The 72,089-nt window shown below is 41.9% G+C and overlaps 1 protein-coding gene across 3 annotated transcripts; it reads right to left on the bottom strand.

Moving 5' to 3' along the window:
• Positions 1-37,564: 37,564 nt before the first annotated feature.
• Positions 37,565-68,842, bottom strand: PCDH10 (protocadherin 10). Of its 3 annotated transcripts, none has more exons than XM_088526539.1 (6): positions 66,123-68,842; positions 64,638-64,696; positions 63,959-64,065; positions 55,288-55,593; positions 40,482-40,556; positions 37,565-38,815 (listed from the first exon to the last, which is right to left on the bottom strand). In XM_088526539.1, exons 1-5 carry the CDS (start codon positions 68,724-68,726, stop codon positions 40,522-40,524), a joined length of 3,111 nt encoding a protein of 1,036 aa, XP_088382665.1. In that variant the 5' UTR covers positions 68,727-68,842; the 3' UTR covers positions 37,565-38,815; positions 40,482-40,521. The 3 variants fall into 3 exon arrangements, with proteins under 3 accessions (XP_088382665.1, XP_088382666.1, XP_088382667.1); XM_088526540.1 differs by having other exon boundaries at positions 37,565-38,355; XM_088526541.1 differs by lacking the exon at positions 40,482-40,556 and having other exon boundaries at positions 37,565-38,355; positions 66,123-68,841.
• Between the last annotated feature and the right edge of the window lie 3,247 nt (positions 68,843-72,089).

The following is a 72,089-nucleotide window of genomic DNA, read 5'->3' as shown; positions in this document are numbered from 1 at the left end:
CAATCTATAGAGAGGAACTTGTCACGTAAAGCACCATTTCAAAGGAAATGGAAAAGAGAAGAAAAACCTTCTGCACTGCTAATTACAGGCTAGGATACAGCCATTTTAATGCCTCTATGGCTATTTATACAGGCCTGTATGCCAGACAATTCTGCAAATCTGTTTCCAAATCGAGCAGCTTTGTCGGACCATACTCCAGTAAAAAGGCAAAGAGGTCTAGAGTTCCCACTGTTTTATTTTCCTTTCTCTGATGACCAATTTGGATAGTACAAGTGACTGGATCTTTTTCTGCAAATTACTTTTTATAAGCACTCTTTAACATAATTTATTTTATGGCATTATGGGCTGTTGAAACAGCATTAAAAATTTATCACAGTATCAAAGATTTGGCTTTTGAGAAACAGAGCTACATGATGGCCTTAGTATAATGGTAAGACTACTGCATCAGCCATTTCATCCTTCAAGCTAGATTTATCCAAATGCAGCCCGGAAAGGATATAAACAGAGAGATTCAATGCTCAAATGTAACATCTCTAAGTAAAACTTCCATGTAAAGTACATTTCAGTATTAAAATCTAAAAAGCTAATTTCCTATTGCTAGCAGAAGAGAAGCTATCACAAAATGCTGGGGATGCCTGCCAGGAGCTCACAGAAAGTTTTTCTGTGCTGTGAACTCAGAGTCACGCATCCCAGATCACCTTTCCTATCCAAAGTGACACGCTTGCAGGAACACTCTGACACTCGAGCGCTAGCACATCTACACACCACGAATCCAGGCTGCCAGTGTAATCTGCAATTATGTAACCAGCGTCAAAACCTGCCCTGGTATTTTAGAGACAGGGTACTGATCTGACCAGGACAGTAAAAATGAGACATTTTGCACAGTAAATTGTTCCTTGAGCATTTACCTTAAAAAAAGAAGAGTTAAGCAGAACAGCTCCATTAGTGATGAATATCTAGCACCTGGATAGGCAGGAGCATAACCACTCTGGACACAGTAAAAAAGATCAAGTTGGCTATGTATCATTTATAAAGGTTTGCTAAGCACAGAATTAAACAAGAATAATGCTGGTTCAAGACGTACAAATCCAGTTCTGCAAGATAAATTCTGACTTTTTCCTCACACTGGCAAGCAGACCCTAACAACCATTTAAAATTTATGTAAGAAAAACCATCACCACTTTTTTTTTTTTTTTTTTTTTTTTGCTTGCAAAGTGCAAAATTACTTTTTGCAGGACATGGAAAAGTGAGAACAATTCCTGTGTCATATCTTAAAGGCCACCCTTTCCAGCTGCAAGTATACTCAAGTGTTGCTCTATACTGACATCCTTACTTTGGTCTATGGTTCCCAAAGCTGGATGGGAAAAACTTCCCACAATTTTAAAAGCTTCCCTCTTCCAGGTGAGTCTGAAACTACACAACGTTGTCTTCATTACAGGATTCCCCCTCCTGCCCAAAACAGCATCAGAGACAACTGTTTAACAGGGAACTGACACAAAAAAAAGTCCCAGAATGAAATTTGATTCTCTTTGGGAGATGCAGTTTCAGATTCGGCAGCTCACCACCAGTGCACCTTCCCTGGGTTTGATCCAGCATTAACACTGAAACCATTAACTCAGCTGGGTAAAATAGAGTAAACACTATGTGGTGATAGCAGCAGACTCACAATACTCATAGATATTTTTGCAGGACGAAGAAACTAAAACTCTGTTCTGGCTTTTTGACTAACACAATGCCTATTATAGCAGCGGTATTGGTATTAAAGGCCCAGGGTACACTGATGGTATCTAAAGCCTATACTGCTTTCCACTGGTGCTCAAAACTGGAATTGCCATCACTATTTGGCAATCTATAGCAACTAACTTTCTTACACTCAATATCTTAGACAAGAGAAGAAGGTTCTGTGTCACTTTTCTCACGTCAGTCCACTCCTAATAATCAACATTATAGCGTATTTAAAAGTCTTTCCCATACGGTAAACTGTATTTCAGGAACAGGTCTTTAGATGTGACTAGAGACTGGATGATTTGAGAGCAAGCTTAAAAACACAACTTCACACCCACAGTTCATATTTGGCACAGCCCAAACCTCTCCACACCCCATTTTCATGCCCTCATCGCACAGAAACACCCCCAGGCGTGAGGACAGCACAGGAACCGTGCGCATGAGGGGCACACAAGGAAGCTGTGCCCAACCCAGCACATCAGATCATGTCAATTCTAACACTGAAAAGGCTGCTGCCTCCTGTGATGATGGCCCAGACACTTACCAGTCATTTGAGTTTTAAGATTACATTTTATTGTTGTGCTCCTCCTGATGGATCGGCGCAACTACAGGCCAGAGCGTGTCTTAAAGGCAAGCCTTGCTCTCAGAAGCACAAGATCCTTTTACACCCTTCACTTTTGTTTTTTGCCACTGCACAATATGGCAGCTATTACCCACTGGAATATTATACAACTGAACAACACAAGATACAATTCCCTTGCAGAAGCACTAAAATAAATCTGCTGAAGAAGGAAGAGTGAGTAGGAGGAGATGAAATGCACGCTCCAGTTTCCAAGGAAAGCATGTTAATGCCTAATACATGGGGTAGGGGGGGGTGGGGGGTGAAAAAAAAATATCCATTATAAAAATGTTGCCTGAGTGCTGTCAAGGGAAGATCAGTGAAACCTACGGTGATCTGCTGAGTAAATGCTGGTCATGCAAGTTAAAAGTGCCCAAGAGCAGCTTTCAATGACATATCCAATTTCAGCGTTTACAATGCATGAACTATTAAACCCAACCAATATGACTCTTTATGGCAGCCTTTTTCAGCGCTATATGCTGACTAACACTTTAATACAGGCAAGTATTTTGTTTGCTTTTCAGAACATATTTCTCAAGAGAACTGCTAGCTTGTACTACAGACTGAGAGAGATCCTGAGGAGATGAGAAAAACACCCTAAAACCAAACTGTTGCTATAAAGACTCCTATTCACCAGCTATCTGCAGACCAACTCTACGCTGTCTTCTTTCAGAAACGGAGATGGCAGCAGCTAAAATTTAGAACTATCAGGTGAGGTTTGCTGTTTTTGCTAAGGGAGCCAGTCTAGCCCAAGTACATAAGCAGCATTGCTATGAGGCTAATATGACTAAGATAAATTGTTTGTCTACCTAAATAAAGATCATAGTTTTTTGTACCTCTAAGAGAATGCTATTGTTATCTGAACACATACCACTGTAGTGGTACAGGCTGGCCATAGGTTAAAGGCTACTCAAAGACACTGTTCAAATAAATGAGATCTTGACCACATCTGCCCACCTCTCTGATTAGGTTAAGCCATTATAAACTTTAAAAATAAAAATATATTTTAAAAAAATCCCTGCGTATAAAGGCAGAGCCAGCAGCAAGGACTGAAACACATCCAGTTGCCAAAGTGAGTGCCCTGCTTCCTTAGTGTGAGCTGGAAACGGGACTGCAGGCAAGCACACAGCATCAACATGAGCATTTCAAGCAGTAACTGTCATCCACCCCACGCAGTATGGATATTTGCTGGTTTTATATCATCAAGTGACACGGTTCTGCTCTTGCGGCCACCCAACCCTCTGTAACCAAGACTCTTGGGAAGCCAGGCTAAGTCACTTCTTACCATCATTTTCTCCCTACCTTCTCACTAATAAGCAAGCTAAGTTATGCGGTGTAATGAAAAGAAAACGAGGATAGAGAACAAGAATTGTTCTTTTGGATTATTTTCTTCTGCTCTTTCTACATTGTTCGAGGTGCTAGCAAAAAACTGCAAGACCGTTTTACAGATTCCGGGCAAGGTGGATGCCATTTTACACATTGATACAAGCTAAGTCTTTACAGCGCCTGTGGGACAGGCTTAGGGACCCACCAACATCTAACTGCAGTTATATTAACCATGTAAGATCATTGGTCTGGTGGGATTTAATGGAAGATGTACTAGTGATATCAAGCAGGGCAGGATTTCACTTATAGAAGACACGAACTACATGAACATAAACCACAGACACGCATAAGGAGTGATTTGTTGCTGATCCTTCTCTAGCTGCATTGGTAGCTCTTGATTAGTGAAGCACCAAGGGCTGTTTTCTCTGCCCCCTTTTTATGGGCAGATATATTTTCAAGTATATTGGTACCTTACCTGGACCACTAGGCACTTGCAGTAGCATCAGTGACAGCGTGAGGAATGCGGGTAGGGAGGGCTCAGAACTGATCCCAAGTGCAGAGGTTTGCAGACAACATTTCAGGGGAAAAGGTCATCTTCCAATTTTAACAAAGTTCCTAAAATTCTAACGATCCAAAGTTCTGTTCCTGCACGGCACATGAACACATAGGTCCAAGACAAATACACACTAGATGGTCAATAACCATCATTTCAGCTCAGCTGTGGTGCCAAACACTCTAAAATCCTTACAAAAGTCACAGAATTATCTGGGTCTCATGCACACAGCATATTAGTGAGACTGGCCCTTTATTTCACACTATGTACAAAGAAATGCTTAGAAAAACAGAAATTCCTTAATAGAGTGTTCAGTGACTCGTGCAAGGCTAAATTAGCTTTTAATTTTAGGAGGCAGCAGAGTTAGCTGCCACGAGAGAAGAACCAGGAACAAGCACCAGGAGCAGTCCACAAACAGCCTCTCTCCAGAGCACTGTCCTTGGGCTAGGAGAGCACCGTTCACCTCCTGCTAATCTTTGCTTCAGGAAACTTCACAATTCTTCTACAGAACTACTTGCTGTGAGAGCAAGTATCCTCCCTAAGCATCTAGTACTGTATTATTTTGTACTTGTCAATAGTGGAAACTCTCCTGCTATTATCTACTGACCTAAATAAACCTCTGTCGAGCAGGGAGCGCCTCGGGCCCTTCCAGCGCACAACTGGGTGGCTTCGTGGCCCGTGGCGGCAGCGCGTTTGCTCTGCCTCTACTCCCCGCACTCTGTTCAAGAGCTGCTGGATTGTGTGATGTTATCAAAACACCCGCTACAATACAAAGACAGAAGCCAAACAGCTATTTGCTACATTTTTAAGAGCTGGAAGATTCATTTCTCTCTTGTCTTATACTCATATTGCAGCACCCTCTTAGATACCTTAGAATTAAATATGTATATATCCTGTTTCTAGTGCAGCAGAATACAGACTTGGGGTAGTCCTGTTCACTCTCATTGTCCCTCAGCATAATCAAAAAGATGTTAAAGTCAATCCCTCCATGAGTCTGGATGGGACTCTTTCCGAGTCTGCCCAGCATCCTAGAGCCAGCATCATTTGGCTGAGGTGCACTAATAGAAAAGTGCTCCTGTCAAACTCCTCCCAAGGAACAGATGAGGGTTAAACATTCAGTCCCTGGGAAGCTTCCCTGCAGACTGCAAAATTTGGGGAACGCTGCATGTTCCCTCCAATCCTGCCAGGGCCAGGAAGCGCCCTGAGACACTAACCCCTCCACTAAACACCAAGCAAGACCTGCCTTTTCTTAGCAGGGCGTTTCAATTCAAATAACACCAGCCATAATAAGAACATCAGCACATGCATGCCATATTTAAAACCATATTTAACCAGAGCAACACAAGTGGCAATCATACCACCACCTGCAATCATCCTGCTGTTCCCTCAGGGAATTGCTGCACTGGAATGGCCAGAGAAACTGGCACTCGCCTGAGCAAGGAAGCCCAGTAAAGTAAAAAGCATAAATGCTGCTGGTGTTATTTGAATTGCGTTGGAAAAGAGCAACATACTGCTCAAAATTATTTTCTTACACTCAAAAAACCCACCATCAGAAGGCAATGTCTTGCACACAGACAAACGTATCAACAAAAGGCAAGAGTTCCCTTCCTCCACTCCATCCTTTGAGGAGCTCTAATAGCACCGAGCTAAAAAAAGATGGAGTTAGACTTCCTCCCTATGATCATTTTGCAAGTATTTGGCACACTTTCAAGATGCTCAATCTTTACAACTTCCAGAAAGCGTTACCAGCCAGCAACGCTTCTGCTGACGAGGAGGCCTCTATGTAGCCTACGACTAGTAGGTTTACAGCCACAACAGAATCCACCCCGAACTCCAAACTGCCCTGTACGACTCGTAGGCAGAAGAGTTTTCATTATCAAATTCATGCACGTAAATAGCAGAATGCACACAAAAAAATAAAACAGCCTTGAGCAAAAAAACATCTAGCTGTGTTCCAGAAAGCTTGATATTGGAGAAATTGCTGTCCTGTTACACTAACATTTTTTCTGTAATATGACTGCATTAACTTAACAACAACAACAAAAAAAACAAACACACACACACACACACCCCAACAAAAGCCACAATGCCCCAGGCTGTGCTTCTTATGCTATTTACCATTGAACCTTAACCAGATTTCAGATCTCAGTAACACCGTTCCCACGGGTGTAATTTCCTTTGTGGGCTGCACACATCCTCCAATTTGCACAGTGAAGCAGTGGGAGCCCTTCCCTGTCCTACTGAGAAATAGTTTCTAAGCATCCTGGTTATGAAGGGCGAGAAAGCGAATTCAAGTACAACTGCATTTATATTGATCTCCATAAACACTAAAGACCCTATAGTTGATAGCAATAGCAGGAGGAGGAGAGGAGAAGGGTCCCTCCTGCCTTTTTAAGAGAAATAAAGCATTAGAGCTCTATGAAGGCTGTTCCCAGGGAACATAAGTGTGCCTTCTTAAGTGGCTTCAACTCTACATTGCCATTTAGGAGAGCTACCGGGTATGCCCACAAAATGAAAACATTACTTTCTGTACGTGAAAAGTACAGTTTGCATTTTATTCATAGCAAGCAATGAGAGTTACCATGAAGTTTTGTTAAAAGCTTTGCCAAATCCACCTCTGCTTATTTGTTTGAGAGAGTTAGGACAAGGATGAAGAAGCATGGAATTGGGTGTAGAGGAGAGCCTTTTATTGTTGTGGGATTTTTTTTATATGTTTTAATGAAATCTGAAAACCTATCATGAAAGTCTCAGTAATAGGTCCAAAAAACAAAACAAAAACAAAACAAAACAAAAAAAAATGATAAGAAAACCACGCAGCACTAAATTCAATTAAAAAAGCCAACCTATAAACAGAGAGATCTTGCTGTCTCACACACAAACATATATTCCTCAATTTTTTAATAGACATCTTCCCTCCTTCAAAATACTCAGACCTTTAAGTCTTTAAAATAATAGTGATTAATAATAATAATAATGAGGGTACACATAGACTTTTTGTAACCTTCCTCTAAAGCATCATCCTAGGCAGCCTGGATCCAGGCGTGTTTCTGCCGATTCAGCAACGCGGCTACTCATGCCAAAGGCCAAAACATTTAGCCAGGAACAGGGCGATGGGGCTTTCCGTGTACTAAATCACGCTGCAGCCTTTCCACAACCCTGCGTGTTTGCAGCGGCGGGTGCCCCATGCATCAGCCCCGGTGCCCTGCGCCACGCCACCTTGTAGCCACGTGTACAAAAACGAGATTAGAAACTCGAGAGGCCAGTCCCCTTCGTGGTCACATCTCCCTGCGGTGCCCGTAATGCTCTCACTGACACGGACCTGCGAGGTCCTAATGCCCACAACAGGACATGTGCTAAGCTCCCTACTCATTCCCCAGAGGGGACAGGGAGGTCCCAAGGCTCATGGCGAGAAGGAAGGTATCGTACTGCACACAAACAGCACAAGGCAAAGGCAATGGAGGAGCAACCCACGTGCAGAGCACATGCCTGGGACGAGCGCCGTTACCCATACACGGGCTGCCCTGGCCCTGGACCGCAGCGGGATGGCTGCGGTGCAAGACACTGGGTGTCAAAACCAGTATAAAATTTGCAAACTTGATACAAGAAAAAAAATACAGTAAATCATCTCCCTCATAATGAATGAGAAAAACAGAGGCTTCAGGATCAGGTCAATATTATATTGCTTATATATCCAAGCTTATAAAGCAAGAAAATGGCACAAAGTGCCGCACGTTGGTGGGCAATACAAATAGGAGAGAGTAAATTAAAGTTATTTTCTGAAAGCCTCTCATATCCTTTGCAGATGCCTGACATGCTCTGAAGAACAGTAAAGATCAGAATGTTTGAAAGAGGAATTTTGTGCAAAATTCACACACAAAAAGCTTTTTGCCCTAGTTTGGGCATCTGGTTATACAGACTGAAGGAGCAAGAGAGAAAAACGAAAGTAGATTAGTCCTGCACTCCCTAGCTCTTCCTAGAAAAGCAGCTCTGGACAGAGGCTGCCACTTCAAGGAGAGGAAGTCAGGATTGACAGCACCCAGTTGGGCAAGAAGCAGACACAAGCAACCAAAACGTGCTACTTCCAAAGCATTAACTTTTTTCAGGGACAGCATATCCCTGTGCTGCTGGAGCTTGCATCCTGCTCTTTCATACCAGTGCTCCTTCTGCACTTCGATATTTTCCTTACAGCCACTAATTAGCACACCAAAGGGTAGCAAAATTGACAGATGAATTATCCTTTAAGAGCATTAAAAAAAAATCCAGATAAACAATTGTATTAAAATACATTAAAGCAATGATTTCTCTGTACCAACCCAAAAAATACTTCTAAAAGTCTGCAATGGAAATCTATATTCCACCTTAAAGGATCAGTCATATTTTCTTCTGCATAATGCATGTTTTAAGGTAACAGAAATCCTCCTTTTCCCCACCACTGACAGCGTACTTTTGAGAGGAGTGGGACTCAAAACATCAGCCATTGCCAGTACCTGAAGGGAAGAGCTGAACCTTTACCAGATTCTCCTTTGTGATTTTACCTTCCTCCCTCCCTCACTCTGATTTGGAACCAAAAATAAACCTGCACTTGGATGCCCAAATCCTTTCTTACAGAGTTAGGGTTTAACCCATGGAAACACACACTTGGATCTGCACTGAAAATGGTCATCTAGATAAAATTCAGATTCCAAATCCTCTATGAGGCTGAGGAGTCATCTGCAGTTGTTTCTCTGCTGTTTTTCTCACATTAGTGTTCAGAGACCCACAATACAAACCTAGCTGCCAAACAAGTTATTAGCACTACAATCAAGGCTGGTCTTTCCCTCCCAGCACTCACAGGTGGGGAAAAAGAAGAAAATCCAGGCTATCAGGTGCTAAAAACAGTCATAGGTGGCAAGGAGCTTGCGAGTGCACACAGTTCATTTCATGCTCGGGTACGGCTTGGGGCGAGATAGCAGCTTGCATATATTTAAGCGCTGCCACAACAGATAAGAAGCTGCCTCAGACACTTGTTTACTTTTCAGGTAAGTTCTTACAGCAGGGGCTAACGCGGCGAGATCCTCACAGCCGACAGGGAAACAGCACGATCCTGACAGCCGACAGGAACGGAGCACGACGGCATCGTGGCAGCCGGCCCCATCGGACACGCGCCTGCGCGGCACACGGAGGAGGCGGCTACGGCGCGCGCGGCACCAGTAACAGAAGGTTCAACTCAGAGCCCAAGTCCCTCTGTCTATACACGGTCTACACGACACCTACCTGCCTTCTTGACCTCCCTTGGCATCTCCGTGCTGACAAGATAAGCCCCATAACAGACTTTCACTAACTTTGCTTACTTTTCTGAGGGGCACATTATTTCAAAGTTCAACTGATCAAACATTTGTCTTTATTGTTAACTTATTTCTAAGGCTATAAATATTTTGCATCTTCCACATGCATGTTTCCTTATGTGGTAGCAATTCTACCAAAGTTGGCCCAGGAAAGCAGCCCTCTAATGCCACGTATGTAGAACAGCACTTGAAAACCTAAGGGTTATTTGGTTTGCTCTATAAAGAAAATAAATGCATATTTCTGACACTTCAAAATAACTTTCTACTTCAAAATAACTCCTGGACTACCTCCTCACAATCACATTTGCTCTCACATTTTTCCTCTCTGCCCACATGGAGAGGAAAAAAAAATACATTGAGGAGATGTGCAAGATAAAAGCTTTTGCCCTCAAATTTGTCCAATTCTGACCACTGAATTTTTTTGATCATTATCTCTAATCATGTTCTCTGGTGAGGGTGAAAAAAAAGTACTAATTGGGTTTTTCCACTACAACTTGCTTATTACAAGTGGCGTTTGGGATTTTGCAAAAATGTTTGAAAGTAATTTAAAAGTAATTTAGGAAGAGTTTCAATAAGTCTTAAGGTATTTTTTAACAGACAATAATTCTGTCACCCCCCTCCCCAACACTAACAACTACCTTAAGGAAATAAATTAAGGTTAAATAAGGTAGACACTTATATGGAGCCAAGCATAATCACCAAAACCCAAGTTAAGGCTTTTAGCTCAGGCCTGTCAAGTTTTAGAGCGCTACTATGTTCCTAAGCTTTTGGTGGCCATCTTGTATCATAAACTCTGCTAAGTCTTACTCCTGTAGGTTAAAGCTGATGTATCCCAATTCCTGCTCTACAACACAGAGAAAAACTGAAAGGTTTTACCTCCTTGCACGTAGTCAGCTTAATTGATAATTTAAGATGAGAGTCTCCGCACTGAAGTCGATCCGTGTCTCCCCTTGTCCCTGCACCCTGGAGAGCCGGCTGACAGGAGGATTCGAGCGGGAACGCTCCCGTTAGCCGCTCCAGCAAGAGCCTCCAGGGCTCAGCAGCCATGGCCACACGTGCGCAGCCAAAAGGAGAAACATTATTCTGACCAAGGGAGAATTTTCACACTGCCAAGTTTTGTTTTAAACTAAAAAAAAAAAATGGGGAGAATGAAAGAAGAGGAGAGATCTGCATGGAAGCTACCATGCCACATGTCCATGCTGTAAAGGAGACATAGGAATGGTTTGGTGGGACATTTCTCAGCCCAGTAAGACCATTCCTCTTCTCTCTCTGTTGTCCCCAACAGAGCCACCTTCGCTTTGCTGAAGGCATGAAATAAGGAAGCTTGGCAAGGGAGATTTTATCTGTCCTTTCAGAGCACAGGACTAAGCAGGACTAAAACAACACAGAGAGTTCTGATTTCTCCAAGCTATCATGTTCATCACTGGAGGCCCCCAAAGCTTAACTACTCACTTTGTTGTGATTCAGGTTTTCTGAACAACCAAAGTGCAGGTCGGCTACATATAACTCCTTTTTTCCAGAGCACCTGGATCTTGCATTAACTACAAGGGACTTCACCCACCTGGCAAGCACAGCCCCCACGCTCTCCCACCTTCTTCTCCACCTGCAAACTCAAGCACAGGGCAAGGCGATGCAGAGACATCTCAATTCACCAAGTCTGTGCCGCAGTCCTGAGCGGCTTGAATTTCCTCAGGCTCTTCACTCAGCTGAGCAGAGGAACATCTAGACAGGGAAAGGCAAGAGAAGGATTTACTAGTGCTACACCACAGCTCAGGAAATAGCTTTAGAACATGACAAGTTAAATTCACAAAGCAGAGGACAGAGGGGAAAGCAACAACCACTCTCAGTTTAAACCCTTGGCAAACTTGACCCCCATCACTGAGTTTTACCATCAGTTTCAGTGAACTGAAGGGAGAACCTTTGAAAGCCTCCTGCAAAATTGCTTCTGTCTGCTCCTGAAATCCTAGACAGAAATTGGTTCATTAAGGCAAACCAGGGCTGGGGAAGACCAATACTCTACCAGCTATTCCTGTCATCTTGCAGGAAGATCTGAGAGATGCAGAAAGGGACAGGGCAAAAGTCTAAGCTAACAAGCTCTTAGCAATCATCAGTTCCAGCTTCTTGATGAACCAGCTCTGTGCAGTTTCCCAAACCAAAGGGTAACCTTTCAGGAACACTGGGATTGATCAGGGAAGAGAGATAAGTGGAACTTATGAGGGGCTGCGCTTCACCTTTACTTTACTCCTCCTGACTCAGGTTTTCATTAATTTCTGTGAAAAGGGTGGTGGAGAAGAAAAAAAGTGATGTCCTTCTCATTTAGATTATGCCGAACATATTCCTCCTCTCAGAGTTTAGAGAGTATTTGAAGGCACTAGCAGTGCAAGAACAATTTACTGGCTATTACTCATTTTTAAGAGTGAAAATTAAAGAGTCCGTGACAAAACTTGGTGTTGGAGTTACAGGCTACACAGGTATCATTTTGCCCATTCCTCCTCTCCCCTCCCCTCCTTATTTATTTATTTATTTTTGAAAAGTTTTAAAAACTTTGAATAGCCTGTGTAGCTGGCTGCAACTTCAGGACTAAAACTGGTCTTGATATACTCTTTGAGAAGTAACCTCCAAATCATTCCCTATCATTTTTAAGTCACTTTTAGTAAGTCACAGCTGTGCATCAGCTAAGACCACACAGCATCCTGTTAAATGCATTGGCTGTCTTTCCCTTTTGGCATTTTCACCTGAAACACAAAGCGAGCTTCAAGAGTCAGAACAAGATCCCCACAGGGAGATCCCTGCAGACCTACGGACCCGGTAACCAGCACCAATAAAGCCACTTATTCGCCTGCTCTTCTATGGAGGTTTCCCCAGGAAACACAGCTGTGCTCATCAGGTCTTGGCAGGTTTGAGGCCTCCAATATCTTCTGGTAAAAACAGCGGTGTGATTTGAAGCACTGTCTCCCTTACGTGGCCCCTGTGCAAAGCAGTACTAAGTTTTGCTCATGCAAGCTGCTTACATCTCTCCTAGATGTCTGTAAGCAGACACTGTAAGACAGAGTGAAGCATTTCACTTCACTCTTGGCACGCAGAAACACATCTATGTCAACCTTATTCTTGGTACTACCAGTTAAACATTTAGGGAACCTTGTTTCTTCAAGCAGACTAATAAACAATCATGCTTCCTTACGAGAGTCTCTTTAATGTAAATTCCACCCCCTGTTTTGCAAACAGTGACAATGTAGCTGAATTCAGTAATAGAGTTGACCAGCTTTACTCAAAAATAACCACCCAAACTAAGTTTCACAAAAACAACTACTACATGCTCCTGCAGAGTCCCAGATAATTCATGTAATTTCCACCAGATGTAATGAGAAGAGTTTCAATTACTCTCCTTTTCAATTATTCTCCATAATATCTTTTCTTTTAGAAATAGTAGAATGACTTATAATAAACTGTTAAGCTGATAAAGATCATCAGGGAAGTCACAGGAAAGGGATGAGGAACTGTCTATACAAGACAAATTCATATCATATATTATTTACTGTGTCTCACTCAAACTCCAAAGAAAAGGAAAAGACAGAATAAGTGACTTAATGTGCATGCCCAAATTAGACACACAGATGAGTTATAAGGATTAAGGTCAAAGGATAGATAAAGGAGCATAAATCTGCTCAACACTCATCAAGAGGCAGGCTTTTTATTTGGAGACACTCCTAATTCAGCCCAGTTTGAATAAACAAGCCCCATAAGATGGGCACAGTTGAACTTCCACAAAAGCAGGCTCTTCTGTAATCACTGCGTATCACGTTCTTACATAAACCACGGACACAAAACCATAATTACAGAAAGCTCCCTTTTCATGAAGTGCTTAAATCCTATTTTGAAGCACTTGGGGGCAGAGGGGAGAAACAGGAGGAGTACATGCCAACATTGTACAATTATCTTGTCACTCCTTTACACGTGGGATTGCTGTTTGCTGAAATAACTTTCCTGCCTGATCAAACCAACCAGCTAACCAGGAAGTGTTCTCAGCCTTCAACCTTCTTCAGGACCAGCACCTTGGGCCTTCATAAGCCGCAGCACTTCCTGCATCTGAGTTTAAGTGCTTTTACAACACAAAATAACACAAAACCACTTATTCTGCCAGTCTTGGTAGTTTCTACAAAGGCCTTTTGCCCATCAGGTATTACAGAAGACTCCTTTGTCTTTTAAGTTTGTAGTTCCACTACTTAAAGGAAAAACATTGTACAATTGCGCTCTGAGCTGTGAAGTACAGAGCATTTTTTTTCTTAAAAATATATATACAAATATTAAATGTGAATATCAATTTATGCAAAGTTTTATTATGCAAAAGATCATTATACTTCTTTTTTCCTGCACTTAGCTCTTCTATTTCTGCCTTTGAATGCATAGCACATTTACTTCTTTGCTTGGCATTCCAGAGAAAGTCACCTGTAACTCAGAAACACTCTAAATGCCTTTCTGTGCTGCACTCAATGATATTTCCAAAAAAAGTCAAGCCCATTTTATGGACTGGACATAAAAGGTTGTTTGGGAGATCTTTTATCTGTATTTATTTGATGGTGTGCTGTAATACAGTGCAGAGACTTAAGGGAGCATAAAAGAACAGCTAAGATTAAGAATTAGGTTAAAACGTAAAAGAAAACATATTTAGATGAGTAACACTTTTATATAAACTTACTCTATAACCTTTTAAAATGTGAGAAAACCTGCTCCATATTCAAATGCCCATCCACGTTTTCATTATAAAGCCTTTTTGTGCGGAAGCTAAAGACTTCCCAATGCTGCCTCATCTCTCCTTTCCTAGTTTTGAACCATGGACTATAACTTACCACTTGAAACAGCAGGAGGAAGAGTAGTTATTTGTCACCTTGCAATCTTTAAAGATGGTTTCAAGAGAATAGTAGATTTTAAACCTGTTCCTTGATTTATAATCTATCCCGAGATATTAATCTATCCTTTGAGGGCAAACACGAAAAAGTGAGGCCCGTGAATAAGAAGAAAATGAGTGGGCACCTTCAGTAGACTCAAACGATTAGCAGGAGAAGGAATACCAGACAAATATATATATACACAAATATAAATATATATACAAAGCAGAAAAGAGCAGAATATACAGTTTGGAAAGCAAAAGCTAAGGATTTCTGTGACAGGTTGGAGTCAGAATGACTGAAGAGAAAGATGAATAGGAAGATGCACAGGGAAGAAAACAAACAAACATACATAAAGCTACTGCTCATAATAGATACAGGAATTAACTCAGTCGAAAACAGTCAGAGAGCCAAATGGAAAGTCTAAAATTATTCAGACAGGAATGGTGAGAAAGCTGTGTGATATCCGTCCACAAGACTACATACCCATTTATGAATTCAGATCGCACATGATCCTAGTAAGCACCTTTCAGAAGGAAGACAAAAGAACTAGGAGAGATGCAGAATGCTACAAGGACAAAGGTATAGGGAAAAATTATGCAAGGATTAAGCAGATTTAGTTTTCTCCTCAGACGGCAAACTAAAGAGAGCAGTCTACACAATTATGCACGATATAAAGAAACTGGAGAAGCTTCTGTCTTCCCCAGAAGGGAACTAGGCTGCACTCACTGGAGTTATCATGGAAGAAGTTTAAAATGAAGTTAAAAATAGTGAGGCTTTTTCCACGAAAGTTTGCAAGAAAGCTTTAGAACTTGTTGCCAGTGAACAGTGAGAAGCCCGGGAGACGAGGCCAATTTGCAGAGCCCCATACTGCTGTCACCAGGAAGTCATCTCCACGCGGTGGGGTTATAAGTGAGAGCACAGCTAGCGAGAGGCAAGGAGAGCCTTGCTCTGCACACCCTGCACCTCCTCACGCTCCCCGTGGCCGTGCCAGGGCTGTGAGAGCCTCGGTTTAAGGCACTATAGTCACTCGTGAAGCACCATGGAGAAACAGCCAGGCCCTTCTCCGCCAGCCTCATTAGTGATTGATGGAAGGGAAGAGCAAGGGGCCCGCAGGCCTTTTGTAATTCTTAATCTCCGGCTCATTATCTGCACTGTGGGCATTGCATGTCCAATTCAGTAAGAGGTCAGTGCACACATAGCACACACACTCAGTAATATTATAATTGTTACTAGTGTTACATACTTGTTGAAGGATCTTTTTGGAAAAAAAAAAAAAAAAAAAAACGGAAATGGGTGTAAAACAGCTTCCCTTGGCTACTTCTCAGGTAACGTGCTTGGTCTGCCGCCATCGTGCTCCAAGCAGGAAGAGTTCTTCTCCTGTTCTACTTGAATCTTTCCTAAAATTCATTTTTAATATAAGACTTGAACACCACAAATTATAGTTACATTTCCAGAAACAAATGAAATCCACTCACTGGCAAATATTTCATTATTTGCGTTAATCGGACATAGTCATTTATTGTCTGCGAAGTCTGTAAGCTCAAAACCAATGACAGGTCCTCTAAGAACCAGCTCCATTTCCCTCCCTGCTGCCGTGATCAGAGTTACAAGGGAGAAGAGGAATGGCAGCTTTTTCCTTCCTCACTCTCAGCTCCTCTTCACTTCAGAGGAAATTCACTGTAGCAGCAGAACTACTGAATTTCTACAGAAACCACCAAAGTAAAGCTTGGGTACCTAGTCGCATGTGCATGTTAGCACCACTTCAGTGGTGAATATCCTCAACTTCTTTTCCAGACACTTACCTATGACCCTTACTGTATCTCTATAGTCTGGATAGTGACTTGCAGAAGCGTTGTGACAATATTTTATGAGTTGGGGAAGAAAACTTCCACTCCCACTCTTTACTCCCCAATAGACATTTTCATCTCCCTAACATGATATTTTTAAGGGTGAATCATGGCTTTTGCGGCAGGTAATGGACCAGCCCTTTCCCAAGAAACTTGAGCATATGAGCAGATGGGATACCACAATTGCTAATTCTCTGAGCAAGTTGATTGTACTGTAATCTTTGCAAATCTATCCTCTTAGTTCTTTCTCCACTGAATATGTATTTAAACGTCTAGGTAAAACTGGAAGCCCACTTCAAGCCGGTATCTGACTCATTAGTCTAAATGCTTAAATGAGTCAGATACCGGCTTGAAGTGGGCTTCCAGTTTTACCTAGACGTTTAAATACATATTCAGGGAGAAAGAATAAGAGGAAAGATTAGAAATGAATACAGTAAATAACTTGTCAGAGAATTAGCAATTGCTGGATCCCCTCTGTCATCTGCTCAAGTTTCTTGGGAAAGGGCTGGTCCCTTTCTTTGGAAAAGCCATGAACCAAAGCATCATGTTCACAGACATGCAGCCCATCAGGAGTTTGGACTCCCATTAATCTGAACGTGCCGGTGATATAACTACCAGAGGGCTTTCAGGGAACTCTTGGATGTAATTGTCTTTCTTCTAACCAATGGTTATTTTTAAAACAAAGAGTATGCAGTGCAAGTTTGCCTAATTCTAATAATTTTAAAAGTGCACCAACCCATATTAACCACTGATCTCTTTCACAATATTTTTGCACTAATAGGAAAAAATCGATAGGATAAGATCAAAGAGCATTCATTTGGTTCAAAAGGATTCTCCCTTAAAAACTGCCACTCTGATAAGGACTTAAAATTAATAAAATCAAGGTGTTCCCCCCTCTACTCTTGCTAAACTAAATAACTCGCAGAGCTCCTTGGCAGCGCAGGCGGCGTGAGCAAGCATAGCATACCTCGCTTAGCAGGAAAACAATGCATGAAGACTGAGCTCTGGCCTGACCTTTATCTTCATAAGTGATAACTCTCAAAAATGACCAAAAGGTTAACTAAACTCTAAAAAGGTCATCTGTCTTTAATCTGGCTATATAGATCCTTCTCTGTTGTTCCGTAATATACAGCTATTGTTCATTAAATATCACCCGTCCATTCTGTGTTTTCACCTTCTGTTTTCAGCAGGAGCTAAATTTTGGTCTGTCACGTTAAATAACTAGCAACTTTTTCAACTCAGCACATTTTTTTTTGTTGGGCTATTTTAGAATAATGTAAAGAAATTCCTAAATTCTCTCCTGTTCTCTTTTGTAATGCTTTGCCTGCATTATGGTCATGCTAAGTACCTATTAGCTTGGTATGTAACATTAATACTTCCCTCTTTGTCCCAACATGAGTTTTTATACTATCAAGATTAAGTAACCATCTAATTTCTATTCAAAGTGATGCAGTCTAAATCATATTCAGCTAAAAACTACTTGAAAACAGTTCAGTAAGCCAAAGTCACATCAGAATTAAAATACAACTCCAAACAGAAGCTACAGAACAATAATACATAGAGTCCAGTGCCTTAAGAGCTAAAAAATCTGTGACTGAATCATAAAACAAACACACGCACACACAAACAAGGTCGCTCATAATATTGCTATGTGTGCAAATACACACCTCATTGATGATGTTCCCTTACATATCTCTACAGATAGTTCTTTTGTCTTTTAGTGTTTTGTTAGCTCTGGTAGTTACAGTACAAGTTCTACGATTTAGGGAATTTATTTTATCTAAAGGACAAGAACATTCTTGAATAAGTGCTTACGAGTGAAGGCTTATGTCCTTCTACTTTCCATTAATCAAAATATGGCTGTCCAAATAAACAAGTGTTATCTTTTTATTTTTCATCAGGAAACTATATGTAACAAAACCCATGGAAAATAGACTGTATCTAGCACTAATCTAGTTAGCTTGCATGTCTTCTGTAGATCTCCTTAAAAATCAGCCTGAAACCATTCACCATGAAGATTTAACTTTTCAAATTGTTTCACAAAGTTCACTCAGAACTCTAAGTTTTAATAGCTTTCTTTGCTAGGTACTCTTTCAAAAAAGAAAAACAATAAAGGCAAACACACTACGCTATTACTTTTCAAACTGCCATCATAATGCAATCAATAAGAATTTGCTCAGAATTAAGTAGATTTTTTTTTCTTCCCAGACTTCAAAAGGAACTGCCCATCAGTTAACTGCCCATTAATATTTTAGATGTACTTCTTTAGTGCCCCTCATTCCTGGGCTTCAGACAGAGGACATACCACATCCACAGGCAGATATGATATTGCCTGTCTACTTAACCTAGAGAAATTCAAGAGGAAGTGGAATGCACTTCCTCATCTAGACTAGTCATCTATGGGAACACTGTGGTTATAATTACCATATTTACCTCAAAGCTCACAAATACTTCCTTGCTGTCATGCCCAAAATTCATGTACAGGAAGTCCATTTGATCATCAACTCAAATCTAATTCTTTAAAGGAATCATTGGATAGTAATCATCACCCAAGCCTACACTAGTTCGAAAACCTATGGGAATGTGCTGAGAGAAGGTAGGCTTCGAAAGGACTAAGTGATACCTCTTGTAGGTAATTCTGCCTTAGGCAGTTGTACGCAAAGCTCAGGAAAAGGACAGAGGGAGAAGAGCCACAAGTTCATTTTCTGCAGTTTGGAAGCGTGTGATGGCTCCATGATTCCTGAGAGACTCCAGGTTCAGTGTGAGAAGGAGTAGTCCTAAGAGCAGCCATAAAGCACACAATTTGCGCTGCCTGGCAGACATGTGCACGCTGTTTCATGGGGTCCTAGTCCACCAGAAATACTCAGATTCTAAATTAGGGAGATTAAATCTCACAGCCCACCTATGGAGATAATGAAAACAACAACTTGGCAAGTAATGGGATTGCTTTCTAACCTGCAAAAGGTGAAACGAAGCGAGTTGGAGGGGTTTCACAAGGTCGCATGCTGCTGCGCAGCGTAGCTTGCTCACCTACACAGCCACGTTTCAAGCAGATTTCAATTCCAGTAGGAGGAAGGCTGGTTTCCGGATCAACGGATGCATGGAGCTGCCTTCCGACGCTTGTTACAGGCATACAGCTCATGTCTAAGATAATCGCTTCTTAAGAGCCAAAGTGAAAGGAGGGGTGTTTTTCTGAAAGCAGAAAGAGGATAAGAGAGATGAAAGGGATTTAAGGGGAGGGATCAAGTCCTCAGATCTAGCTATAAGCTTATTGTTGTTAAAGAAGTGTAAGGAAGGGTCAGGGGGCAGGGGAGTATAGTTTGGGAGACTGCATATCCGCACATCTACTTCTTCTGCCTGTATAAGCCAACCTAGCAATACCCAAATTACCAGGGCCTCGCTTATGTTCTCAAAAGCTAAGCTTTTCTCACCTATCCAACAAAGTCTACAGAAAAAGAGGCTGACGGGATGAAGACTGGGGCACAGCAACAGGTCCACATTTTATCTCCAGCACATTTTGAGATTAGCCATGGTCTGAAATGAACTAGCTGCTGCTGGTGGGTCTGGGACCACTGGTGATCACACCCACAGTTGCCCCATCTATATTAACAAAAGGAAAGTCAGTGTATCGTGCCTCAAGTAAGTTTAATAATTACAACCCTTTTGCACCTTCAGATTTTTGAGACTATTTTAAGTAACTTAATGAATCTTTCAATAGCATTTGAAGTGTTTCTGAGCTCCCAAACAGAGCAGGAAAAGATGTATATTTTAGGCAAAAAGGTAGTATTAGGAAAAAAGGTGATTTTATCCCCAGGTTGATTAAACAAGTTTCCACCGAGTTCCGTTCACATACAAAAAGAAAAACTTTATAAGTACTAATCGTATCTTAAACAACAACAATAACCAGGTTAAAAAAAACGACAGAAAATGCAGTTTCTTTCAAATTGAGATTACTTTGATCAGACAAGTTCAGAAACCTTACCCTATATGAATTTAATCACCTACAGACTTCTCCTTTCCCAATTTCCTTTATTCCTTTTAAGTTAAAGAAAAGTAGCAAGACTTTTAGGCATCAGAAGGAGACACCAAAAATGATAAATCAAGCACTAAATGGTCAAACACCTGTAACTGAAAATTCAAAGCCAGCATCTTTATTATTTGAACAGATTATCACCTGCCTCTTCTCTCCCCAGCTCAAACTTCTAATCTGCTGCTTCTCATAAGGAAAGGGCCCAGGCTGAAAGCAAGCCCAGAACCACACTGAGGCTTCTCAAGCTCAGCAAGGCTTATAGGGTGAACTGCCTCATTTCTTCAAAGGCAACAGCCTTATGGACTCAAATAGTGTTACAGCATTCTATTACAGTGCTTACCTTTTATTGTGTATGTGCAAAATAGCATATGGGGGCAGGGAGGAAATCATATCCTGGTAGCTGACCATGTTAAAGAAATAATAGAAACTGTGAGCAGACACCAGGTACCTCCTCCAGTGTTCCTGCAAAGTCTTGTCTATTACTGCTGCAGGCTGGATGGAGCAAGCTCTTCCACCTGAAGCTCTCCCCTTTCAAGGGCCATAACACACATAGATACAAGTACATGTTTAGAGAGATCAAACATTAAAAAAAAAAAGAAGTTTTATCAGCCTCAACAGCCTCACCTGAACTAGCTCAAGGCCTTGTGCAGCACTGCAGAGTGGATATGCTTTAACAACTCTTCTGGGATTTATCCCCTCCAAGCGCACATCCAACACTGGCTCAGCTCTCTGTGACGCTACAAGACCAGCGAGCTGTTTGCCTCATGGAGAAAGTATAAATCCTAATAGTTTATTATTATTCTTAATAAGCATTCATAAAAGTGCCATCCTTCATTCAACAAGCAAGTGAATCTATTTCATACCTGCCTCTTGAGAGCAAGGATTCACTTTCAGAATGAGAATATACTTCCCACTGTTTCTCATTTTCATGGGGATTTTCATATAATTTTCTTAAGTTGCAAGCCAAGGACAACTACTTTTACTTTTTTGATACATATAAAATTTCTTTCATTAAAAGAGAAAGGAAAGAAGAGAGCCCCTACTCCTACACTGAGCAATTCTGATACAGAAGAGCTTACAAGATAAATAAAGACTTCTGATTAAGTTCCCTTTCTCTTCCTATTACCGGAAATTGGTCTGTTACAGATAAGAAAACTGATTGCTCATATTGGCAGTCCTGAAGAAGTTATCAGCAGAGAAGCAAGCACTGAAGAGTCAAGCCGAAACGTATGCATGAACTTCAGTGCATAAAGCTGTACCTGATTAACTAGAAATTAATAGGTCTGGACCTCCACATCCCTTCAAAAACCTCAGGAATTCAGGTTTCTAGCTACTCCGGCAGCCTAAGAACATCATCCAAACCTCTCACGACCTCAGCCAAGCTTCAACTGTGGCAGCAGCTGCCAGAACTAGGGATCCTACACTCATTAGGGATTCGCACAGCTGAGACCAATCCAGGTCTCACTGCAATCAGGTACATTAGGACACAAAGTGAAGTGCCTGAGGGAATAACATGAAGAAAGAAAAAAGGAAGGAAGGAGGAGAGGGTGCCTGAGAGGAGATAATTTTTTTTTGCTGTTCTGTCCCTAATGGCAGTATCACTTAATGCTTTCTGCTGTGTTCCCAGAGCTGTTTTCTTGGACAGTTATAAGGGATATTCTAAGTAGCCGATCTAAAGGCACTATACTGAGTACTTGTAGAGCATCTTTACTTGTAGAGTCTCTTTCAAAATGTCATTAACTACCACAGCCAGGTCTCCATGCCGTACCCAGCACAGTCCCATAACAGGGGCTGTTAAGTGCATGCGGCTACAGGTAAATCAGACCCTGGTGCATGCGTGTCCTCCGGTCATGCACAGCCTGCTTCCTGAGCCCAAAGGAAAGCAAGGGTTTGCAAGCAGCCCGGTCACTAAAGCCTTAAATGAGCTAGATCAAAGCAAAGGAATTAAATGCAGGTAGGATGAGAGAAAAAAAAAAAGGGGGGGGGGGCCGGGCGACCGGGGGCAATATTTACTTCCCAAGCATCTTCTAAATTTGTGCACAACCACCACAGCTTCACCACCATGTTCCTGCAATTTCCCCCGAGCACCAGGCCCACCAGCAAAGCTCTTGGGGTGCAGGCGGGAGAGGCGAGGCCAAAAATAGCAAGGTAATAAATAACATCAGCAAGGAAAGCTACAGAGGCTGCTTTCTACCCATAATACAATAAATAAACAAATAAAAATTAAAGTGCTGAGGCCCCATAAAGCTTTGAAGGGAAATCCTGCCAGGGCACTTTTTTCCAGGTAGCCCCAGACTTCACCACCCCCTTCATTACAATGTCTCAATAAATAAGTAAATAAATGGACAAACAGGATTTCCCCGAGGGCTGCAGCTGGTGCAGGGGGCTGCAGGACTCACCCCTCGCACGTAGCCAGCCCAGCTACAGCAGCGCAAGAGCAACCGCTCCAACCCGCGCCTGCCGTTTTAATTAACAAACGGCCCAGCAAGACGGTTTGGATCCCCCTTAATTCACCCCACCCAGCGAAGGGACGAAACTCTTCAACCTCTCGGGGACGGCAAGACGGGAGAAGTGTCCCAGCACAGCCCCACAACACGGCCTCCCGCCAGGCCTCACGCACCTCCTCCGGCGCAGCCCCACAACATGGCCTCCCGCCAGGCCTCACACAGCTCCCGCTGTGGCTGCAGCTTCCCAGCCACGCAGATCTGCCCCCAAACCTTCCCCTCCCAGCCCCAGGTGCGGCACCGAAATCCCATCCTCAAACCCCATCCTCAAGCCCCGCAGTGCCAGCCCCTCTTCCCCAGCAGCACCGCCCCGGCCACCTCCAGGCCACGGCTAACGGAAAGAGATGAAACGGCCTTAAAAAACTGACAAACAAAACAGAAAACAAACCAACAAACAAAAAAAACCCACAGCCAAAACTTTGCCCTTTTGTAAGACCTGGTGGATTATTATTATTAAGCCATTTTTAAAGCACACAGATGTTTTAAAGGGCCTGTGTGCAAAGCTTTCCTGTGCAAACCCAGATTAAAAAAAAATCCGAATGTGTCAGTAGACTGCTGCTTTTAAACAAAATCATTTAGCTGGCTGCATTAAAGCATACACGTGAGGAAAACATTTCACATATAAAAGGACATGGTATGTCCTTTTCTGGAGAAAACAAAAAATTGCTTTCAATAACGGCTTGGTAACTACTTTTGCAATGCAATACTTCTGTGCTCCTAAAGGAATGGCATTTGGCAGGGTCGCGTATATACATTCCCCAGCTCCCCCCTGCTCCGGTTATCCACGCCTGGAGCTAGGCCACAGGGAGGACACAGTGGCAGGTAGCTTCAGCAAAGGCAAAGCCCATCATCCTGTCCTGCTCTGGGAAGAGTTTAAGCACCTGTTCTCATTTAAGCACACAAGTGGTCTTGCTAAGTAACCAAAATGCTGTACGAGCTTTAAATTAAGCATGTGATTGAAAACTTTGTGATCTGCCTTCGCTAGACTAATACATAGCGGCAGAGTACTGATGTGGGCAACAGCATGTTGGAGACCAAGGGCAGCCCTCATGGTTCACCCCAGTGAATAAACATGGGGAAACACAGTGCAAGGCTGTGAGAGGAAGCGGAGAGGATGGAAAAGCAGCTCTGGGGCCATGGGACACAGATGCTACATGGAGAACAGCGGGGGGATCTTCCCCCTCCAGAGCAGCCTCTCTCAGGGAACAAGCAAATAGCAACACAAAAGAAGCAAAACATACTCTCAGTAGCATCCACAAATTGTTTTTCCATCTTCCACCACGTGGTAATGAGTAGTTTTCTGCAGTTATGAGGGTGATCTATCCTGTGCGATGTGCATTTCCCTCATCCTGTTCCCAGGGAACAGGGTGGTCCAGACGCGCGAGGAGACCTCGGAGCACCCTGCCCACCAGGTGCCGTCCTCCACGGAGGAGGATTGAAGCTTTTGTCGCAGCGCATTTATTTCTCTTGTTTCACTTCACATCCACTCACCTTTTGGTATTAAAAAGAAAAATATAAACTGATAAGCTATCCCTCGGCAGGGTTTTCACGCTACCCAGGACGGTCTCCGTGGCGGCAAAGATCCTTCAATAATCTGTCAAAAACTGACATCGCTGTGTAAAGAGCTGTTCCTTTCTATATCTCATTTTAGATTGATGTACGTGCCACTTTTATATCCTTCAGCTCAGTATAACATTTGCCCTTTCATGTTCTCAGTTTAAGCCACTGGGAATTCAAAGCTATTTCAAAGCATAATTATAGCAATCTGCATATAAAAGGCTATATGTCCTACCAAGGGTTCAGGGGAAAAAGAAAACTCTTCGAAAGAAGAAAATTAGAAGTAAATCCCACAACTAAGATTCAGTAAAGTTAATGCATTTTTCATCTGATGCCAACAGCCTGTGGATTTGTAAAGCCACTGGAAAATTGTCTAAGCCACTGTACCGAATCCGTCTTCGTCTGTGAAAAAAAGGTATAACAGCTACAAGGGGCCCAGAGCTTCAAAGCCTGCTCTCCTCCTTGGCGTAGGTCTCTATTGACCTTAAGGCATCCTGCGAGGCCTGTTTGTCTAAGTGAGCCCAGAAGGAGGGGAGAGCCTAAACACGCATCTCGCTGCTCGCTGTTTGCGAAGGAGTGGTCCGCTCCATAAGCGGCAGCACTAAAAACTGAAGATGTCAAGTACGGAACAAATAGGTAAGTCAACTGAGAGGTATTCACACTTATTTTTTTCACTATACATTGAGACTGCGTGGTATAAAATTGTTTTGCTTTGCTTATTATGTAACAAAAAATACAGTTGCAAACGCTCCATAAGCTGCCCAGCAATAAATTGATTGACGATATTCCAAACATTGGGAATGTAGATATGCAGCTAACCTCATCGATATCATTAAAACGGTTAAAAATCATGAGAGTGCTTTTAATTATAACCTTACTTGTTTTAAGCACTTTGCTTCAAATCCCTATGACAATTAGAAATGTTTTTGTCTTGATTTCAAGAGTTACATATATTCACAGCACTTGAAGAACATTATAATAAATTAATAGGAATGTCTGCAGCATAATCATGAGTACTGGTCATACTGAATTTATGGGATTAGGTTTCAGGAGCAGGTTCCCTACCATGTTGTTTTTCTTTCGCTCTCTTTCTAATTTCCCATCCCTCTTCCTCCCACGCTTGTCGTCACACTCTCCTTCATGCCACTCAGTTTTCATTTCTCCTCAAGCTCAGTCTCCTTCATCAGTTTCTCCTTTCTCCTTTGTAAATTCAGATGGCACATAGGGGTGGTTTTCACAGGAGCATAAAGGCACCAGGAAGGCAGCTCCAGCTGAGCTGCTTTTAGCTTCTCCCACCAACTTTTGCAAATACAGTCACTCATTTTATCCTTCTATCACGCCCAAACCAATCCTTGCCTTTCTGTTTCTCTAGAAGGAGCCTCAAACACTGATGACCAGTGGTTGGCTGGGAAAGGCTTCCCAAAAAGTCAATACTGTTAATAATACCAAAGATGAGAAAATTTAAATCCTGGATATTTAGAAATATCCAGTTACAGGACTTTCCTACAAAGCAAATACTAAAGAGACTGAAACACAATATTGCATTTTTAAAATGGCAGATGAGAACAGTCAGAACCCTTAGAAACACTGAAACAGTTTAGAGATAGCTGACATGTAGCCTCGTATTAAAAAAAAGTACATATTAATATTAAGAAATATTAATCTGTTAATATTTATCAACTCAGAATGTTCTCTTCATGGATAAAGTTATTGTACTGACTTTTAAACTGTAAGGAGGTTCTTTCAGTACAAGTTCAGCTCGAACTATATTTTTCAGACCAAACCACAGTAGTAAAATTAATAGTAATGATTATTTTCTTTTAAACAAACTCTAAAACATCCAGTCAATTATTGACACTTTCAACATCAGCATGTATTGATAAACATGCATTAGTGAAAAAAATGCTGGAAAAAAAAAGATTGCAAATGACAATAAAGTATTTCTCAGAAGTTTGTGAAAGGCAGTGTTCAGTTTTTTTTTTTTTGGAAATGCCATAGTTTGCTTTTATTTTAAAATCTTGTGTATTTTAGGAAACGAATAACTTCAGGCTTTTAGCACAGAAGCATCGAAGCATATGGTAATCCCAGTCCCAAACACTAAAATGTGCCTGCCTGTGCCAGCTCTTAATTACCAGCTCATTAACACTCAGGTGTCAATTGCTGGTGGCAAAGGCAATACTCAGTTGGCCTGGTTTCTGTCATGCACAATGTAATTAAATTGACCTCCGCAAAAGGAGCCCAGTAGTCGCCTGATACCACTTGGACACCGCTTACCGCACTAATCACAATCGTGTAATTTAGTGAATCACACAGTGTAATGAGGGGGAGACTCTGGAGAGTACCAAATTGTACTTGCATATGTAATAATGACTTTAAGGACAATTAGAGAAATAATCGCTGCTCTGTTTTCTTCCAGGCTAATAATGAACTGAAGTAACTATTGGAGTTAGCCTTGTTGACTTAAAACTTTAGCTGCTATCTCCTGTTTTAAAACAGTGGTTAGCAGCAATTAAAATGTAAAAATTTGGTACTAGCAACAGAGCTCCATCTTATTTATTTACGGCCCCACAACAGATTAGTTTCAGGTACCAGATGTCTGCTTAGTAACTGAGAGAAACGCAGCGGATTGTGTGTGATAAGGGGGATTAAATATATCACACTCATCTCCAACACGGGCCGGGTTGCACTCAGCTCACCTCACTCGTGTCTTGCACGCATAATGTTATTATATGCATAAAGGAACCACAGGCTGTGGGGTTATTTTCTGGAGAACATAGGCATGTTGCTTCTGGGTAGGTGGCCCAACCTTGGCACTGGCCAGCGTGCATTGACACAACTAATGGTTTTAACTAAGGGTTTTGTTTGTTTCTTTGTTTGTTTAATGTACTCAGAAGGGGATCTTTACTTTGCAGGTTAGGATAATGGAGGTTCCTAGGCTCAGATTTATTTTATTGAATTTTTGGCACCTAAATGAAGCTGCAAAATTTGGAGCATACGCATCTCTGTCTATAGGCAGGTAAGCAAGTGATTTCAGTGCTGCTTAAACCCCAAACTGCCCCAACACCCCCCTCTCTGCCCGTGCGTGTTTGGCCCTTGAGCACGATGTCCTGACTGGGGCAATGCTGAAACGTGGCTGGGGCAGCACCGGGCTGTAACCTGCAACCCCAGTGCAAACATCTGAGCTCCCCGAAGTCGGACCTCAGTTTGAACTTGGGGTTTTGTCTTTGTGGGTTCTCAGTCCTCTAAGTCCCTAACCAGATCTGTACATCTTACATACAAACAGAAATTCTGGGCTTTCTTTGGAAAAAAAGCTCTAAGCTTATACTTTTTGCATCCCTGCTCATCGTATGCAGATCTTTGTTCCTCTCTCCTACTCATGTCTTATGGAGTACCATATAGGTTAGGTTCCCTCTTGGTTACTCTCCTTATGGTACTCTATTCGTACATCTAAATGCTGCTGCTGACTCTAATAATTAGATTATAAGGTCACTTTGGGGAGGCCAGGCACATGCTAAAGCTAAAGACTGAACTTAAAAATCCAAGATTCTGCTCTAGGTGATTTGCATATAATAAAAATCAAGATCTTAGACTTTGGTTTTTTTGCTGATATCGTGCACTGGGCATGTGCATCATCAATTCAATTGTCATGGTGAATGGTAAAAAATAACTAAAATAAATAAAAGAGTGCAAGTCATCTAATGAATAGCTAGGGAGCAGGGAGAAGAATAAAGATAAGAAAAAAGGCTTTAGTTCCTTGAGAATGATGTAAACAGATTTGCTGACAAGCTTATGCAAAACATGTAGAAGGAGAAAAATCATTTCTAGAGACGTTACAAAACCTAAAGAATAGATGAAAGCATTTTGTCAATGATGTGTTTATTAAAGGTAGTGAGTTCTGGAGAAGTGATCCATCTAAGGGAAGAGAAAGCAATGCTGTGCAGAGATTAGGAACAAAAGGGAAGGATCTCTCTTGAAGAGCGACACGCCATCAGGGAAAGACGTTTCCCAGGGAAGTGCTAACAGACGCAGCACGTGGGGCTCAGTGAGTTGAAAGGTATCCAACTACAAACAAAAACCCTCTGCTTCCTGCATAAGTTCCTACCTGAAAAACAGTGCAGCATGGATTGAATAAATATGAAGGAAGGAGGTAAAATTAACGGCACTGTCCCAATAGGCATTTGCAAACTGATCTTCTTTTAACTGAACAAAGAGGATGGAAATATGATATCCACAATGATAGGAGGAAAGAAATCTGCCTCTTTTTTTGATGTACAAACTGACTTTTGAAAGGCATGGAGTGTATCTGGCATGCTTTGACCTAAACAGGTCCTTCAAACCCTTCAAGGCCTTCCAAGTTTTAAATAGAGGACCCACCCTGAGAGGTATCTTACCAGCACCAGGATCACCATCCTCTGTTGTCCCCTTCCTTCTTCTTCAAAAGCCCCGGCGAAGGCGAGTCCTGGAAATAGGACTGAAGCAAGGAGACATCCTCACCTCCAGCATGGGATGGTTGCTGTAAAAGTGACAACGCTTTGGCATGACCAGCTTATATCAAGACCTCAGACTGATTAAATATAACACTCTTCACATTCTTTCATTCTTTCTTCCACAAAGTTGTGAATTCTGTGCTGTGACCTTCAGAGGGACAACAGAGAATCTCTGAATTTTGTAATTTACTCTGCATTAGTTGTTTATTTATGTGCCTTCGCCCAACTGAAAAAATGTATATACATAAATGTTTGCTGTTTTGTTTACTGGGTCAATTTATCTTCTTTACAATGGAACCAGCAGGGCAAGATATTCACCTGTAGCAGACTGGAGTAGCATGGACAAATACACATGCACTTTAAGAACCTACTTTTGTCCCCCTGATTTACTTAGGCTAAACTAGAATTGAGGTAAGATTTTACCTACACTGCAGCAGGTACAGAAAAAATACGCAAATGAATTTAATTGCCATGTGTCTCCCCCAATTCCTCTCATAATATTACTTTTTTGAGACATTTCAAGATGAAATGAGTGTGCTTTAGGGGAGGGAGACAGGGAAAGAGGGAGAGGTAGGATTGATTTAGGTAAGAGATTTTTCTTTGTAAGAGCAAACGAAACCAAAGAGGAAAAAAACAAGGATCTTAGGTAACATTAGTGGTGGTGCATGCACAGTGAGCGTCCGGTCCTGTTTTTCTAGGTACCTATTTTTCCTACGTTACCTACGTTACCTATGTAACCTACCTACGTTGTCTTTGTCATTATGTAGCCTTGCTGCTGTGTCCTTTTTTTTTTTTTTTTTCCTCTCTCTCCTGGAAAAGGAGATAAATGGAAAATTAAATATAATTGATAGTACTGATGACATTTAAAATGGGTTTATTATTGCAACAACAGAGTGGTTCAAGGGACTCAGAGAAGATGGGTAAGTTCTCTTTTTAAACCAGATTCCCTAAGTCCCATTCTTACCTTGTCTTTTTTTCTGCTGTGTCTTTCTGGTTTATAGCATAGCTCCTCAGGCCAAGGAACTTAGAGAGAAGCATTATATCCCAGCACAACTGGTGCAGTAATTCTGTGGTTATCAATAGGATGACTTAGGATAAATTTACCTTCTCGGAATTTATCAAATTGTCCAGACTTTCTGAACTTTTCAACATCTGCCAGGGTAAATACCTGTAAGTCCTTCCCAGTAATGCATCCTGTTAGTATCAGACTCTTAGACTGCCCCCGCTACCATTATGTCTGCGTATTTGCTAGCAATACATTAATCTATATGATTAGCATGTCAGATGTGGTTTGTTCGCTTGCCCTCTCCCTTCGGCAGGAGGGGAGACTCTCTAATGGCCACGTCTAGCATCACTCGGTGCGTCGTCTACTAACACATCCTGAGCAAAAGCTTTTGTAAGACACTAAATAGTCACTGACCTTGAGAGCGAGCAAATGAGTCTGCGCTTAGCCCATGGTAGCTGTAGGAGGTGGCACATGCAGCTGGCTCCTGCACCAAGAAATGCCATAAGTGCTTTTGGAAAGTGGAACAGTAAAATAAGAGGCCATACTCTGCAATTTGTTGTTTAGAAACCTTCCAAATTGGATGCGGTTGCAGAAATCATCTCAGGCAGAGAGAGACCTGAATACAGAATTCAGGTTTCTCCAGTAAATACCGCAAAAGCCCAGCCACCTGCTCTGGCAAGCTTAGCTACTCTTTAACGTCTTGGGGTTTCTGAAGGCCCCTGTATTTCAGGTGTTACAAGAGGACAAGTAATGAACAGAAAACTGCCAAAGAAATGCTGATGGAGGCTTCTTCTTATACCACGTTTTACTGATCATAGTATTTGCCCATGGTGTTGGCCCCTGAGGCCAAATCCTTCTTTTATATGATGGGATCTAAACCCAATTCTCTTTTCCCAAGCTCCCCTAATCACCAAATCCAAGAGGATTTAGGCTCTGAGTAGAAAGATGAAGAGCTCTTCATCTCTCCCTTTGAAGCTGGCCCATTTTGCAAAGAATAATTACATATTCTTTTGACAGAGAGAGCAAGGGCACCAAATTACATATTGCTCTCTAGACTAGTTAGCTCATTAACCTGCATGTGGGGAGAGCTCAGCATTGTAGCACCCATGTGGTTTTACATTATTTTATATTATAATCACTGTTGTTGTTGTTCCTTCTTATTATTTTGATTTAGGAACTAGGTTCTATTCCCACCTCTGCAATAAGCTGCATTATGAAATTCCTCAATTATGCCTTCAATAAAATAAGGTTAGTGATACAAGCATCTGTCCTCACACTGGAGTATATTTTGCTTACTAGTAAAGTACATAAAGCACACAGAACGGTAGTCAAAAGAAGACATAAGTTTGAAATAAATGTACGTCTAGGTTCTCTGCTGCTAAAGGTTATTTTTTTTTTCCTTTTGAGGAGAACAGTAAGGCTGTTTGGTCTTGTTTATTTTTCCTGAAGCTGTAGACCTGTGAATATTAGCAGCATGCTCAGTGAAGCTGTAGACTTCACTCTGCAAATAAAGGATTAAAGTTTGCATGCAATGGTGGTTTCCATTTTACTGTAGATAAAATGGAAATCAAGAAAAAAAAAAAAACCCAGTCCAGTAAAACACATTTGCAGCCTTCTCATATTTTCTGTTACTGTATTTTATTGCCATGTCCCTGAATTCTGGCAGTGTGGAAAACGTTTCTGTAAAAGGGAGAAAAAGGTAAACTACCGGATCCCCACCCCTATCCCTGTCCCTGTGGGGTGCCTGATGCCAGGGCTGTCGTGCTGCCCCTTCATGGGCGATGGGATGAGCCCTGGTCCCCGCAGCAGGCCGTGGCAATGGGTCCGTGAGGAAGAACACGGAACCGCATTGCTCTGCTGTGATTTGTCTCATTTAAATGTCTACATGGAGTGGCAAGGAGCTGATTTATCTTTTATTTTTAACTGCTCTTTCTTTTCCAGGAGCTCAGTGAGGTTTAATGATATCATTACAAGGTATACTGCGTTTTCTCCCTAGACTTTATTAATTAACTCTCTTTTACTTCCCGCACTCTGTCTCTCTGTCCTGTCTCTTTGCTGACAGTGAGCACATAAATCACACGCAGTCGCTTACAGACACTGCTGGCCCTGGGCTCCAAGGGCATCACTGAGCCTCATCTTCAGAGGTTTGATCGGGGTAATCGGGCAATATATTGCTCTTATGGAGAAATCTTTTCCTTTCTTGATATTTATGTTCCTAAACCAAGCAGTATTTAGGTAGCGGTGAATGTTATCTGAGAGACTCAGAAGAGGAGCCCTCTTCCTTTTTTCCTCTTTGCAGTAGAAGAGTGACCTGTCACTGCTCTGTTGCCAGCAGCCCATGTGCACTTGGCTCGACGTTGTCCTGATACCCACCTGGAAGGGCTCTACTAATGGAGCTGGAGTTGCTAGGGATGGAGCTGGGATTATATTTTGGCATCAGACCTCCCCTGGGTCTTTTATCTTTTTTGTTATTCTGGTCAACTGGAAATAGCCTGTGCACCAAGGCGGACTCAGAGGCTCCCTCAGAGCATTGCCTCTACACTCTGCTGCATACTCAGAATAAAAGGTGGACCAGAAAAGGTGACTGGGAGCATCTTTCAGTCTAGATCTAAGAGGATACTATGTGTAAAGAATGTATTTTACTTTCCAAAACAAAACTTTCCAAAATATTCATTATTACGGTCATTTCTTCTCTGCTTGCTTTGTTCATTCTTTCAAGCACGGTCAGAGAATACTCTGTTTCAATCAATTTTTAATTCTTTAAGAGTGCATCTTTTCAGATCTGCATTTCTGTCCTGGTCTTTTAAGAAAACCTGAACTGACGAATCATTTAGATTGTTTTTTAATTTTGCCTTGAGATAAAATAAGTAGAAATGAGGCTGTCTGAACCTCACACAGAGTCAAGCCCAAATTGCAAAATTTAGAACCAGTGACATCTCCTTTTTTTTTTTTTTTCTTTTGGTGTCAAATATCTTTAAGCTGCACTTGTTTAAAAATGTATGCATGTAAAGAAAGAAATGAAAACTTCATTTTGCTCTCCTTCAAATCACCAGGGCTTGAAGCGCTGCCTTTAATGGAATTAGGCTCTGATGCATGTGAAGTAGGGCTCGCTTGTGCGAGCGCGCGTCTGAATGCAGTACTTGTAACACTTCACGTTGCTCTGCCGGCGTTTGCTTCGCCTTGTTGTCACAGGGCTTTGTAACAATGTGTTACTCTTCACTGTTACTGCGGCCCATCAGAAATGTGCTTTAAAAGCTGATCATGGTGGGAACGTTAACTGATGAAGTGCTTGTGTTCAGAAGCGTAATGTTTATTCATGTTTGGGTTGAACTGCATTTTCCATAGTGTATAATTTAAGGATTTCACTAGATATTTACCATTTTTGCGTTCAGTCCTTTTCATTGCGAATGGTAAATGTGTTACCTGGATGCTGCCGGACACTGTTGATACCTTCTGATTGACTAAAGGGTTTAGTCACATCCAAAGGACATTTTAATGAGCGCAGGCACAGAGCCCAGGGAGTTCAGCGCAGGGTGTCCCATCCTGACTCTGCAAGATTCCCAGCACTCCCGCTGGTTGCATCTCTCACAGGAGGCTTCTGAAGGGAAGCTCACCCACATAGACTCCATTTGTTTCCTGATGTCTCAGCCAACATACGATAGCATGAACTTTATTAACAAATTCCAAACAATTTCAGTTCAAGAAAGCTGTCCAAGTTAGTTCTTGCTCATTTCTTACATTTGAGGATATCTACAAAACCACAGATGCTCAACAATGGATTTTAATGGATATGTGTATGTGTACTTGTTTATAGATTTCTATGCACTTGATACCAAGACAGATTACAGAGAAAATAAAATGAAGGAAATCTTAAATAAGCACGAGTTCTCATCATAGGGATCAGTGCCATGGATCGAATTGACCATTTCTCATAGCAAGATACTGTAATAAAGTCTTACTGTCTGGTTTCACTTCTTCAAATAGAACAAACAATTTTCTATTCTATAGAGACATCTGATACCAATGAAATATGTAATCAAATTGCAGTGAGTAAATGTGTAACAAGGACGCTTATTTTGCACCATAGGTCGTCTTAAAATTTTTCTTTAAGAAGTCCTGGTGCCAGAAAACTCGAGACTTGAACAAGGAACGGCAGCAGGATATGATCAATTTTCTCCGTATAAGACATATAAATATTTAACAGCCCTGCAAAATTGCAATGACAATTTATCAGCTCAGGAAGACTATCTATCTATCTGTCCTTTACCCTGAGGAGTGGCAGTACTTAGAGGAAAATAAAAAAAAAGAACGGCTACTATGAGTAGGTCAATTTTTGCAAGTCAAATACTGAAACGTGTTCAATTTGGGGAAAATGCATGAAGAAAGGGTCTAAATCAAATGTTCCATGTAAATCTCCACTCTGTATTGAGGAAGAAATCTAACTTTCTAACATAATAATTATGTTTCTGCACTTCTGTTTGTGTTTACTGGTAAGAGACTACTCCTGGAAGAAAAAACTCAGTGGCAACTTACCAGATTTTGAACTATAATTAGATACGCACACACACATACCCCCACATAATGACTATTATGCATGAAGAATAATCATTACAAATACGTTGTATTTATCTGTGCACTGTCATTCCACTTACTTTTGCAACAACACTGTTGAAAAATTACTATACCTTGTTCAAATCAGCTGAGAATATATTAATGGAAATAGCTTTTTTTTTTTTTTTCCTCTCAATAGGCAGATTAGTAAAAACTTGTATTATATAATCAAATTTTACTTCAAGTAGCAAAATTATTATTTTTACATTTTGGAAAAATCAGTCTGGAAGAAACTGAAGACTGGTTTTGAAGAAATTGAATAGGGAAGTTGCTTAGAAATCTGTTGCTTTATATCTAAACCAGGAATTAAAAAAAAAAAAAAAAAAAGGTTTACACATCTGATTCCGTTTTCTTATCCTCTGGAGGATCCTGTCTTCTGTGCTGGCCCTCCGCTTGGCTCCACGGACAGTTCTTGGCGGGGGCAGCAGGTCTGCGCACGTTGCACGGGTGGCGCGTCCCGACGCGGCCGCGCGCCCCGGGGCGGCTGCGGAGCAGCGGGGCTGGCCGTGACCCCGCGCGGCTCTGCTTTCCCTCCGAGGCAAGTTCAAGCACACTTAGGGCATCCCTGACAGGTTGTTTTTTGAACTATTCTTAAAAGCCTTCAATGAAGGAGATTCCAAAACCTTCTCAGGTTGCCTGCTCCAGCCTATGGTTATAGCTATTTCTCCTTAATATCTCACCAAAATATTTTCTGCCCACGGCTCTGGTTTATTTTCATCCAATATGCAAACCTGGTCCTTAGGTATTTGCATCACACATGCTTAAAGAAAGAGCCTGATGCAGAAGTCACACTTGAAGGCCTTTACATACCCATCCCTGCTAACAGGCACCTAGGAGCCAAACTAAATCCACGTAGGTGCTCAACAATTTTCAATGGGAGCTGACAGGACATGAAGAGTAGCTTGCCCTGGAAAAACATGGAAAGAACCAACAAATCGAACCTCTCTACTGGTAAATATGGTTCTTAGCACCCTTCTTTGCACACAGCAGCTGCGTGTTCTCTTCCAACGTGGCATAAAGCTCATGTCCCTGAATGTCACCCTGCTGAAAGACACAGTGACCTAGGGAAGTCACCAAGTTAGGTCTTTAAGCCTTTTGAGAACCCATGCCACAGTACTAAAAAAACTTCCTGCTTCTAAATACTTCTGCATCCAATGGTTATTCCCTTTGGAAGGATTTCTGGGAGTGCAAGGACCCATGTCTAGGTTATTTGCCCAAAAAAAAAAAAAAAGGACATATGTTTATCACACATACACAGTTCATGGAAAAAGTGCTATGACAGAAACGAGTGATGTGGCATGATATGGTTACATTTTTTAAAAAATGGTATTCAAAGAATGAAGGCAGTTTCATTAAACAAATGAAAAAGAAAAAAATTGTTGTCCTCCCAGAGACTGAAAACAACCCTAATTTACAGTGTATGTCTCATATTAATGAGACTCTGAGGAAAAAAAGTTCCATGAAGGGCAAGGACTTTCTTGCCTTAAAAGTGGAGACAACAATTTAACAGGCTTCTTTGAATGAAATGTATGTATGTGACAGACTTGATTGCTGTTCTTCATAAAATTAAAAAGGCAGGTAGGTGACTAAAAGTCCCTTTTCCTAAAGCTAGAGATATATTTCACTGTTATGTTTGCTCAAGTCAATAGGCATTGCCTGTGCTTTTTTTGTTTTTGTTTTCTTTTTGGCTGTTTTACATGATATATACATTTTAAAAAGGACCCCAAGAAATATTTTGTAGTTATACAAATATGCTAGAAATACACACTAGAAGTGTGGAACAAGCATATTTTGTTCAGACTAATGAAATTAGCAACTTCAGGGCACGGTCCAGGTATGTGTTTATACAAACAACTCCTGTAAATTCTTTAGGCCTGGATTTTGTTTGGATTCACGACTGTTTCCATACATGTGATTTATATATTTCTATCTAATGGAAATATTCATTAAAAAAAATCACAAAAGGTAGAAAAACTAACTCCATGAGCACATTGCAGTGGCTCAGATCTGCCTCTCACTCACTCCTCATTCAGTCTGTGACAGCCCTTGGGGGCCACCAGGATTCTCACGGAAGAGCAAGACCCCAATTCCCGGGCAGTCCATGGGGGGTTTCCTGGCATCTTACGTAGTATCGAATAATCGCTAAGCACTGCAGCAAATTTGGCCCCATGTCCGTGGCTCTCTGCTCTATCATTTGTTGAATGTTCAAATCAGTTGAAAGATATTAATACACATTGGGAAAAGAACACAATACCAAAAGAAAAAAAACAGACGTTTTACTAGATTTTTACATTTAGTAGATGGTACTTCAACTCCATGGACACGAAAGTAATTAAAACTTGACCTTGGAAACTTTGCCTTTTTCCCATATTTTATAAAAAAGAAAGAAATGCTCTAAGATACCATTTCAGACGATAGACTTAGCACAGAACATAAAGATTATATGCAAGGGCTAATGCTTTCCCAACAAAGATGATAGGCAACCTCCTTGTAACTCCAGCGACAGAAGAGTCAGCTGAGAACGTGCCGTGTCCCTAAGTTCAAACCTCCTCTGTAATAAAAGAGTCAATAGTTTGGCATAGACTATGCCCTCGTAATTTGACTTCTATCAATAACTATTCCTAGCCACAAGAGAAATATTTGTTTAGCCAATATATTTGTATAGTTTCACAAAACTATGTTGAAGAGAGATGTGTGTGTATATGTGTCTTTTTTTTTCTTTTTTGTATGTATGTATGCATATTTATGAGTTTGGGATGATTCTCTTAAAATACTTAATTTCACTTACATTTTATCTTACATTGCAAAATGTACAGACACCCAGTGTTCTTTTTAACAACATATACAAGTGAGTTTATAGAGCGTTATAAAAGATTTTGTGATTCCAAATTAAAAACCATAGAAATATAATCAAAATAATGGAGAGTGATTTATACTTTTGATAGTACATAGCGCTCATTCTGGTAATATTGACAGCTGCATCTTTGGCATTGAAAATTCATTACAACTTTTAGACAAAATGTTGTTGCTTACAGCTTTTTTTTTTTTTTAAACAAGAAAAACGTGATTGACCAAAATACGAATAGTGGGAAGTACTATTAAAGATTTATTTTATTTTTGTTTTTTTTAGCAAGGATAGCTTAGGAACCCTGAATTACCTTCTCACTTTAGTGTATGGTGTAGACTGTATGAATCCATTTAAAAATCAACTAAGTTGTACCACATTTTTCGGAAAATTATATATAATATAATATATATATATTTTATATTTATTTAGAAGCTTTGAAATAGTACAGTAAACACTTTGCAACACGGTGTATAAACTACAGAATGTCTTTGATAGTTTTGTGGGTCTTCAGATTAACAACATTTTTATGACCCACAGGTGAAAAGAACATGATCACGATCTCTCTTGTAAAGTTGGAATAGTTTGGGGAACACTTGATCACACAAAAATAATATAAAACAGTCAAGTTTAAAACAGTGATATTGCATTTATAATGCACATGTCTTTTATCTGTACGATTGGCTTCTTGTGGTGAATATAAACATCTAAAGGGCTCAGTGACATTTTGGAGAGAGAAAGATAATAATATAGTGCTGTAAACAGGCACACACTGATCAGAGAGGCAAGATCAGTCGCCTCTGAAGTTTCTACAGTTCTACACATTTCAACTCATTTCTCAGGCCTGCTGAGAGCAATTAGGTCCTATAGTTGGCCATGATGTCTCCAACAGCACACAAATCCTTCAGTTACACAGAACTGGATGGCCAAGATAATGAAGTTGAAAGTTGATGCTTTTTGTTGGTCGATTTTGTGCAAATCATGCTGCTTCAGGTAAGTCCTGTAGAAGTGACTAGCATATCCTTTTCCGTGCTGCAGGAAAGAAAGAAAGACACTTCTGAGAAGGAAAAAAAAATAAAAAATAAAAAAATAAAAAAGAACAGTCTCCAACGCTTCGTAGGTTTTAGTATTTCAAAACTTGTCACAAACTGTCGCTTAAAATTCCCATTGTAGCAAGAGTTTAATGTTGATTCACTTTTCAGAGAAAAGTCTTTCTGAGGGTTGATAGTCTGAAAACCAAGCTCCACATGCTGTTTTATTATTCTGTCTAACGTGTCATGGCAAGTATTCCAGTGCGCGCATACAGAATCAGTATGAAAAACAGCAAATAGTCAGACTTGCAGGTTCAATATTACCGGAATTTCCAAGCCTATTTTTTCCTAGTTCATCTTGTTATTTGAAGCAAGATCTAAAATTCCCCAGAGATTCAGAAGCTGGCTTTCCTTCCCTTTCAAAGTGAACCATTAGCCTCATCACCAACTGACCCTTTAGTCTGGTTTGACAGAGAGATGAGAAAAAAGGAGCATTAGTGCCACAATTCACATTTCAGCATTTACTGTCATGCTGGAAATTAACTCATGTTACACAGATGAAGAAGGTCAAAGCCTTAGCAAAACCCATATCCTAATCCCCCAGCTCTAGCAGCTCTATTGCCTCAAGACACTGGCTACTTACACCGTAATTGAGAGCACAGGTAAGAAATTACTTGCACCAAGACTCAGGAAAAAGATGGGTTAAGTTCTAACCTCCATAACACATGAAGGTGAAACAAGGAATTGGTGCGCAAGCTGTAATGATAAAATTAAGAGTGACCTTAGCTTCAAATCAACTAAATCACCACCCTGCACTTCAGTATTTTGCTGGGCACAAAGTGTTAGAACTGCAATAAAAGGGGTCTCCCTCACTTTGTAACGAGCCCTCGAAGCAGGCTGCTGTGAACACGTGTTGATGCCGGCAGGCTGACGCACAAACATATCCACACTCCGTTCCATTTAGCCTAACTATAGGGGTAAGCTACGCTTGCACTACAATCACTGGTAAACACGGGAAATGTTTCTACCATAGCATAGGGAAATCAGATTAATTATAGGAAAATATGTTAACATGGGTGCTGTACAGCACAGAACTGACAAATCTTAAAATTTAAAATAAAACTGCATCTAGCATGGTATGTTTTTGATGTTTTTTAAATAAAGCTATTTTTATATGATTGTAGTTAAGATTTAATGTGAGATCAGAATCTTCCTGATCTTTTAATGTAGCACCAATCATATTTACAAATATCTTTTTAGATAATGCAAGAAACAAACATTCAGATAATAATAACAACAACAACAAGATCTGTAGTCGATCCTTAATGTGGCGCTTGGTGACTAATAATTGCAATTCTCTTGTAAGTAAGTGCAGTAGTCGAGACTGCTCTCTGCCATGGAGGAAGTGGCAGCACAGCACAAACACGGTGACATTTCCAGGGGATAAAAGTATATAGTTGTGCAGCAGTGGCTACTGTTGCTTTCATGCAGCATTACCTTCCTCTGCTTTTATCTGACACTAGGCATTTGTGCTGTTGATTTGGCACTTGAGTTACACAGCAAATTGTGTTATTTCTTTCAGATTTCAAACAGATATTAAGTAACTGACTGCACCTAACCTTTTGACGAGCAGATTAGTACTTTCTTTTTTGATTTTAAACTTTAATTAGTATGCTTCCATTATGAAACAATCAGGCCATTTTATAGCAATAACTAAATAATCTATGTTACGAGTTCAGAATGCCTGCAACTCCCATGCCCTACAAAAATCCTTGTCCCAAATCCTAAAATAGCCTCTGCCAACATGCCCACAAAACGCAGCAGATTTCAGAGGCAAGTTTTGTCCTCCTTGTTTTTTGTTTGTTTTTTTTTTTTTTTTTTTTTTTAGTATGTACACAGAAATTTCTGTGCAAATAAATCTCTCCAAGCCTTTACCAGTATCCCTCTTTACAGATGGGGAATATAAGTCAGAGAGGTTAAATGGAAAGGAGGAAGGACTTGTGCTTAAAACAGCAATAGATGTCAGAACTCTTGATTTCCTGCTCTCTAAGTAAACTTTAAAAAGAAATACTAAGCCTCTCTGTGCCACAATTTCTCCATCTGTAAAACGGGAATAATATTGCTTACCTATCTCCTAGAGGTGCAGGAAGGTTTAAGTCACTATTCTTTATAATCCACTTTGAGATCCAGAGATGGAAAGCGCTATAGAAATGGAAGTATCAGAGTCAGTGTAAGAGCAGGAACAAAACCACCACAGTTCCTGGTGCCGAATTCTCCTCTCAGAACACAACTCTTTTTTCATCCCTTTTTTATTCCCCTTTCTAAATTCTCAAACCAAGTATATAGGGAAACTTCACATCTATATGAGTGTATATTTCCAAAATAAGCAGTTTTATAATTCTATTAATACAATGATACTATTTGTACATTTATTTTTAACAGTCTTTAAGGTGATCAAGATGATTAAGTAATTACCACAAGAATTACAGTTTAAGTTATCAGAGTATATATATTTTATGATGTACTAGCTGTCGCTCCTTCTCCAAAGGCCTGAGACGAAGGTTTTCAGTGTTACAACGTGAGCACTTAATGTATAAAATTTATAAAGAATTTAAACAAAAAATAGAAATAAAATATAGAATATATATATATATATTAAGATCCATTTGCCCCTCAGTACACCTAAGTAAGCCTCATGGTGGTGAGATAGTTCTATGTAGACTGATCACAGAAGACAAAGAGGTCAGTGGTACCAGAAAAAGTAAAGAAAAACACCAGCATAAACAGAAAGAGAAAATAAAGCATGCTGTAATTCACAAAATTACGAATTTCTGCTTATGAATCAGAAACAAACTAAAGACAGTGTGAAGCTGTAGTCTCTCTAATACACACACATGCAATAAATCTTCTCACCCTGTTCTGAATCATCCTCGTGCACCCAAACTTAAGGTCTGGCCCTAGGGCCATGGGTGCAGCCACTCACACTTTCTCTCCTGGCAAGCTCTAGGAGGGATAACCCTGCACTTGAAGCCTCTACCTAATTCCCCGAGCAAAAACGCTGCCCTGCTCTGCACTGCCCGCTCATCTGACCACAACAGAGAGACAAGCGCCTCCCTCCACAGCCTGCAAGCAAAGCAGCCAAAGCTGATGAGGGCTCTACCTAGAGGAGCCTGGCTCTTGCTTTTGCCCTGCGCTATGTCTAGGAGTGCCAGGGAGTCCCTTGGCACTCTCTCTGTTATAACAGAAAGGCTGCACAATTCCCCCAAGTGCCTGTAATCTGAAGATGCCTCCCAATCCCTGGATAACAGACTCTCACAAGAAGGCTGAACATCATGCACGTTGCTGATGTTACAGAAATATTACCGGTCCCACTTCATGTAGGAGAAAGGAAAGACCCTTTCACAGAAAAACAAAACAAAAAACACCTCTTTTAAATCAGAAGCTATGCAGCAAGTGAATAGGTGGGAAAAATCAATACATAAACTGTCCATCTTGCTATTTTAGATCCAAGTTTTGTAAGTTGGTATAAAGATCCAATATTTCTCTTCACATGGGATTTGAGATATGCTGCAATGTAACCATCCCATTTAAAAACATTGCACGTCACAGTGTCACGTTCATGAACATGGGCTCGCTCCCACGCCACGCTGCAAGCGGTGCAAGAACGCAACAGGCTGCAGCCTCTTTGCAATCCACTCACCAAGAGCGCAGCCAGGCAGGCTTTACAGACACTGCCTGGCACTCAAAGTGAACAACAACTTTAACAGAAAATAATTACTGTACTGTACATGCATTATTCCGATGTTGCTTTTAAACTTGCATTTTTTATTTTTATTTCTCTTCCTGTTTTGCAATGTTTGCCTAACCACAGCAGATGAAATATTGCCCTCCTCTAAGTCACACTGGCTTTGACAGGACTGGAATAGACAATTAGAGTGACCGCCAACAAACTGCAAGTTCAGTGTTACTGTTCTAACTCGGCCCCAGTGATTAGAGATCATGATTTAAGCAGCGATAGTAGAAACTCTACATGAAATAGTTTGCTTGTTTCCATGGAGCTCTAAGTCAGTCATCAGCAACTGTATTTTTGGAAAGAGGGCAACGAGTGAATGGGATCACAGAATAAACTACCACGACGCCCTCTCCCTTTGCAGTGGTGCATCCAGGTAAAGGTTGGGATGCACTGCTGGGGCTGAGGGATATGGGATGAGGAAGATGACACTGCTGCCACCCCTCTTATGGGGATAAAAAATCATTCTGGTCACTGCAGGTGCCAACTCAGTGACTTCCATCTATAAAGTCTTTTTTTTCCCCCCTGAATGAATGGTTTCTTAAAAAAGTATGACTAATAATATTTATGAAAACTCCATTAAAAGCATTTGAGATAATTTTAATAGGAGATGGTCCTCCCCAGTTTCATAAGCATTAGCATTTTTCTCAGGTATGCCTTTTTTTTGCTTTCAAGACTTAAGAGATTTTGGGCTTCATGCCTGTGTACTCAGCAGTGCACCGGAACAAAACAGTTTGTGTCCCCAATACCTATGTTACATTTTAGAAATTCTACATACTTTTATTAACTCTGCATTATATCATACAGTTGCAAAATAAGGGAAGATGGGGGATTGCCCCAAAAAAAAAAAAAAAAAAAAAAAAAAAAACACCTCACCCCTATTGCCAGGGAGTCTATTTGTTCTGGCAGCCATTGCTTATGCGCCTGCAATAAACCTGCAAAAATACATGATGGGTCTGAAGACTTTGCCTGTCGCCACTGGCTAGACAAGAGCAGTGCCACCTCCTGTCCGGCCATCGCTGCCATCAGGTAATAAAGAGCAGGAAGGAGAAGCTCCCACCCAGACACACACGCAAGTTCCACTGAGGCAGATTTTATCCCTAATAAACACATGAAATGCCAGAGGACTGAAATGCTCTTTTGGGGATCTGCAAAATCCAAAATATAAGTATTTTTTTCCTAAAATAATCTAAAAACATTTGGACAGGTTGTACATAGCTACCCAGATTTAACCTAAAAATCAAAATAGCGTGTGAGCATTTGGTCTTCAGGCTGTGAGTAAACGGAGCAGGCCAAAATGAATGAGTTTAGCAATGGTTGCAATTATTTTTTTTTTCTAGAAAAAAAAGATTTGCTTTCATGTAAATAAATACACAGATCACTAAAATCTGTTCCTTCCTTTGAGAATTCATTTTTACTCTGGAACAAAGATGATTATGCCAGCCATCTTCCCTATCTCATAAACAACAACCACATACATTATTATTTCCTTTCATCTTGTATTAAGTGCATAATTTATTTCCCTGCTCATAATCACTAATTCCCAGACAAATCCAAATTTGACCGTGGCAGACACTGCGTTGACCATAAGCTACTGAACATGATAAAAAATGTCTCTGCAAGAACGGGGGAAAGCATTTTGCCCTTTGCACAGCCTGAAGTGCCAAGCATCACTTTCTAAATTTGAACACTGTAGAATTCTGTATCAACAATTTATACAGATTATCACTCTTTAAAAAAAAAAAAAAGTTTATTGATGAAATTTCTGTCTGACACATATTGCCATTTACATTAGCTTATTTCAGGATCTGAAAATGTGAAAATGTATGCTCCATAAATTTATTTTTCTATTTGTAAGATTTTTTTGATGTTTGGGGCCAGTTCTTTGAACAGGTCTTGTTTGGTATTTTTGTATAACACGTGGACAGTGGGATGCAAATGTTGACCCATCACAACAGCCACTATATAACACTCCCAACCTGCAATCATGTTTCTGTGGTGCTCTAAAGAATTTCACTTTGTGAGAATAAGTAATCAAGTCCTGATTTCTGTAAGCAAAACCAGATTCTCGTTCTGTTTAGGACTGTCCTTAAGCACACACTAACTTTAAGCAGTGACCTTAACCAACATGTGCTTTATACTGAACATGTGATCAGGAGGAATTTCCTTTCGAGTCAAGTGGTGGTTGTTTATGGCCATCCACAGTCTGTGGCATATCCGATACTTCCCGGCTATCTGTACTAAATGCTGACAATTGTTTCAAGCTGCCAGGTACAGACCAGTGGCATAGGATATGTCACCCTTGATTTATCTCTGATTGCCATTGCTTGCTACAGGAGTGGTGCTTTCCAGTTACTATTCAGTATAGGAAGTGCTAAGCTACCTACGACAGAATATCAAAGAAAATATGAAAGTCAGTTTTCCCACAAGACAAACGAAGTAGAAATTTTCTTCTTTGTATTATGGTAACTGTGTTATCTACTCGAAAATACTAAAGATGATACATGACATCATCACAGAGAGAGAATGACAGAATATTTCTGATTAGAAGAGTTCTTAGAATTATGTGCTGTACTGGGACTGATTAAATTACTTCTAAATTATTCCTGATGCGCAGAATGAGCTCAGAACACATCCTCCAAGAACATTTCCAAAATCTCCATCAGCAACTTGTTCTAATTGCATACCTGTTCTAATAGCAAACTCACATGCTTCCCATTTCACCTAGAGCTACCAATTTCAGTACTATTAATACCAGTTTGATTCTTTTTTTTTTCTTACTGCTTATGTGTTTGTAGGTAATTATCATCTCTTCTCCTCAATCTTCTTTTCTTTTTTCTCCATTTTTTTTAAACAACTCCAGTTTTTACTGCATTCTTCTGAATCCTACTGATACACACCACCTTAAGCTGATGAGCCTGAAAATGAATGTGTAAGTTTGAGAACTAACCAATGGAAAATAAACTAAATGCTGAATACATTAAAATTTTCAGTGCCTTGCAAAGAAAAGGCAGAATATGAACTGGTCCTCCTAAACTGCTTCTAAGTACCTAAGCTCCCTGTACAGCCAAGGGAGAAGCAAACACACAAGTTGCTGTCTGCTGGCCTTCAGAGGTACCTGAATTAACCACAGAGTTAGGCCTGAAATAATTGAATTTACTTGTCCTGACGCTAAGTAACATGTGTTATGGTATCACATGGGCATCACACAGTGCATTGCCCTCCAGTTCATCTTAGCTGATTTTTTTTTCTTTTAATCACACCCTTCTCAGTAGCATACTGATCTGGTATTTCCTCTTGCCTTTCATGAACATGTTATTTTCCTTTTCTTAAGCTAACTACCTTACCTTGTTTTTCCTAAGTAGCTATGCACGCAGCTTTCAAGTAGTCCTTTCTAGTCTATAAAGGTAACGTTGTACTTAAATGTTTCAGAATTTCTCCTCTTCAAAAGACAGTTACTACCAGCTCATTTTACATCTGTAAATAAAACGAGCCTAACACAATTCTTTGCCACTTCAAGCAACCAGAATGGAATGATTCACGCCCACAATATCAAAATTTCTCTGCTGTATCCAGCCATATGTGGGTGCAATGTAGCATGGCCTGTACTGAAAGGGTGCTCAAGAAGAGCCCTGGCCCCTATTCGTAACACCCATGTGATGCCCGGGCTGTGTTAGGGAAGAAGCTGGCACAGAGCTACCCACGCAGACCAAGAACATGCCAAGGAGTGCAAGAGCACAGACCATAGTATCCCGGAGCTGGGAAGGATTCTGTTTAATTTATTGGAAGCAGTGCAGCCATATAGGACATCAAACATATTGCAAGCATAAAACACGTAACGCTTGCTCTCAAGTAGAGCAGAAAAAAAGAAGTTATTGCTGTGTTTAATTTGTGAGCAGGAATTTTTAGATCTCACTTCCTCCCTATACCCACATCTATGTACAGCTACATTAAATTGTCATCTAAATGCCAATCTGAGAATAGATGGATGTCAAATTAAAGCATAACAGGTAACTAAAAAAATCTAAAAGTGACAGAACTTGACAAGATGAATCCACAGTATCAGCATCTATATATTCCTTATGAATAAAGAAAGGCTGCACTGAAGCAGTTTCATAATGAACCCTTTTCCAGTGCTAAATGCAGCTATCATGCTGGAGGTGAAAAGTCAGAGGACTTGGGTCATTCGCTTATATACGAGTTTCACGCACATAACTTCTCCCGTGAATCTGTTCCCACACTTCAGCTAGTCTGAATCCACATTACTCCTTATTTAAGAGGCATTTTCACAGGTAAATAACATGAAACACATGTGCATGTATGCAGGAAAAGGAGATTTACTCTTGCAACTCATACATTCAACACATTTTTCAGGGAGAATTAGGAAGCAAATTCTGAAGATTTTTTTCACCATGTCCACAGTATTTTCCTCAACCAATAAGGAATGTTATCCTACCAAAGAGATTAAATCATCTTAGTGTGGTTTGGATTTTCAGTGAATCCACACTGTTCAGTATTCATCATATTTAGTCCTTCCAACATTTTAGTAGACATTGAAGTTAAATTTTGGATTAAAATTCCCTGCATCTCCGACTTCCTTTGGTACGCGAAAGTACCAAATGCATCACTTCTCATTCTTCTGCATTCACTGTATGATGTTTTTGAAACAAATTAAACATATTGACAACTACTTCCAGGCAGCAGTGATCCAACTGCTAGCATGCCACTGAATTCTCAGGAGCCAGCGATTATACACTTGCCAGATACGCAGTAACACTGGTCTCGATAGTGCACTTGTCTAAACCGGGATAGATAAGTGCAATTCCTTCTCTTAGTGGCTGTTCGTTACACTCTTTAAATGACTGCCTATATTTTTCCTCCTTTGTTCAAGAAACAATAAAAAAGGAAGTGAAGTTCTTAAAAGTGGGCAAAATGAAAGCAAAAAATTCAGAGTTACCGCGCGAAGCAGAAGAGCTTCTCAGTTAAAGGCCAGCTGAGAGGAAAAGACCCTTGTGCACAGAGACCAAGATCAGACACACCTCTGAGCCTCCAGCTCCTCACTGTCTCACTATGGAGGTTTGTAATGTAAAATTAGTATTTATCTATAATGAATAAAAAAAAATAATAATTTCCATGCCTTTCAAACTTAAACATATCATTGCTTTCAGAAGAAACTCATGTTTGTAAGTGACTAAAATACTTTTTGACACAGGATTTAATTATAAGACAAGAAACATTCTGGAATTTTAAACTAGCCTAACTCAGTAATCTCAAAAATGTGTGCTAAAATTTCAAACGATGTTCCTGCTCATTTCCTTAATATTCCACTGGTAGGCATCCAGAAGATGCTATTTCATTTTTAAAGATTTTTTTTCCAGAAACACAATATTCAAGGTAGACATCATCACTTTCAAAATTGTCATGAATGAATAAATGTAGCACTACCTTGAGATAACTCAGAATAGGCCTTCTATGGGTTCCAGTGGAAACTAGGAAATATAGCTATGAAGTTGAGAAAAAATAAGTGATTTTTTTAAAAAATAAGCTAAAATATGATTTTAATTTGCGAGTTATTGCAATTTAACTTTTCAGTTGTTTTCTTTCACTAGAGTTGCAACAGGGAACTGGAGTCTTCCTGAACTAAAGCTGCTACATAAACCTAATGACAGTGCATTTTTTTCCATCAGTGCTTCAAGTAATACTGTGTGCTATGAGTTCTCTTTAAAATCACAATTACAGAAAGAGTTTCAAGTAAAAGTATTTAAATATAGCAGCTAACATTTTTTACTTAAAATTTTAAGAATTCTTTTTTTTTTCAAAAATAAACCATAAATACTTTTTTTATTGCATTACGGATAAGGTATCTTTGCATTTTTATATGTTGCTTTCTGGTTTTACCTTCTATTCCATTCTATCCATTTCCTTTCTATCATTGCAATAATACACTGCAAAAAGTAATCATCTCAGAGAGCTGCAAGAGGAATATCCCTTTGAGAGACAGCTGCAAGAGGAATACTTTCAAATGAAGAATGCAAACCAGTCATGAACGTGAGATAAAAATACTTTTAAGTTATGTAATAATCATTGAACAGTGAGTCATCATGAATGGCTTATTCAAAATCATACCCTATCTACAATAATGAGTAAAAATACATCATAGTCTTGCTCTACACTTATTATATCTTATTTGCTATTACTTGTTGTTCTTTCCTTTTTTAGCTTAATTTACCTTATAGGGATAAAGTATCTGGACTGACAGATTTAAAGCAGGAGTGAACCTTTCTCTCTCTTCACACTTCATGTGCAGGTATTTCCCAAAAACGTGAAGGTTCCATCAGATTTTGTAGAAAAGGACAACTACCCAATTAGGTTTCTTAGCATCAGGTTCTGCCTTCATGTTTGCTTAGCAGTTTTGTATGTTCAAAGACATTCTCGTTTGTACAGAAATGAGACCTGGACCCTATCCGAAATACAAATGCCTGAATGTAAGTTAGAGCTTCACTGTCTGACAAGACACGGAGGATATTCGGCTTTGCAGCAGAACAGATTTAAATTTGAAGAATGCTATTTTAAGATTATTTGTAAGCACAAAAACTCTACTAGTCACAAATGCATAACTTGCTTTTGAGAAAAAGGCTTTTACTCTGCATGGATCACTTGTTTATTCATACCAGTAAACATTACATTTCAGTGCAACTGTTTTCAATTCAGCATTAAACTATTTTATTGCTTCAAATCCCAAGAACTCTAAGATGTAAATAAGACGCGCATTTTGTTTACGCCCATTTTTACCTTAACCATAAGTGAAAATCAAATTGAGTTTAAAATACTTGATGAGAGGACCAGCTCACAGTTTTATCCAATTTGTTTCAGAAACCGGATTAGCTAGTTTTAAAAGCAAAAATATAGACAGGCCTTACTTTTAAAAATGAATCAAGGACCCTTGCTGCTCCTTATGTTTATATGACTACAATGTCTATCACAGTTGTGATAGACATGCCAATAATTTCCAGAAATGAGATACAATTAACCAAAAAAGAAAGAAAATTCTTTCACGGTATTAAGTGTAAAAAAACTGTTATTTTTTAAACATTCCGCAAACAGTAAGGAATTCTAGTTCAAAAGCGTTTTCATAGACTTGTATTAAATATAAGATGAAAATGTACAGTGCTATATACCTTGCCACACAGAAATAGGCTTTTATAGTCCTAAATACATTAAAATCCAAAAAAAGAAACTTTACATGCACTTTTTTTTATTATTATTCCCTTGAAAAACAATCAAAGAAATTTGAGAGATGACCTCTCTTGATAAAAGATGTGGAATATTTATCTCATCTAGGTCATTTATCCTCATTTACATGATCAGTAACAATCATAAATTAAACTATTCCAACTGTGCCTAGACTTCTGAAAACTTTTTAATTTTATTGGCAAACTAGATTGACTACGGCGTGTCAAGTCGAGCAGGTTCCAAAGATTTTGTAGCGCCAGAACCTCAGGCTGCACCTGGATTGTCAATGTTGCCGCGGGGCCTTGGTGCTCTGACCGCAGCCCAGTCTCCCTGGCCGCACAGCGACCTTCATCCTACCACTCCATGGGAGCGAGCCCATGGATCCCCAGGCAAAGAAACTGCCTCAAGAGGGAACTGAACCTATGTTTTGAGCTCTCTGTATGACTCAGACAAGGCTCATTCAAGCCACTAGGCTTTGCAAACCCAAATCCAGACCCAAGTACACCTGTCAAAGGTCATGTAGATACTTAGCATCGAAGCCACATAAAACAGCCAAGGAAAGGGATTATTTTTCCTTTCAACTTTACCTTGCTTAGACTGCTTACTCTTTGAGGAAGGGACTAGTCTCTTTATTTTCTATTTACACCATGACTAATATAGTAAAATCCCAATTCATAGGTAAAACATGTTGATAGTGCTGGCAATAATCTTCATGATAATACAGTTTCATCAGTGAAGATGTAGCTAAATGCTCACCCATCTGAATGTAGAAGCTGCAGCGGAGCTGAGGAGGGAGCTACTTTAGAACACAACTGCTATTCCTCCTTAGCCCTTTGCAGATACTGTGAGTCTGTGCAGAAAACTGCCTTTATGTAGTTTGTTTTAACTTACATCCAAGGGAGATTAGAGTGTGCCAAAGCCATTCTTACAGAAAAATAAACATTTCTGCATGGAAAATTAAGATATCATGGCATTGTCTGGCTGTTTGCTTGTATAAAAAAATGGTAACTCTTGCTAGGAAGAAAAGCAATTCTACACTAATATCAGTGCATAACTTTTAGGAAAGCTCAAAAATATTAGAAGAAGAAATAAACATCTAGAATGGTCCATAATTGCAGAGGAAAAAAAAAAAAGATTTTTAGACGTGAGCCTTATCATCAGTTGTAGACTGATACAGTCCCAAGATAGTTTTAATGGTGCTCTCCCCGACTCTTATCACCAAGGATCTGGTCCTAATATTAGCCACAAACAAGCATCCCATTGATCAGGTATTCACTATGAAAACTGTCACCTTTCAGAATGCAGGGCCACAAAATTTGAATCTTGGATTACAGTTTTTAGACACTACGGAAATAAATACTTATGAAAATAGTCGCTAAAATAAACTCCACTGAGTGACAAATGGCTAGAATCTTTTTTTTAAAAAAAAACCATAAATTGTCCAAAAACTACTTTCTCACCAGTGTTATTTCCCTTACTTTCTCAGGCAAGTTCAGAATCCCTTTTATGTTTTGTGAACATTCATGTCATCACAAAAATCAGTTTCTTAACTGTTTGCAAAAAGTCAATGTCCAAATCACATGGATGAATAAGAAGAAAATGAGTGTAAAATATGCAGTTAGAATATGGAAGTTAAAAGAATTCTAGAGTCACCCTGTAAGAAAATCATTTTCAAAAATACTACGATTTACTGACCCTATGACAACTGCATAACTTGTATTCATAATACATACTTTTAAAGTACATAAGACCATTTAAAAACATATTCATAAAATATATTATTTGAATACAAAGATCTGTGCTTGGCCTCAGAATACTACACAGAATATGTATATTCATATGGAAACTGGCCCAAAGGTCAGTATGTAAGGCCAAAATTTGATCGTGGAACATAAACCCTTTCAATTCTGAGGATTTGTATCTTCTTCTACATCATCACAGCTTGTAATGTACTTGGAGATGTTTCTGTTTGTCCACAGAATGACTTGATCTTTAAACAAATAAAGATAACTTAATCACCATAATTAAGCTCTTGGTTTCAATCATATTCTATAACCATGCGTTTGACAGATTAACGTGTTATTTTTTCAAATGCATATCAGCTTATCAAATAGATAAGAAATTATTAGTTCCGAAGTTGGTTGCCCTTCAACTGTTTTATTGCCTTGCTGATCTCTCTCGTTATTCAAAACGGCAATGCAAGTGCCAGCTTACCTGCTCTACTTTCATTCACTCTTCTGTTTACTTCATGTCCCTACCACAGTTTCTCTAAATTAATTAGCACTAAGCTTTCAATGAGTCTTTGCAGAGAAATATTTTCAGTACTTCTGTTGTTATGCTATATGTTTCTAACAAAAGGAATAGTTTGGCTAGAGCAACATAGTGGTACCATTTGTTTAATGACTTTATAACAGTATTTTTAGTATATTCCTTTCCTTTTTACTACCTGACATTTCATTTCCTATTTGGAAACTAGGTGCATTGGGGGGCACTTTTCTGGGAATTATTGCAGTCATTTTTCCTCTCATAAACACAGGAATTCTTCCAAATTCTCGAGCTAATATGCATTGCCTTGCCATTTTAGCTATCCTAAAGTTCCCCACTGAACAACCCCTTCGGATCACGATGCAGGGCTCACTAAGTAGGCACAAACTTGAGCAGAAACATTCACACTGCTCAGTAAAAGCTCCATATAAAGCTACCATCTCCTTCATCACTGCTGCACCAATGGCACTGTTCGAGCTAGGCAGTTCTCCCAGGCATGTTGCTGTGCTGACACCGCTCCGTGGGGTCAGAGGCTGCCTGTGTTTTGAGGAGCACAGCACACCTCACTGCAAAACACGGCCCTACCATAGACTATCATAGCCTTGCCTGAGCTCGTTTTATGCCATCTGCAAATGCCACCCCTTTGTTTTCATTTCCTTTTCTAGATAATGTTCTAAGCTCTACTGCACTGCACACAGACTCAAGGAGCTCTGCTTCTTCTAAAATGCTACATTTACCCTTCTGATTCTGTTCCAGCTCAGACGCTGAGAATCAGGTAAAGCTTTACCCTGTGACAACACCTGCTTACGTAAGTTGCTTCAAAGGCTTTTTTGACAGTACGAATACATGGTATTGATTAATTCTCACCCACTCCATCAGAATTCTAATAGACTGAAGATCTATCTGCTCATTTTCTAGTACAGATGCCACCTAGCATCTGTGTGTCCCTAAACCCTTTTAGTGATAATTTTAAGCCTTGTGCTGAAGTCTCTGACTGGTCTATAAAAGTACCCTTTTAGTGATAAACACAACTTCTGACATTCTTTGCTCACTAGCTTTTCTGCAAAATCGAAATATTACAGAAGCACATAGTCACTTGGCTTAATGCTAATTGTTTTAGCCAGTTATTCAAGAACAGCCTCTTCTGTGACTTAGTCTCTCATGTTTATAAAAGGTCACCTGGGATGGGTAGCTTCCTATAAATCTTTCTTTCCCTCACTCTCTCCTCTCTCTCCTTCGTAAACACCAATGCACAGAAATTACTTAGCCTTTGTGCAATGTCCTTGGCCTCACTAATTGCAACTCAGGAGACCAGACCCACCAATTCTCTCCTGGGCTTGCTACATCTGATATCTTTAAAAAATGTTTTAAGATATTTTATTCCTGTGCTTTTGGTTATTCACTCTAAGAAGTTCATCTTATCTCTCCTAATTTCCATTCTGAAGTTTACTTGCTAGATCCTATGCTCTTTTATCATAGCTGTACTTCAAAATCTTTCTCTCTCTTTAATAAAGAACTATTAAGTACAAACAGCTTTTTCATCCTGCAATATTCTTGGCCGCTCTTTTCTTCATATAGCACTTTTCATACATGCTGCCATTTTTAATCAACATTTCCATTAAATATGAAGGTTGAGCTTCATATTTTTGAATCACTTATAAAAACATTTGTTCTATTGACATACTATTTTGCTGAGATTTTTTTTGCTAAAATATTGAATTTAACTTCAATACAGTTGCTCAATACACAGTTGCCCTTCCTGAGTCCACTTCTTATTTCTCTTGCTCTGCTCAGTGAATGTTTTATAAATAGGGAATTATTTACTCATTGAGACAAGTATTGCATTGTTTTTCTTTTCCTTGTTCCTATTACTTACTACTCAATTATAACCTGACATTTTACTAAAGAAAACATTAAGTAGGAGAAGAAGAGAAGAAATAAATATTACCATTGCCTGTACAGTAGTTTTAGCTTTGAAATAAAGTGAAAATAGCACTTTAGCAAAGAAATAAAGTGAAACTAAATCTGGATTCTCAAGTGAGGATTATGTAATACAACTCATTGATATTACTTTTTCTAAAATCTTTTACCTCAAGTATTTTATGCTCTTTGACCAGAAAGATACAAAATATGGACTGATGTGGAAAGTTTTCAACAAAAAATTATCTGCATAAAAGTTAAGACCCCTTAAACTGTAAATGAAACAAATGCATGTTTCTTTGCTATTTGAAATAAAATTGTCAGACAGAACTACCAGAATGGCAGTCTAGACAGAGATCATCATCACTGTAATGTGCATCCTGCATCAGAGCACTCTTCGACTAGACCACTAATACTTGAAAGCTGAAAATGAATTTATAAAGATGAAATTAGCACTGCTAGATTATGAGTTAGCATCAAAATTATTTTTTGGACTGAATGATAGGAAATGAGTTAAGGAAAAATAGAGCCATTGGCTGTTAAGACTTGGTGAACCAAAATTTCGCCTTGGCCTTTTGATTGATACCTTACATTAGAGTCTACACAAAGTAGGGCTGTTTAATTTTTTTTTTTAAATGGCTCTGCATCTCCACAAGTGCTGTGAAAATTTACAAGCTTTCAGTAAACCAAACTTAGAGACTAGTAAGACCAGCCCTCTAAAGGGACTGCAATTCCTGGACAGAGCCAGTTAAGAAGAGGTAACTAAAAGGAGTCAGTGCTGAAAATGATCTTCCGTAACATAAGTGAAAAACCATCTTTCTTAACAACTTAATGCTTTGGAAATTAAAAACATGCATCACTGAAAGTAATTTATTTCTTTTCCTTATCTTCTGTCCTAAGAGACTATTGTTGCTTTAGAAAGGGTCAGTATTACAATGTTAATGCCCTTGGATTTTTTGGATGAGATAGATGTTGAAGTCAACAAGATAAAAGTCTCTAAGAAAATACAGAAGGCTAATAAATAGAAAAACATACTAGCTTGAAGTATTATTCAAGGGTTCTACATCTGTCTCAGAATCTAAAATGAATTATGAAGGTTTCTGAGATCAGTCACACTCTTTCCTGCCACTCAGCCACCATCAAAAGGTGACTCAAGAAAGACGTAAGATTTTAGAACAAGACAGAAGGCACTGAATAGCACCGAGAAAAGTCAATACTGTGCTAACAGAAAGATAATCAGTTGAAAGTTTACCTTCCTTCCAAATCCTTAATGATAAATATGTAAATAGTTATTTTAATACAATACACGCACTGATTACTTCACAGGGTACTGCTCAGTAACATAAAGAAGTTTCTAAGACAGCTGAAAGAAAAAAAAATTCTTGACTTAATTTTACTCTAAAAATTGTTGGTCTGGCTATGTTTACACTGTCTATCCAAAAAAACTTAGAAACTAATCCAGCTTCAGAAAATCTTCCCCATCGCATACTACCAGTGGCTACTGCTTTTCTGACAATCACGTCACACTAACAAGACTCAAGGTCTTGTCTTTCTACAAAAGCACTGCACAATGCCTTCTTCACTGGAACCGGAATCCGAGGGAAGCCATTTTCCCAACGCTTCTAAAATAGCGTCTGCATTGTTCCTGCCATGAATAGTAGAGAGAGCTAACTTCTACTTCCACAAAGGGAACACTTTCATACAAGCCTTTTCAACAGTACTTACTCAAATATGGTGCTTTGTAAGGCGCTCGTGTATTAGACAGCAGTCCATCCAACTCCTTCCTCTCCAGACTGTTGTGAAGGGCCTTCTCTTTGCCGAAGGTGGAGAAGGACCTTTCTGCCCCAGGCTGGGCTTCTGGCGTTTCAAACACTTCAGTGTCTGGAACAGAGTCCATGCCAGGTACGTGCAGATTGCTGCGGTAATCTGCTGCTTGGCGTCCATCGGATGGAACAAAGGAAGGCATCCAGCACCGATCCGAGTGGCCCAGTGCTTTACATTCCTCCGTGCAATTGGAGAAGAGATCCATGCCTGCAAGTAGGAGAGAAAAAGAAACTACAGATAATAAGCTTCAGCATCATAAACGGCTGCTGACAGATACAAAAGATGGTGCTGAGAGAAAAGGGAAGTAGGAAGAGAAATCCTGTAACAACTTTTTCCACTACCCTCATCTCCTCAACAAAATGTCTTATTGTCCAGTCTTCATAATTCAGGGAACCATCTAATAAGCACATATAAATGCCTGAATGTCACACAATTTAGAGAAAAAAAAAAATCACAAGAAAGGTATTGATTCTATCACACAAAATCTCTTGCAGAGCTTACCGTTTAGAACCCATTCAAATAAAGACTGATTCAACTTGTAGATGATGGCTGAGGTTTAGCCCTTAAAAATAATTGTTTAAGATCATGAAGAGATTGTATTTTAAATATATCTCTGAATACAAAATGAAATGCTCTGGTGGGGGAAGTGCAGATTTCACTTATGAAACATCAGTGATTCCTATAAAGGAACTATGCGTCCATTATTACACAGATAGAGCCTACATTAAAAGCAGGTCTTACAAACTAGAAACAGAGCTTTTAAGTGATCAGGATGACTTAATAAATTAATGGTTTCATCATTCTTTCATAGATAGTTTTCATCACTGCCACAGTAGTCCTTACTATCATCAGGCCACTCGTATAATACCCTACAGAGAATTATTGTAATTACTGATACAAAGGCAGGAGTAGCCCAGTGTAAGATGGCTGTGGATACTACTGACAGAAATGTTAATGCTTCCCCTATATCTGCGCACATTTGTCCCTGCCAACACAAAACCATTTGCTTACAAATCCCTTAATGCTGTTAAGATTTCAAATGACAAGCAACACTTCCACTGATGACCTGCAGCTTGGAGTATTTCCTCACTGTGATTCACCAAGTTGTTGATTTGACTTGTTTTGAGAGAAATGGTGTATGAAATGTTTGGCATAGAATAAAAGAAATACTAACGTCCTCAAGCTGATATTCAACAGCTTACAGAAATATCTTGTACTTATGAAAAGAATTGGATGTCTTTGAATAGGTATATGTCAAAACTGAACTAAATCTTACAACTATTGCATTCACAAGCATAGCATTAGAATAACAAAAAAAATGCCACAACTTGCAAAAGAAATGGAAAAAAAATCAACATCCGTAATAAAATTCATATAATGAAGCTCATTCAGCAGCCATCTCTGTAAAGAACTTGATTAGCTTGATCTCCTGTGTTAGGATTACTATTAAGAATTCCACCACTGCTCTGAATCGTAATTTGATTTATGTTAGTAATATTTATGGGCCATCTTGCACTACAGAAAACAATCTCTTCAGTAGGCAGGAAATCTCTTTGAGTTATCAACAAGTGCTTGGGAACTGAAAGCAGTCACTTAGGCAACATCAAAGGAAAAAGAAAAAGAAATTATCAGATTCATCTCACTTTATAATGACTTTTTAATTTTAAATTAAATAATATACAATGCTAGGTCCAGTTTCGATTACAACCTTGCATTGATAATAGGCATGCAGAAGTGTGGAAATAGATAAATGATCAGTGAACTGTTGAAAAATGCAAATGTGAACTGCAGATATGATGAAGGAATCAGATGAAGAATGACACACAACACATACAAATAGCAGAGTTTTGAAATGCATGATGGGAGTATCTATCACTGAAAGGAGATCAAATGCTGAAAAGAAAGATTTACATACAGGCTTCCAAGAAAGAAATTATTGTAGAGCGATGTCTATAAAACAGTGTGTACATATGCATTTCATATGCATAAAACCGTCTGAATAAAAATCTTATACAAATTGTATAAATCAAGCATTTTTGCTATTTGGAAAATTTAAGCGGCAGTTAACACAAAGCATTTTTTTTTGCTTTTCAGATTTCATAGCAAAGTTGCAACAAGCAATACCCCAATCTTTTATATGAAAATGATTACTGCAATATTTCACTAACAGTGTTTCAATGACCATATCCATTTAACATTTCCAGACTTTAAAAAAAAGCAGAAGACAGACAGAAAAACTTGTAGATAAATATTAAATTGTATTCTTTTGTCAGTAGGGAAGAAGAATTTAAGATATTTATTCAAAGATAAGCTCTTTTTTTCATGGATTTTTATTTCCCCTGGAAAATTATCCTCTATTTTACTATTTTGGTTTCATATCAGCTGCTAAACTGCAAAACGTCTCTAACCAAATATTATTTTTTAGCTCCCTTCTGAATTCTGCTTGTCTACTGCAATGCACTGAATAGTATTATATAACAGCTTATTATAAAAGAGATGTTACAGACACCATGAATCAGGATTTTGCATAAACAAAGTAACAAAACGGACATATAAAATGTAAGCTTGTACAACAAACTTCCTCCTCCTCTGAAGGATGGGGGAACTTCTAAAAGAAGATAAAAAAAAAAACCTTAAGAATATCCACTGCTGGAACACAGAGCTGGCATGTACTTGCCTGCTCAGGATTAGGAGAAAAGAGGGCTGCACTGGATTTTACTGCTACTTGAGTCAATTGCAACACTCCCTAAGAGTTTAATGGGTGCAGAATCAAGCCTTTGGTCTTAATATCTTGGCAGAAAAGTAAACTCAAATCAGCACCCTAATTCTGAAATCCATGGGCATTTGTGTAGATTTGCACTGAGTACGAGATGGCTGCTGGTTGTTCTCCTCCACCTTTTTACTGTGGGTGAGGATATATCATTCTCTGTTTTAACTGAAAAAAATATTTAAAGGGAATAAAAGCTATTTTCTATTTTTCCAAGGAAGGCAGGAAATATCATGGTAAAGGAAACAAGACATCAAAGCACAAAACTCCTTCATACACCAAGAATCATATTCTTTATTTATATATTTATTTATATATTTATATATATACACAGAAGAAAGGTTCAGTAGTATAACACTTTCATCTCCTTTCCCTCATAAATCTGGTTATATATATGGTCTTTCTGAATTAAACTATCCATCATAATTGCACATCTACATTAAAGAAAAATGCTTTATATTTTTCATTTAGTTTTCCTCTTAGGCCTTGCATGCAGATAAACTGAGATTTTAAAGGTGACTGAATTATGAATTTCAAATGTCCTTCTCAGATACAAAGAGGTAGTGTAGACTACTGAAACCCAGCATACATATAAAACCTTAGGCAAGTAAAAGTTCAACAGTCAGTTCACTACCAGCCCTGCTTCATTCAACAGTTATTACTAGATAGATCAGCAGGCAAGGTGACTTTGTAGATTTTTTTTTTTTTTTTAAAAAAAAAAAGCCCTCGCTCCCCCGCCTTCTCCAACCAAAAACCAGGGAAAGAGTTAAAAATTAAGTTTTATATCTGTATCTGAATTTCCTGAATGCAGGTGTTTGAAAAAGATACTTCATACTGTTCCATTTCTAAAGCATTTTCCTCATTTCTTTTTCATATTTCAAAAGGAGAAATCAGCATTTTTATGTGCATGAATTCTAATTGATTTGAAAGACTACTCAGATCAAAGAGAAAATTAGGTCGAAAATAATTTGTATATAATTTACTCTTTATTAATTTAATTATGGGAGGAGAGCCATACGCCAAGCCTTTAGAATAATGAGTGAACACGTTTAGATATATTACTGAATAAATAACATAATAAATAGCGCAAATGCAAGTAAAATGTTGACAAAGTATTTCCATCATATTGTTACTGAGATTTTTTTTTCCCAGTGTGTGCCATTTTCTTCATAACTTTGGCTTTTCTTCAGGCTTAAGCAGTATTTGTCATTTCTCCTGTGGCAGCTTTCTAAGGGCTAGATGGGAGACAAGCGTGACTTAGGGAACCAGGACTCGTGCACAGAGTTACATTACCAGATCACCCATCCATCTGGCTAGATTACCTATGAATACATTATTCATTTCCCTGTGACTCATGTTTTCTGTCTACATATGAGAATAATGATTTTAACCTCCTTTGCAGAACACTAACTACTGAAGAAAATGGACTTTACTCCTTCTTACTAAGTAATTGGTGAGCTGCCTTGGATAAAACTGACTTGATCTGCATGAGAACATGAATAAAAACTTAAACAACTTCGACATTCAGCTCTTCCAAATCTTAGCTTCAAAGCCCTTTTGGACTATTGAGATGTGAGCATTATTAAGCATACAGCCCAACGAAAGAAAGGAAAAAGCTTAACTACAGTTGAAGCACTTTTCTAAGCCATTTTTACGTTCACTCTCATTTCATTCAAAATAGACTCTTACCCAAGCAATCTTCAAAACAGGATTTCATTGTCACTCTGCACATGCTCAGAGGGAACACCAGTTTCTCTGTCCCTTTACTGCTAAAAACTCTTATTTTGACTTTTCAGATTTTTCTTCTCACGTGCACTGAAATATCACGGCCCTCATCCAGCTCAGCAGTAATGCATACTCACTCTCTTGACTTTTGCTACAGCCGTACTCAGAAGGTGTGAAGTAATATTTCAACCTGTGCCTTTTTTTTATCAGACCCCTGCAACTCCCTCCATAAAGCCCACTGGAGAGAGCAACTCTCACTTTAAACCTCAGCCTTTCTCAAATGCACACTCTAGTACTGCACCAAGTAGGTCATAAAATCGGTTGGCATGTTTTCAGGTACATACGTTACAGTATATGTATTTATCTTCACATGGATGAAACTCATTCCTCAAGTGTATCTGAGTGATCGTGACAATTCAGGGGAAGAGGTGAAACAAAGATGATATTGCAAAGAACTCTGCACGCTTGGAGAGAGAAAGCAGAGTAACTAGTGACCAGCCATACAGAAAAGGCTGATGGCATGAGTCCAAAGCTTGAAGGACAGGTGTCTCATCATACAGTTTCAACACATACACATGCAGAGTATTAATTGGCACCCAAGCTGGCAATTTCAGAAGAGAGGCCAAGAATTTAATCAACCATGGGAAATAAACTAACTTAATGCTTAGAAATGACTCGTACAGAACATGACTGAAATAGTGTGTTAATGATGAGCAGCAGTGTTGCACTTGTTTTACAACAACAAAAACAGCTTTTGTCCTCAAAATATTCAGAGACAGAAAAGCGCTAATAAGTAAAGCACTAGTCTGGGGTTTGAGAAAGCCCTTCCTCTTTTTGCCAAAAACTTCTCATATGTCCTTAGGAAAGTGTTTTCCAATAAGTTCAGGTTCTATACCAGTCAATGAAATGTCTAGTTAATCCAGGAAATTTAAGCTCCTGAGAACTTTTGAAATCCCACTATTTGCCATTCTCCACCAAATGCTCATGACAGTCCTCTCCTAGTTCACAAACATTAAGGTAGGTAAGTAGATAATTATGAGCAATTCAGGTGCTACCTTAGTGGAAGCAATACAAATTCCTTACATTTAAGTACTCAGCACATTCAAGCACTTTTCAGGAAACAATGAAATCACTATTAAGAAAGCATATTCTGCAAAAAAGAGGGAACTAGATTCTTATCTTAAAACATAATAATGCATTTTATGGTAGTTACAACAGCTGAGCTGAGAATTCTTCCTAAATGGTTGCACAGGACAAAACTACGACATAGTAATAGATTTTCATCCCACGTGTTTTCCTTCCCAACTAATAATTCACCACGACTTTGACAGTCAGCTTGGCTAACAATGGACTATTGTAGAATAGCTACTTGCATGCCATAGGACTATTCGCTCTTGACATGCACAGAACTGTGAAAAGATGTTTTGTAAGCAGAACATGCTGCTGATGAAAACCAGCAAGGGGTACGTTTCATTTTACAACGTGAATTGTCTACTAAATGTTTCCGGAAACACATACAGTGCATTTGAAAACAAATATACTGCTGCATGGTGTAAGACGACATCATGGAAAGAAAAAAAAAAAAAAGTCAGCATTCAGCTATGTTATCAAAGTGTTTTCCTTTAATTTAGAATTGATTACCAAACACCAGAACGACTGAGAAACTGAGGGCATTCCCTCAGATGGTTCTCTAGCCATTCAAGATCAAGTAAGATTTACTCTCATCTTTGCACTAAATTCATTGCCAAACACTAACAAGAATACTAGCAAATACTAGCAAGAATTAAGGTTTTCTACTAAAATCCCTTTCTCGCCATCACTGAGGTCGAAACGCACATGGTTTGCACCATGACAGCAGGGTTCATAACAAAAATTGCTAGAAAAAATGTATTACATGTATTCTAAAAATTAGAGTAGTTTCTTTAGAGATTTCTATTTAATTATCCATTTGAAACTATCATTTAGAAAATTGTTCATGCAAATTATTCTCAAAGCACTGCAACAATACATTAAATTGGAAGACCTGGGTGCTTGAGGTTTCTTTTGAAACTGTTAATTATGAGTAGACTAAATCTAACTGTCAGCTTTCATTAATTCATATGTAATTTCCATTTGAGTTACAGAAGCCCATAAATCACATTGGATTCTTAAATGATTTCAAGTTATTCTAAAAATATGGAATAGATTTTTTTCCTATTTTAATAAAGCAGAAATAACAATTTACGTGGCTAAGTAATGGCAAGTCTGAGAATAGTTCCAACGTTAGTATCTAAGAGAGACTACTTTCAAAATGGAAAAAAAGAATAAAGAGGAAAAACAACAATAACAGCACTGTTTCTAAACAGTGGTTTTCTGGATGTTTCTAAAATAAATCTGATTTCAGTTGACATGCAACTGTATGATTATATTTCCACCAGCAGCCAAATCCAGCCGCTTCTGCAGATGTTTATTCTTTTCTCTCCTGTTTGGTTATTATGGTTCATTATGCTGAGGGACTAAACTGATTGAAACGTTCACTGAGATGACTGCTGCAGTAAAATGCGTAAAAGAAAAAAAAAATGTAATGCAGGGAGGGCAGGAGAAGAGGGAGCTTTTTATAACTCAGCAGCATTGATTGCTGCATCAGAAACAGTGCAGAAGAACGAGTGTGTGTGTGGGGGGGTGCCTAAATACATGGCTTTTTAAGACAACAATAAATCATACGCCATATATAGGCCAAAAATGAAAGAGGCTCTGTGTTCAGATGTAAACTTCTGGCAAGACCTGGTCTGTTGTCAGGTTCCCAGACACAAAATAGACACTCTGTTCACTTAGCATGAAGCCCTGCAAGAAGCAGGGAGCTCCGGAGACTCTTGGCTCTTCTTGAGTCTCATTAGGTCTGCATATTAATGACTTGCAGCAACATAAAGGGGCCCTGTGGCGGCCTCCTTTTCCCCTCCGCCTGGGTTTCCCATCATTAAGGGGACAGTGGCTACAGTAGCAAGAAAACAGAGGATGTTAACGGAGCAAGGGGGTGAAATGGCTCTGGTGTTACATTACTGAGCTCCTTGCCCTGATATCCTTTAGCATGACATCAGGAAAAGAAATGATGTAGGACTGGATAAATTCAGGCATCACTTTGTAAAATATAGCAACCCCCTCTGCATGACAGAGCACAGAAGGAACAAGGGGCAAGAAATCACTGTACTGAATCAAGACACGGCAAACCTTCAGAGACTGTGGTAGGGAAGAACACAAAGCATTTCTGGCTAAAATGCACTGAGAGGGTCAGAAGAAATAGTAAAGCACACACTCTAAATATATGTGATTTTCAAAAGGAAACTAGCAGTATGAGAGCAAAACTAGCAAGCTGCATAGCTAGGAATTACACTAGAAATGATACACTTCTATATAATTCAAATCATGAAAATATCATGATTTTAAAGTAAAGTTTTTAGAATATTTCTTTTCTTTGTTATGACTGAAATTGTACTTAAGAATACCCTCATTAACATGGAGATCACTTATACTTTATGGTTCCTTAATTTGAATTAAAAAACAGTCTTCAGAAAAATGCTAAGGTATTATACATTCAAAGACCCACAGTGTCTCCACTGATCTCCAGCAAAAATCCTCACAGTCTGGCTGTCATTCAACCACGGGGCTCTTTCTTTCCCTTGACGACTCCCCCTTCACTTCACACTGCCACGACAGCCAAAGTCCCTACTGAACAAAGTTGCCTAATGCTTTGAAACCCTGCAGGTCTGCTGCTGGGGAAAAAAAAAATCACTGCTGTTAAAGATACCAGGAACTCTGTTTTACTGTGCAGGAAGTTTCATTATAGTTAATGATGCAGAATAACACAAAAAAGCCCCAGTAAACACACAAACAAACAAAAACAATAAACTCCTAATCTTCATCCCTTGAAAAGGGTCCGGAATCATCTTGCACAGGCTACTGCAGCAGTAAGAAGACCCCAAACCAAACCTCCATAGCACATGCTCATGTTATTTCATGGCGCTGTTGTATTTTGCCCCTAGTCTGCTCTTTCTAGTGCCCTTACTTAAAGATCTGCTATTCCCATTCTTTTATCAGACTTACCAGAGGATTGACCTCGATTAGTGGCATCATGATCACTGTCTCCTTGCTCACTGTCTCCATGACCACTGTCCTTAGAGCTTACTATATCTGCTTCCTGGAATGCAGAACTAGACAGAGAAACATCTTTACATTAGAATAAACATGAAAGAGGAACTCATAAAACATTCTTCTGCCATCACATGGCCAACCACGGTGCTGCATTCATTCACTCCCACATGCTGCACTGCTCCTGCAGAGCCACACTGCCCATCATAAACAAAACTTGTATTTTCAGACATTAGTAACCCAGCTGAAACAGACAGGAGCCATTATTACTTGGCCTGGATTTCATGCAATTGTTATGAATAATTTGGTAGCACTTACTTAGGCTGGATAGCTAAATTCTCACTCAGAGTTCAATATCAGGTAGAGGCTACAGAAGGATTCTTAAGTATATTAAAGCATGTTTTAGGTTAATACAAAAAGAGATTTTGCTCTCTAGTCAATCAGGCTTTGAAACAGGTTTAGAAAAATCTAATTCCAACTTATTCAGTTGACTGTTTCATTTATTATGTCTACATACATTCATTTTCCCATTGCTCACTTGGCTACTATTTTATGCCTACAGTAAACGCATTTCTGCATCCCACTCACGCTTGCTAGAGCATACATTAGCAAAACAAGAGTAAGGAGCTCGTACCTGTTTACCCGTCGAGGTCTATCAACTAGATAACTGAGCTCGGCACGCTGATGCTTTGTCTGTAAAAGAAAAAAAAAAAAAAAAAGAGCAGGGGGAGAACAAATGAATTTGTGGTATTTTGTACCTAGCATCTAAAAATACACTAGAGCTCACCAGATTGACTATAAATAGGAATGCTCAGTTACAACCAGGCCTACACAGCCTTTTTAAATGACTTGAGGGAGAAATACCCAAATAAACAAAATATCTACTCTTATTCACACATACATAAAAGCATCAAGGACTTCTTGAGATTCTGACACTTCTTCCTCCCCTCATGGTGCATGCTGTCAAACATCACAAAAACACCCAGAAGAGTCAACACAACTATTTCTGGAGTTGTATACTACTGACTCAGAAAAAAAACTTGGCATAATTTGATGTTCAATCTGATCTTAATTTCAGAGCATAAAATGGGAGAGACAGGATAGTTATTGCAGCCTAAATACACTGAGATAGGCTCTAGCCCTCAAAAAGGCAAGAGAAGGGAGTTTTACATACACTTTAAGAAAAGGCCAACATGACAGTGAGATTTTTTGATACTGATTTGTGAAACTCAGACTGCTTTTGAAAACACCATTCAAACCACGTTGAGCAAGCTGGGTAGTATTCTGGTTTCAGTGTTCAATATAAAAACAGAATGTGTTTTTCTCATGAGTACCTACACAGAGAGGTACGGAGAGCATGTGTTAGCTCGCACAGCAGGAAATGATTAACAGGGGAGCATTAAGACACGGCATAGGCTTCGATGGGGATTCTCTGCACGCTGAGTAATGCAGTGGAGACAGTTAATGAAGGAGGACACTAAGTCTTGGCATATAATTTCACGGAAATTCCTCCCCTACTTTTTTTTTCCTTCTGAGAACACAGCTTTGGGTTGTAAAGAGCTGTTTGTTTGGGCAGAGTAAAGAAGAGCCGGTTAATAAAACTCTAATTTGCAAATTGAGGTGCCTGCCAAGTGTAGAGATTTTCAGAGTCTCAACGAGGGGGTGTGGGGAATGCGTGCCTGCCGAAGCTTTCTTTTTTTTTTTCTTCACATGCAAAGATTTCAGAGCACAACAAATAAAGCAATCGCACAGAGTGGAGATTTTGCCTCGGCAGACCCTGTGATCCTTCTCCACGTCCTTCGGTCGCTGCCAACGGCTGCTGTTCCCTCAACACCGGGCGCCGGCCCCCAGGAAGGGACAACAGCGTCGGAGGGGTGGGAGAGGGCTTGCCCTCCTCGGCAGGCGGTTAAAAACCACGCAAAGAAGCCGTTTAAAAACAAACAAATCGATAAAACGGCGGCGAAGCGGGGCCGGGGGGAGCCGGCGGCGGCGCCGCTGTGACAGGAGGGCGCAGGGGCCGACGGGGCGGGGCGCGTCCGCCTAACGGTCCCCAACCGGCGCCTAACGGTCCCCAACGGGCGGCGCGCGCCGGGGGGCCGGGGGGAGGTGCGGACCTTACCTCGCTGGACAGGATGCTGCCGTTGGAGATGATGTCGGGCTGCTGGTCGGCGTAGCCGGTGACGATGGCGCCGCAGGGGTTGTGCTCGGCGTCGGTGCTGCGGGAGGGGCTGCAGGGCTTGAGGAACATGAGGTCGGTCTTGGCAGACTCGGGCGTGAGGCAGACCTGGTAGCAGTAGTTCTGATTGTGGTGGTGGGAGCCGAAGGTGCCCGCCTCCTCGGCCGGCACCTGCGCCGGGTTGCTGGGCACGTTGGAGCTCTGCACGAGCATAATGTCCGACTTGCTGAGCTTCTTCTTACGGGCCCGCGCCTGGCGGCTGCAACACGGGCAGCAGCAGCAGCAGCCCAGGCAGCAGTCGCTGGCCAGGCACGTGTAGATGTTGAGCTTCTTCTCCTTCTGGCAGCGCACGGCCAGCACGATCATGGCCAGCAGGAAGATGAAGGACACGGAGCCCAGGGCGATGATAAGGATGAGGGTGAGGTCGAGCGAGGTGTCGCCGCCGGAGCGGCTGGGCCGGTGCTCGCCGCCGCCGCCGCCTCCGCCGCCCCCCGCGCCCGCCCCCGCGCCCAGGCCGCCGCCGCCGCCGCCGGGCCGCTCGGCCGCGCCGTCCACCAGCACCACCTGGATGGCGGCGGTGGAGGAGAGCGGCGGCTGCCCGTGGTCGCGCACCTCGATGACCAGCTCGTAGGGGCGCTGCGGGTCGCGCTTGGCGGGCACCCTGCGCGCCGTGCGCAGCTCGCCGCTGCGCCAGTCCATGCGGAAGAGGCTCGCCTCGTTGCCGCGGGCGATGCTGTAGGTGAGGCGCGCGTTCTCGCCGTCGTCGGCGTCCACGGCCGCCACGCGGCTCACGAGGTAGCCCGGCTCGGCGCCGCGCGGCAGCGCCTCGCGCGCCGGGGTGCCGTTGCGGCCGGGCAGCGGGCTCACGATGGCGGGCGCGTTGTCGTTCTGGTCCACGACGATGATGTGCACGGTGGCGTTGCCCGCCAGCGGCTGCGGCTCCTCGCCGGCGTCGCGCGCTTCCACCTGGAAGCTGAACTCCTTGAGCTGCTCGTAGTCGAAGGAGCGCAGCGCGTAGAGGAAGCCGTTCTCGGAGTTGATGGAGACGTAGGTGAAGACGGACATGCCCTGGATCTGGCTCTCGAGGATGGAGTAGGCGAGCTGCGCGTTGGCGCCCTGGTCGCGGTCCGTGGCGCTCACGGCGTAGATGTAGGCGCCGGGCACGTTGTTCTCGCTCACGTAGACCTGGTAGACGGGCTGGCTGAAGCGCGGCGCGTTGTCGTTCACGTCGCTCACGCGCACCTGGATGGACTTGCTGGTGCTGAGCGGCGGCTCGCCGCGGTCCCGCGCCACCACGGTGAGTGTGTAGGCGTCGCCGCCGGGCTGCTCGCGGTCCAGCGGGCCCTCGGTCACGATGGTGTAGTAGTTCTTGAAGGAGCTCTTGAGGCGGAAGGGCGCGTCGCCCTGCAGCAGCTCGCACTGCACCTGCCCGTTCTCCTCCGAGTCGCGGTCCGAGACGCTGAAGAGGGCCACCACGGTGCCCGGCGCCGCCGCCTCGCTCACCGCCTCCTTCACCGTGGAGAAGCTGATCTCGGGGGCGTTGTCGTTAGCGTCCAGCACGCGCACGAGCACCTTGCAGTGCGCCGGCACGGCGTTGGGCCCCAGGTCCTTGGCTTGCACGTACACCTGGTAGACGCTGCTCTCCTCGTAGTCCAGCTCGCCGCTCACCTCGAGGCGGCCGGTGCGCGGCGCGATGCCGAAGAGCTCGCGGGCGCGCGCCGAGATGTGGCTGCTGAAGGAGTAGATGACCTCGCCGTTCTGGCCCTCGTCGGGGTCGGTGGCGTTGAGCTGCAGCACGAGCGTGCCGGGCGGCGAGTTCTCCGGCAGCGACACGGTGTAGACGGGCTGCTCGAAGGCGGGCACGTTGTCGTTGGAGTCGAGGACCCGCACGGTGAGCAGCGCGGTGCCGGTGCGCTGCTGCGGCTGCCCGCCGTCCACGGCGGTGAGCACGTAGCGGTGCAGCGCCTGCTGTTCGCGGTCCAGCGGCTTGTCGAGCACCAGCTCGGCGAAGCGGTTGCCGTCGCCCTGCGTCTGCACATCGAGGGAGAAGTAGCTGTTGGGGGTGATCTCGTAGGTGCGCAGCGAGTTGGTGCCCACGTCGGGGTCGAAGGCGCTCTCGAGTGGGAAGCGGGTGCCCGGCGTGGCGCTCTCCGAGATCTCCACGGTGAGGTCGGGCTCCGGGAAGGCGGGCGGGTTGTCGTTGATGTCTAGCACCTCAATCTCCACGCGGAACAGCTCCAGGGGGTTCTCCAGGAAGACCTCGAGGTGCAGCAGGCAGGAGGGGCTCTGCTTGCAGATCTGCTCCCGGTCGATCTTCTCGTTCACGTAGAGCACGCCCGTCTCCAGGTTGAGCTCCAGGTAGGGGCTACGGGAGTTGGGCACCGTCTGGAAGCGGCGAGCCGAAAGTTTTGTAATGTCCAAGCCCAGGTCCTCGGCGATATTCCCCACGAATGTGCCATGCTCCTGCTCTTCCTGCACGGTGTAATGGAGCTGACACAGGGCCCCCTCCACCATCCAGAGCAAGGCAAAGAGGAATAGCACAATCATCTCCGACTGGGGAAAGAGATCCCCCCCCCTCCCCGGCACCGCCGCTGCCTCCTCTGCCGAAAGCCACCACCACCACCTCCTCCTCCTCCGAAAATACACAGCGCTGTGTGCGCGCCCGTGTGTGTACGTGTGCGCGCGGAGACGGAGCGGGGAAAGGAGGGGGAAGGAGACGGGGGCTTGGCTGGTTGGGGGGGCGGGGAGGGGGTGCTAGGTATTATTTCTTCTGATTCATGTCAGGCTTTTTTTCCTCCCCCATCTCCCTCCTTTCTGCTACGAGTATTATGGTTTCACACGCTGGCCAAATGAAGAAGACGGGCGTCTCCACTTCATCTGTGATCTTCCAAATAAACGGCCAACTAATAACGGCTCTTAGCCGGATGCATCTCTAGACACACAGCAGCCCGCTTTTATTTATTCCCGGAGTCCTGGCGCTGCACCGCGGCGGCGGCAGCAGCAAATCCCAAGGAAGCAAATTTTATATTTCAAGATTGTCCTCGGTCTGTCTTCCTGGCGGGAGCTGGAGGGGTAGATGCTGCTGGAAAAGCCGGTGGACATGCCCTCTTCAGACGCGAGGAAAAGGCAGGAATACCGCAAAATTGGAAAAAAAAATCATAAGCCGCAGAAAGGCTTCATATCAAAAACCACCCGAAACTTTCGCTCCCTGATTTCTCTAGGATTTGCTGTTTTTATTTAAGGATATTAGATTTCCTCTCTTCTATCAATATTATTTCTCATTTTCTTCCGTTACTGCTATCATTGCGCGCATCATCACCGCCGCCAGTCTGCTCTCCGCGGCCGCACTGCTCAGTTTTGTGTTCTTTCCTCTCTCGCTGCCTTCGCCTCCAGCCCCCGTCTCTGCTGCGGCCGCTGCTACCGTCCCAGCCGCGGCTCCCCTGATCTCTGCCAGCAGCTCTGCGCGCCCGCCGCTCGCCTCGCCTGCTTTTGCGCAGCGCCCGGCTCCTGCCAACCAATGGGCTCGCAGCAACACCCCCGGGGGAGGTGCCCCATTGGCCACGGCGCACGTCAAGCAGGGCTACGTCACAGAGGGCCGAGCGGCGGGCGGGAGAGTGAGGGAGCGGGCGGCAGCGGCGGGGCCGCGCTGGCGTGAGGCGAGTGCGGCAGCTCCTGCCGCGCTGCTGGGGATGCCGCGCTGCCTCCTCCTGCCTCCAGCGGGGACTGTTCCTGCTGCAGCCGGGGAGGGAGAGCCCGTCTCGTAACGCCGCGGAGCGATAAACAAGCGTCTGCCCGGGGAGGGAATTTCCGCCGCCGCGAAGTTTCCTCTCCCGTGGCTGGCGCCGCGGCGTGACGGGCCCCTTTCGGAAAGGCGTAAACGAGGGGAAACTCGCTGTGTTCCCTACCCCGGAGACTTAGCTTGGCCGTGGGGGAAGCGCAACTTTCCGCCGCGCGCTTCTACGGCGTTTCCAGTCCTAGCCAATTTGAAGTACTAAAAGTCTGTGCCATTTTCCTTTGATTTGCGCCCGCGGAATTTCCACTGGCGTAACAGGTGCCAGCCGAGAGGGAATCCGGCCGTACGCGCTGCGACGCGCTCTGTACTGAGAGCGGGGATCGGCAGGAGGGCCGGGCCATGGATTCATTTTCTACTGAAACCCTCCGATGACAACGAGCGGCGCCCGCCGCGGCGCGGGCTCCGCGCAGACCCCGCTCCCCGCGGGGGCGCTGCGGCTCCTGGCGCGGCCCTCCCCATCAGGGAAAGCCTCGCACAGCCCCCGGGCCCCTCTCCCCGCGGGCCTGCGCTGAGCCCAGCGCTGCCTCGGTGGAGCGCAGCCCGCGCCTGGCTGGCACCGAAGCCGCAGGGCGAGAAACGAGCGTGGATTCGGAGACTGTTGTTGAGCGGTCGCAACGCACGGTCGCGTTAGCGGCCCCTCTTGTGCTCCGGGCTTCTTACAGACGTTTCAAAAGGTCTGTGTCCGTAACTTTCCAAAAGGAAGAAAGAAAATAAAGGATCAAATAGGATGAAATATTCCTGAATTTAGCTTATTTATTTAACATAGCGCTACTTCACCGTTTCTCCAGACCTCGGCACAGCCGCTGGTGCAGGCCCTGCCTCACGCAGCAGCAACGCGCGACCCCCGGCTCCTGCGGCCCGCCGCGCAGCGGCTCCCCTCGGTGCGCTGCGGCCGCGCAGACCCCCGGCGTGTGCCGCGGCCGCGCGGCGCCTCCCCTCCCCGCACTCCCGCACTGCCGCCCGTTCCGGGCTCGCGCTGGGGCCCGCAGGGCAGCGGAGCGGCGCCCGCCGGCCTGCGCGTCCCCGCGGCGCCGCCGCGCCCGCCCCGCCGGCGGCCCCGGCACTCGCGGGCAGCGGGCGCCCCCCAGCGGCGGCAGCGCCGCACTGCGCCCCCCCCCCCCCCCCGCGCTCCCCGGAGGCGCCGTCCCGCCCCCGCGGCGGGAGACACCCCCCGCCATCCCGCGCATCCCGGCGCATCCCGGCGCGGCGGGGTCCGGCGGGTCGCCGTGTCCCCCCCCGGCGCTACCGCGCGCGCAGCGCTGCCTCATGCACACACACCCGCACACACACACACTCACTGACACACACACACGCACACACACACACTCACTCACACACACACACACTCACACGCGCGCACACGCACACGCCCCGCGTGCCCTCGCCGCCGCTGCCCGCCCCCCCAGCGCTGCTTGCCGCGCATCCAGGCAGAGCCGCAGGGCTGGTTTCGGCGGGGGGTTCCCATAAAAGGGGGTTGTCGGAAAAGCGCGGCCGCTTCTCCTGCCTGCGGAGCGGCAGTTTTGCTGCGTTTCCTCCGTGTTTGGAGGCGCCGCCATCCAGCCGGCTATCCCCGCACTCCCCCACCCCCACATCCCTCCATCCATCCCGGCATCCCCGCATCCCACCACCCACCATCCATCCCCGCATCCCTCCATCCCGGCACTCTCCCTGCCCGGGCACCGCAGCCGCGCTCAGGCGCAGGTGGCCGGGCGGGCGCCCGCGTCGCGAGCCGGGAGCCCTGCGCCCCCCTCGCCACCCACTTCCCGACGGGAGCGGGGACCTGCTGCGCCAGGGCGGCCGTGCCCGCAGGTAAGGGGCAGCCTGCAGGCGCCTGCACCCATGGCCATGCACACATACACCTATATAATACGTGTGTGTACGTGTGTATATAGATAATGTACATATGTACATATATCTGCACGCGCAGCCCCACGGCAGCGAGCCGAGAGCGGCGGCGGTGGCGCGAGGCGGCCCTGCTAATGCGGAGTGACAAATCGCACTCGGGCGCTGCGCGAACGAGAAAATGATTTATGGATTTTCACGACGGCCTGAGCAAATGAAGGCGACATGAATTATACATCCTAATGTGCACTATATCACTTTCTAATAATACTGTT

This window comes from Tinamus guttatus, unplaced genomic scaffold (genome assembly GCF_059628265.1).
Source record: "Tinamus guttatus ecotype Peru unplaced genomic scaffold, ASM5962826v1 Tinamus_guttatus_pri_ptg000247l, whole genome shotgun sequence".
Taxonomy (NCBI): domain Eukaryota; kingdom Metazoa; phylum Chordata; class Aves; order Tinamiformes; family Tinamidae; genus Tinamus; species Tinamus guttatus.
The sequence above is the reverse complement of the archived record's forward strand: the minus strand, read 5'-3'. Positions and strand labels throughout refer to the sequence as shown.

Excerpts from the sequence above, each read along its gene's own strand:
- PCDH10 (XM_088526539.1), bottom strand. The coding sequence starts at position 68,726 with ATGATTGTGCTATTCCTCTTTGCCTTGCTCTGGATGGTGGAGGGGGCC. Across the intron at positions 64,066-64,637 it reads AGACCTCGACGGGTAAACAG|TTCTGCATTCCAGGAAGCAG; the intron begins GTACGAGCTCCT and ends TTCTCTGTCTAG. Across the intron at positions 40,557-55,287 it reads TTACAAAGCACCATATTTGA|CGCTTTCCATCTCTGGATCT; the intron begins GTAAGTACTGTT and ends CCATTTCTATAG.